We start from the raw sequence: 71,247 nt of genomic DNA, 5'->3' as shown, positions 1-71,247 counted from the left end.
GATGTATGGTTGGTTGTAGTGGTTGCAGCAATCATATGACCAATAATTTATCTTGCTTTATCACTTTAGATAATTCTATAAAAATACCAATAAAGATGGGTAATGGAGCAATTGTTCAATTAGGTGTAAAGGGACTATTGCCATAGAAACTAGTAAAGGAAGAAGATAAATCAATAATGTTCTGTATGTTCCAAAACTAAACAAAAATCTACTTAGTGTTTCTCAAATGATGAAAAATGGATATTCAGTACACTTTAAATTAGGTAATGATTGTAAGATCTTTGATTCTTCAAATAAGAAAATTGCAAAAGTGCAAATGAAAAGTAAGAGTTTCCCTGTGAAGTGGACATATGCTTACAAAGCTGAAAGTAATGAGATGTATTGGTTAGGGCATCAAAGATTGGGTCATAGCAATATTCAATCCATTCATATGTTATCGAATACCAAGCTTGTTAAAGATATACCATTTTTGCAGGAGTATGAAGATCTTTGTGGAACATGTCAGCTTGGAAAAATGCACAAATCTCCATTTCCTAAAGATGGAGCATGGAGAGCAACCAGAAAATTAGAACTTGTACACATAGATGTGTGTGGTCCAATGAAGACACGTTCAATGGATGGAAATAAGTATTTAATTCTTTTTATAGATGATTTTTTAAGAATGACTTGGGTATATTTTATGAGAGAAAAGTCACAAGTCTTCTCTATTTTCCTTAAATGGAAGAATTTTGTGAAAAATCAAAGTGGTTATTCGCTTAAAATCTCTAGAACGATAATGGCACAGAATATACTTCCATAAAATTTAATAAATTTTGCCAAGATGAAGGAGTTGAACATCAACTAACAGTTACATATGCACCACAACAAAATGGTGTTTCCGAAAGAAAAAACAGGACAATAATGGAAATGGCTAGATGTTTGCTCGAACAGATAGAACTTCCAAAGAAGTTATGAGCATAAGCCGTTTACACTGCAGTTTATATTCAAAATCGAGGAATGACCAAGGCTGTCAAAGGCAAGACACCCCTTGAAGCTTGGTTAGGATATAAGCCGTCAATAAAACATTTTCGTGTGTTTGGTAGTATTTGCTATTTTCACATACAAGAACAAAAATGCAATAAGATGGATGCTAAAGCTAAAAAAGGAATATTTATAGACTACGATTCTCAATCAAAAGGTCATAGAATTCTCAACCTTGAGGATGAGAAAATTGTCATTAGTCAAGATGTTACTTTTAACGAAGATGCATCGTGGAATCTGAAAATAAAGAAAGAAGAAAAGAAACAAATAAATATTCCAATAATAAGAACCAATTCTACGAAAATTGAAACAGAAATTCATTCACCTCATTCACCACTAAATTCACCAAGAACACTATCAACTATCAAGAATTCCTCAGACACTCCAAATGCCATGGGTCCTAGAGGAAAGAAGTCAATCACAGAGTTATATGCAAGATTCTCTGAGATTGATGAGACTGAAGACTAAGAATCTTGTTGTGTGGCAATTGTTGAACCCACGAGTTATATTGAAGCATTTCAATCCGCAAAATGGAGGGCTTCCATGGAAGAAGAAATTCAAATGATTGAAAAGAATGACTCATAGGAACTTGTTGAGAAGCCTTCTCATAAGAAAGCCATTGGAGTCAGGTGGATTTATAAGATCAAATTCAACCCAAATGGCAGTAATATTCAAGTATAAAGCAAGACTTTTTGTCAAGGGTTATTCTCAGCGGTTTGGCATAGATTACAATGAGACATTTGCACCTGTTTCTAGACATGACACAATTCGAGCTATTTTAGCTCTAGCTCGAAAGGATGGAGACTACATCAAATTGATGTTAAATGAGCCTTTCTCAATGGGTATTTAAATAAAGAAATATACATTCAACAACCACTGGGCTTTGAAGTAAAAGGGCAAAAAGAAAAAGTCCTAAAACTCAAAAAGGCCTTGTATGGTCTAAAGCAGGCTCCAAGAGCCTAGTATAGCAGAATTGATGTTTATTTCAAACATGAAGGGTTCGAGAAAAGTGTTAGCGAGCATACTCTTTATGTGAAGAAATATCAAAACAAAGATATTTTAATTCGTTCATTATATGTAGATGATTTGATCATCACTGGAAATAATCAGGAATTAGTTTTAGATTTCAAGAAGAAAATAATGCAAGATTTTGAAATGACTGATCTCGAACTTCTGTATTATTTCCTCGGTATGGAAGTTGATGAAAGCTTAGATGGAATCTTTATTTGCCAGAAAAAATATGCTGAAGTTTTATTAAAAAAATACATGTTGGAGAATTGCAATACTGCGACAACTCCACTCCAAGTTAATGAGAAGTTGTGCAAGGATGATGGACATAATAAAGCTGATGAAAAATTTATAGAAGCATGATTGGAAGTTTACTCTATTGTACTGCAACAAGATATGATGTTATGTTTGCAGCAAGCTATCTTTCAAGATTCATGCAAAATCCAAGTCAGCTTCACTTAGGAGCTGCCAAAAGGCTGTTAAGATATATGAAAGGAGCTACCGGCTTTAGAATTCATTTTAAGACCTCTACTAGTCCAAAAGTAGTTGTTATACAGAAGTGATTAGGCGGGTTCTCAAGACGATATTAAAAGTACCTCGGGTTATACATTTACACTAGGAAATGGAGTGTTTTCCTAGTTATCACAAAAAGAAGACACAATTTTGCCCAATCAACAGCTGAAGCAGAGTATATAGCAGCTTATAGAGCTATAAATCAAGCAATTTGGCTACGAAAGATTATGAATGATATTGGTGAGCCTCAAGGAGGAGCTACCACCATACACTGCGATAGTGAATCAGCAATAGCAATATCTAAGAATCTGGTTTTTTATCGCAAGATTAAACATATTAAAGTCAAGTATCATTTTATTAGAGAGGCACAGAATGAAAGAGAAGTCAAATTAGTGGAAATTAAAGGAGAAGACCAGTTAGCAGATATTTTTACTAAAGCCCTTCCAAAGGGTAGATTCGAAATTATCAGAGTTATGCTTGGGACGAGAGACAAAAATTCTAAGGAGGAGTGTTAAAATATTGGCCTCTCATGTCTTTTCTAAATAAAGCACAACAAAGCACTGAAGCATATTTGTTTTCTATGCTTGATATTTAACCAAAATAACAATCATTACAATTAGGGGGTTAAGAGATAATTTCTCCTTAACTTTAGCCTTTGAATTATATAGATGTATTTATATATATATATATATATAACCTTAAACTCTAAAAGCATATAAAAGGAAAATAATAATAATATATTATATATTTAAGAGGCATTATATATTTATAATTTTTCATAAAATAAATATTTTTCTCCTATTCTTCATATTTATTTTATGTCATATAGTCACAAAGGCTATTATAAAAGCCTAACAGGTTCTTAGTTCTTACCAACGGTTCCACTGCTCTCACATAATTTTTTTAGAACCTTTACGGTTCGTAGTTCAAGCCGGTTTTAAACCGGTTCCTAGACGGTTCTTTGGCGGTTTACGACCGGTTTGATTCCACCGTGTCTATCACTACTTGTAGGGATTCATTTACTCTCTAGCATACCCTCAAATAAAAATATAGAACGACGAGTAGACAAGGAATATATATGTAAGCAATTGAAGTTTCAACGTGAAGAAAAAACATGTTATATATGAATATGATAGAACAGATATATTTATTTCTGTTGGTATCCTTAGTCCATTGAACATGGTAAGAGCATAAGCATGATGTGGAAAGAAAGAATATCTGAATGTCTACTTTTAGTTTGGCAACTGAAAAATCCTCACCAAAACAGTATGATTTCCTACCAAATAGATAAGATAAATACACACAAGACTACTTAAAAAGAGGGGTTTGCCAGACAAGAAAATTTGAAATTGATAAGCTTTTTAATAAAAAAAAAATTAATTAATATGCTTTGGCAAAACTTATTTTCAAAAATAAGCGCCTCTTAATCTAAAGCTGAGGTATTGATTTGTTCGCAGTTAGGAACAACGAACAAAGCTCTATGGTTAAAAAAAAGTCAAGCGTTTTGTTCGTAGTTACTAACTGCGAACAAAGGAAGTCCTTGTCAAATAGGGCCAAACTCATGTTCGCAGTTAGTAACTCCGGTTTGACCATGGGGAAAATAAATTAAAATGATTCTGAAACAATTTATAAAGTGCATCAGTATTTCTAGTATGTTTTGAATAAATGAATTTAAGTTGTTCTAAGCCTCCATAGACAATATTATGAAGAATAAGATTTATGCTGCCATCTTTTTGGAAAGTTTGGACAAAATGAACTTTATTTTGTGGAAACAATCAGTATCAAAAGTTGAATCTTGAAGAAATATAGACCTCATTATTAATCCATATACTTCCATATGTACAATGATACAAACTAATATTAATAATTTCATAAATAGAAAAGTAAATTAGGAAGATGTTTGATCATCTTTATAGCTTACATCTCTAGTTGGGAAGAGATTATAGTGTCCGTGTTGGTGATTAGAGTCAATGAGCATTGACACAACAGCTCTCATGGATGGACGATCATGAGGAGACATACTTGTACACAACAATGCTATCTTTAACACCATTTTCATATGTGCAACAATATTTTCATCTTCTAAGTTTAATCGAGTGTCGAATATACCACTACATATCGAGTTGTTGTTGATGTAGTTTCTGACCCATGAAACAAGATCACCTCCATCATCTAATGGTTGAACTGGCGTTTTTCCTGTTAATAGCTCTAGCATCACCACCCCGTAGCTGTATATGTCACATTTTTCTGTCACTTTCATGGTGTATGCGTATTCTGGAATTGTGACGACACTTAACACATCAATATATTGAAATTAATCATTAAATTGTTGTAGTGAAGAGAAGATAGAGTATATCATACCAGGGGCAATGTATCCATATGATCCAGCAATTGCGGAGACAGACTTGGAATAAGGCATGTCAACTACTTTAGCCAACCCAAAATCTCCAACATGAGACTCAAAATTGTCGTCGAGGAGTATGTTATTGGACTTAATGTCGCGATGTATTATTGAAGGTTTACAATCATGGTGCAAATAAGAGAGAGCTTGAGCAGCCCCGAAAGCAATGAGAAATCGAGTTTGCCAGTCGAGATTATAGGAATAGGATTGCCCATGAAGGAGTTCCCCAAGACTACCCCTTGGCATGAACTCATAAAGAAGGAAATTGGAACCTTCATGAAAGTAAAACCCATGCAACTTCACTATGTTACGATGCCTTATTTTCCCTAATGTTGAAATTTCAGTCCTAAAACTCTCATTGATGCTTTCATCTTCCTTATTAGAACAAAGCTTTTTTACAGCAAATGTTAAGCCGGATGACATTACTGCTTTGTAAACGGTTCCACAAGCTCCTCTACCAATCGCAAATTCTTCATTAAAATCATCAGTGGCAGTAACAAGGTCTTCAAAACTAAATCCTTCCTTTGGGAAGAAGTAAATATTTGAACCCACATCACTCACTGACTTTTCGATCTCATGCAGTGGCGTAACAATATCGACAGGACGAGTCATTAAGTATAATATCACAACAATGAAGAATAGAGAAACACCACCAACAACAGCTGAAATTATAGCAGCAATTTTACCAACGCGGAGAGTCTTCTTTCCCGAGTTATCTGGAAGAGAGAGGGGAGAGCCAGTATTGCTGCAAACGCCAAGGGGTCCACCGCACAGATCCTTGTTACCGGCAAAACTGGAAACAGAAGCTCCTTCAAACACGGGCAAGGATGGTATAGGACCATTCAGGTCATTGTAAGAGAAGTTGCATCCTAGTAAGCTTGATAGTTTCTGCAATGAACTAGGAATTTGGCCTGACAACTGGTTGTTGTTAAGGTAAAGGTACTCTAATAATGCAAGATTTCCGAGCTCAGAGGGAATTTTCCCTGATAGATTGTTGTAACTAAGATTTAAAGCGATTTGAAGGCTTGATAACCTACCCAATTCGGGAGGGATTTGTCCCGAAAACAAGTTTCCACCCATCTGCAACTCGGTTAAACGAGATAGGTTGCCTAGAACTGCAGGTATTCTCCCAGAAAGGCTGTTGTCAGAGAGCTTTAGAAGCTCCAAATGAGTAAGAGATCCGATCTCATCAGGCAAGAGGCCGATAAAATTGTTCCTGCTGAGATCGAGCCTTTGTAGCAAGCTGCATTTGAAGATATGAGATGGTATAGACCCGCTAAATGAGTTGGACGAGACATTAAAGGCCACCAACTCTGAAAGTTGGCCGATTTCTGCAGGCAAAGTGGACGTGAAGTGGTTGCGTGACAGGAGAAGCCTCTGTAGCTTCTTACAGTTTCCAATTTCAGACGGAATAGGGCCACTGAAATCATTTCTTCCCAATTCAACAGAAGTAAGGTTCACCAACCGGCATACTTCAGATGGAAAGCTTCCTGTGAGACGGTTATCATACAGCCGAAGCTGCACTAGTGGAGTGCAGCTGATTATGTCAGTTGGGATATTTCCAGTAAGCCTGTTTGAACCCACATTTAACAAAATCAGGTTAGAGTTTTTGCAAAGATTCTGTGGAATTCTTCCAGTGAGATCATTGGAAGAGACATCAAGGACCCATAAGGGACTACGTAACCCAAGTTCTGGTGGAATTGTACCAACCAGTGAATTGTTGAACAGCTGTAACATCTGAAGCTGACTCAAATACTGAAACCCAACAGGAATTGTACCCGTCAGATAATTTATCGACAGATCGAGTCTAGTCAGATTCTTCAACTTCGTAAGCTCTACCGGGATCACACCTCTTAGCTGGTTCTCAAAAAGATGAAGCAATTCCAACCCCTCCATATTACCAAACTCGGTAGGAATTTCTCCGGTCAACAAGTTTTCCGAAAAATCAACTTCTAATCCTACAGAAAGATTACCGATCTCTCTTGGGATTGTGCCGTTGAGAGAATTTCTATACAGGTACAACTTCGTGAGGGATTTAAGGGTCATAATTTCCTTTGGAATTTCACCCACAAGAGCATTCTGATAGAGTGCAAGAATTCGCAAATTCGAGCAATTTGCTAGCTCCCTTGGAATCGTCCCTGAAAGCTGATTATCCCACAAAACCAACTCACTCAAGTTACCCAACAAACTCAGCTCTTTAGGGATGTTTCCACTTAGATGATTCTGAGCTAAACCAAACAATTCCAAGCTCTCACATCCACCTATCTCTGCAGGTATGCTACCTGAGATGTTATTCTGGCCCACTCTAAACTTTCTCAACTTCTTAAGCTTCCCTAACGAACGAGGCAGCGAACCACTGAAACGATTCGTGTATGCCACAAACTCCAGCAAAGATGACAGATTCCCAAGCACATTAGGAAAAGGTCCAGATAGCATATTATTGCATATATTCATATAAGTCAAGGCTGAAAGTTTGCCCAACTCTTGAGGGAAAGGGCCTATAAGATGATTGTTTCGTAAAGAAAGAGATTGAAGGTTGGAGCAATTTCCAATCTCTTTAGGAATACTTCCAAAAAACCCATTAAAGGAAAGATCAAGATGAATTAAATGAGCTAATCCACCAATACTAGGAGAAATAGATCCAGATAGATTCATTCTGCTTAAATCAAGAGACTTTACAACTGGGTTAATATTATCATTACCACAACTTACACCAATCCATCCACAAGGGGTTGAGTCCATAGGATTCCAATCACCCAAATTATTAAAATCATCTACCACTCTACTCTTCACATCTAAAAGGTATTGACCCTCCAAATTAAGGCATCTTGCTTCATCACAAAAAAGGCTATGTACAAGATAAATTATCATCAAAACTTTGTAATATGAAAATTGTGTTATTAAAAAAAGTCTACCCATCATAAAATAAATAACTTGAAATACTCAAAACTAATACAACCCAGTTTTCAATTTACAACATAAACTACAATAAACAAGATCAAATCACATGCTTTATACACACACAAAATACCTTAAAACAATGAGAAGTATTGAAAAGAAAAGTTTTTAAGGGAGAAAGTTTTCACGTTTAGCATAGAGATTTAGGCTATACGAAAGTGTTTGACTTTGATGAAATAATAAAAGTGAGCGATCATATTATTATTGAATTACTTGAATGAAAAAAATAAAAAAGAAAGATGTTTGTGTGATCATTAAGGAGAAGACTGAAAAAACCATCTGCTTAATTATTATTATTATTATTATTATTATTATTATTATTATTATTATTATTATTATTATTATTATTATTATTATGTTTATGTTTATGTTTAAAAAGAAAAAACATTTAATTATTGAAGAAAAAATAGAGTAGGAGTAATTTAGAAGAAAAAGAAGAGAGAGAAATAAGGGAGTGAAAAATGGCCGACAAAGCATGCAAAATGCAATATGAGCATTAATGGGATCCCTCTCAATTCTCATAGAGTCATGATCTCATCTCATATCATCCATCGACTACTAAATACTCCTAGTAAATAGTAATTAGTAAATACTCCGTTCAAACGTGAAATTTTTAATAGCATCAGTTGGAAAAGTTGGCAGAACTCCAATTATAAAAGCAACCACCAGATGTCCAGACCTAGATTTTTCATGTTTTCAAAAACTACGCTTCTATTTTTAAATTGAATTTTTTAAATTTTCCCTCTTAATTAACTGTTTTCCGTACTCGAAAGTGAACACTTTTTTTTATATATACATTTTTCCTTATTGAGAAATTATTTCCATTTGGAAACTTACTTTCATATTGCTTAGTAGAAAAACTTGATTTCTGTTATATACTTCCTCCGTTCTGAAATATTTGTTACATTTCGTTTTGGGCACTATTCATCGTTTAAGTTTATTTTGTATATTGTGGCTAATGTGTAAGTAAAATATAGTTAAGTGGGATCTTGTTCGAATCGTCTAATCGTATACTTTCATAATATTAACTTTTTATAATTTTTAGAAGTGTATAAGTTAACATATAAAATGAACAAAATAACACATTAGATTGCGTAAAAAGTCAAATGTAGCAAGTATAATGAAACAGAGGAAGTATATAATGGAACGGAGGAAGTATATTGTCCATGTAGGGTAAATATCAAGTTTTTTTTAATTTATTTTTAGCAAATTGTTATCTGAAATAGCGATTTTATCTGATTTTATTTAACAAACCACTTTCTAAGAACACGATTTGATTTTAAATTATGAAAAATAAAACATAACCATAAAAATGACGGTTTGCTTTTGTATAATTTTTTAGGAAAATTATTGAAAACTCCATAGAAAAATCTCACTTTTGTGAAAAACTACCTAAAACAAATTTTTTTGTCAAAAAATATCTAGAAAATATAGTATAGTTGTCAAAAGATACCTACTAATAGAATCGTTATTATTTTTATTAGTTTTTCATGTGCAAGTCACGTGGCCAATAAAGAACTCCAGTAAATAAAGCAGCAACCCTCTCACCATCTTCTTCTTTCAACAAATAAGAACCCTGGATTTGGAACATACTTCTTCACCATTAAAAACTTGCTAAAATCTTCCTTACCAGGTTCAATTGCAGTTCGAAAATCAAGCTTTCAAAAAAAAAAATTGTTTTTGTGGTGTTCGAAAATCAGGCTATCAAAAAAAAAATTGTTTTTGTGGTGTTCGAAGATCAAGCCTTCAAAATCAGCTTCAACACAAAAATAGTAGGTTTCGAAAATACCACATTGTGCAAAATCCAGTAGCTTTTTCACAAAAACAGTAGCTTTTTCAAAAAAGAATGTCGTTCATGGCTTGATTTAGAAGTTGAATGACAGTGGGTTTCCTTTACTGTTCGAAACCCTAAGTTAAAAGCTGTATGTTTGTGTTTGATTTGGGGAAAATGGTTTTGTAACCCACGTGTTGTTTCTAACATTTGCATTTATTATATTTTCTTTTTTTAAAATTTAAAAAACTAACCAAAACAACCATGGTTCTATTAGTAGATATCTTTAGACAAATAAATTAAATTTTTTAGGTATTTTTTGACAAAAATATTTATTCTAGGTGGTTTTTCTCAAAAGTGAAGTTTTTCTATGTATATTTTAACAATTTTTCCTAATTTTTTTGGTCTGTGTAACAATTTTAACATTTACTTCATCTCAAATATAAAGCTACATAATAAACTTAAATGATTAATATAGTTCTACATTAAATCACAAAATACGTATATGATTAATATAGAGGTATAAGTTGTACATTCAATATTCGAACATTGCTTACTCGAGAATGACATGCGTTTTTTGACTAATAAAATTAGACCAAATAGACTTAAATGTATAATCCTAAGTGAAAAACGACGATGTATTAGAGTTCGAACAATGTGTTTCAAACTCCAATATTGCCAAGATCGAGTGTATGAGGTTTTGTGACAAACAAATTACGCTATCAATAATATCGATGTTTGTAGGAGAAAATAAAGCAATAAAATGACACAAAGATTTAACGAGGTTCACCCAACTAAGGCTACGTCCTCCGGTGTGTAGTATCTCTTATATTATCAAAAGGAGTTCAAAGAACTCTCAGATATGGAGAATTACAATAGAGAAGAGATATAGGCTAGTGTTTGGCTTGGGGTGTATTTTGTGGATTTCCATTTGATGATTGAGAGCTCCCTATATATAGTACTAGGTACATAAATGTCATTAGCTCACTAAATACAGAATTAATATTGAATAATGAATGACATGAAACTTCTCCAAGAACTTGAAAGGTCGAAAGCAGCATCTTAGGCACATCAGAGGAACCGCTCGACTGGAACAGAGAGCTCGCTCGGTCGAGCGGAGTACAGACCCTTTCTGGATGCATTCTGTTTGCTCGCTTGATCAATTAATAAGGCTCGCTCGGTCGAGCGGATAGCTCGGTCGGTCGAGCGGACAGGTCGAGCGACCATTCTGCTTCTTCTGTTAGAATTCTGATCAGCTTCAATAAATCAAACATAAACCAAGTCCTTTGCACTTCTTCATTAAGTCCCATAACTCCCACACTTCATTACCTTATTAATCGACACTTAATCATCATCATAAATCAATCATCAAAACTTAACTTAATACACCCACATTAACACATTCATGGGATTCCATCCCAAAGGTCACACATGAATGCACCTCATCAAATGTGCACTCAAGTCACACTAATCACAACACTAAGAGTTATCACGAAATAAATAAAAGATCAATATTGACCAGATTAATAATATTAAGGTAATATTAGGTTTTATTTGAAATATAGTTTTCAATTAGAGTTTTAACCTTTTATTATAAATACACTTGGTAATTAGATAGAAATAACGGACTGAAAGAGAAAATAAAATAAAAAACTTGTTTCTTCTTTATTTGTTTTCCCGACGCTAGCACATCATTAATCAAGTTCTAAGTAGACTAATTAGAGGTATCTTATTCGATATTGTTTCGGTGTGAAACTTGGATGTTTATGAAGAGAGAAAAATTTTAAATACACTATTAATGATGAGACTTGAGGCTCTTTTAAGAGTAGTTGAAGGGTCACCAAGAAGTGTTTTTATGATCTTGCCGAGATGAAGTATCTTATAATCATGCAACCAAAAAGTTAGTATTGGCTGGGGGTGATTTCTCGAAAAGCCCCTCCAACACTCAAGTCAATTCGGGAACGAAAAAGAATATGATATGATAATTGAATGTTAGTTTAAGTAAGACGTTAAGTATTAAGAATGTGAGGATGAAAAGAGTGATAGGTGTAGGAAGACAATTAGATATTCTTAGATAAGATCAAAATGTCATATTAGGGGTAAAACCATTAGCTTCATACTGGGGCGGAGCAAACAATTTCAAGGCCCTATTTATTTTTCATAAGTTTCTAAATAGGTTCCCTTCATAATTGAAAGAGGAGATTTTCTTAAACTAAAATAAAAATTCAACACAATTTTAATTTTAAATATATAATTAAATAAAAACTCAACGCAATTTCTAATTTTTTTATTATTGATTTTATAAAATTAACTTAAATTAAATTGTTAAAATTAAATTGAAATTTCTAATGTTAAAATTGAAGACAAAAAATTAGTACTAGAAGTAAAATTTATGAAAAATGTGAAGTAAGAGTAAAATTTTGAAGGGTTGAAAAATTAAGAAAGAAATTATTGATTATTTTTTTAAATTAAGTTAGTGATAGATCAGGTTTGATGAATGTGTAAAAATTTAATGATTTAAGAGAAAATATTTGGAAGATAAAGAGTTGCTTTGGAAAGAGATAAAAAAGAAGAGAAAAAAATGTAAATAAAAGGATTTGAACATATGTACATTAATGTATTAAGTAAAACTCCTACCAACATACTCTACCTTCAATAATATATTATTCTAATATGATTTTTTGATATGAGGCCCTTTAGATTTGAGGTCTTGTACAGTTGGGCATCCCGCAAAGTCTCTAAATCGCCTTTGGTTTCTTACAATTTCAGCAATGGTAAATACTTTTTAAGTTTTAATAAATAATATTTATATTTTGTAAATTAAGAATGTATTAAAAATTCATTTGTTGTACTTTATGAATACGTGTTAGATGGTAGTACGGGATCTTTCAACAAACATTTAGCAAAGAAGTATGGAATCACAAAAGAAATTCATGTAGCAAGCGCCGACCACAAGTGGAAGTCGACAATGGACAATGGAAATCCCCGGCAGAGGTATGCTTTTTAAATATAATCGTAATGAAATGATTGATGAATTTGCTAAATAGGTAAGTTCTGATGAGTTTCCATTTAACCATGGCGAAAGTAAGGCTTGCGAATATTACACTAGAAAAACTTTGCAACCACAATATGGAGCGATCCCTAGGAGCACTCTTAAACGGCGCACAATAAAATTATATGAATCAAAAAATTATGAATTAGTAGAAATGTTAAATTTTTTTAATAGTAGGGTTAGCATAACAACCGATATTTGGTTTGCTCCCCAACATTTAGTTACTTATATGTGTAACAGCACATTGGATAGACCATAGCTGGTTTATTCAAAAAAGAATAATTGCTTTTGAGTTAATTCCTGAAAGACATACTTGTGATAACATAAAATATAGATTAATTGACATATGTAAAGAATGGAACTTGTTAGATAAGATATTTTGTTATTTTACCGATAACGCAACCGCCAATATTATATGCATTGAACTTTAGTATAACGAACCTACTTTTAGTTTTATGCTTGGTGGTAGATTATTACACATACTTTGTTGTGCTCATATTATTAACTTATCTTGCCAAGCAGGTATTTACAAAATTAAATGATTTATTTGATCCCATTAGAGACATAGTTAAGTGGCTGAGATTAAGACAAGTAAAGAGGAGATATAAACAATTATGTGACCATTATGGACTTAAAAAAGTATATTAGTCGTTAGATACTTCTACACGTTGGGGCTCGACCCATGATCTATTAAAAAAAAGGCTATTGTATATCGTGTTGTTATAACATAATTGTATAGTAAGTGTGCGGATAGACGTATAAGCGATGGAACATGGGAACTAACTATAGGCATACAAAAAATATTGGAAGCATATGACCACGCAACTAACAGTTTCTCATATGTTTACGAACCAGACGTCCACCTAGTAGTAATTGAATGCATTACTATTTTTTACCATCTTTCTTAACCATTCGCATGATAATACTAATGAATTTTTAAAGCCAATTCTTTCAGATATGATGGAGAAATACAAGACGTATTTTATTAATTTTTCTTATATTTATGGAATTGCGAAAATATTTTAGACCAATGTTTTAAGACAGAAAATCTTACTAAATTAATAGGATTTACTATCAATCATTCAAGCGTCCACATAGTGATGTACATAATTATGTTGGAAACTGTAAAAAGCTTTTAGCAGAACTTTATGATTACTATTCTATCGTATATAACCCAAACTGCGATACGTCTAGGAGTGCTAGCGTCTCGGTACGTCCCACTTATTATAATCCCATAATAGCTAACATAATAAGCCAAGATGATAGTTTTGTAGGGCCATCTTCTTCCTCACCCTCCACTTTATATTTAGAATTAGATAATTATCTAAAACATCACTTTGAAATTGAACAATATATTTTTAATATTTTAGAATGGTGGAAAGAAAAATCAATAAAATTCCTCATATTATCGAGAATTGAAAAGGATATCATTGCAATTCCTACTTCTACTATTGCGTTGGAGTCTACTGTTAGTACAGGTAGAAGAGTTCTTGATGAAAAGAGATCTCATCTTGCTCCACAGACTATTCAAATATGTGTTTGCGAAAAAGATTGGAATCAAACGGAGGCCCGAACACAAGGACTCAAAAACTATGATGATCAAGACGGTGATCATCCATAGATGATGATGAATACATCTGCATTATCGTCGGGAGAAGAGACAGCGAAAGGATCAAACCAACAAGATGATGTAGAAGACGAATAAAATCATTAATATCGAACATCGATCAATCAGCATTCAACCACTACAAATAAAAGGTATAACAAAACACTACGTGGTCTTTGATTCCTTTGAGATATGTAGGCAATTCAATATTCCTTCGGGATACTAGGTTCAAATCTATTTTCTCTCTCTTTTGTTATTAATTATCTTTATCGTTTTTTATTAATTTATTTTTTTTCTCTTTAATAAATATTTTAATAACGATGACAAGCAATGAATTTTCCTAATAATCAAGTAATCAACAAAAGTACGTCCGCATTATTATAGTATTTTTATATTATATTTAAAGCAAAAAAAGAATGAAATTGATGATCCGACCCGCCCAACCTGGGAGTTGAAATCGCCGAAATCGCCTCCTGAACCGCAAAGGAACCGTCTGTAACCACATGGAACCGAAATCGGAACGGAAAACGTCCAAATCAATCTCCGGGTGAAACTGAAACTAGATGGAACCGGCCCAACCCGGGACGTGGCCATCACTAGCGAACATTTTTTTAGTATAATTTTTATTGTAATTTTTAAATTCTAATCTTTCAAATCCAAAAATGTAACTTATTCTTAAATAAACAACGCCCGCATATTAAATGTATAACTTATATCTCCGTATTAATCCTATACGCGTTTCATCTGTATTGTTAGATTGTTCCTCACATTTAATCTTTCACAACACGCATTCCTATTAATTTTACTCTGAATTTACTTTAATAAGATTTATTATGGAAAGACTACAATGCCTAAAGCTATTTGATTAGTGTAAGTAACAATAAAGGGAAAAAAGTTCGAATTATCTACAACGAATTGTAAAAATTAATTAAGAAGCCTCATCAGCCACAGAACTATCAGAAATTAGTCTAGCAGCGATCACCTTGTCGAGTGTCTCATCGGGAACTGTCATTCCACTGGTTTCCATATCAGCAACTATGGCTATACCCGCATCGAGTTCTCCGAGATCAAGACAAATAGTGATGATTTCATCATACAATGGACTGTGCAATGAAAATTCCAATTAGTGTATACAAACAACATGAGGAATTGGATGCGAGAAGATGAAACTTACAAACAACATTATCAATCTCATTTCATAGAAGTTATTTAGATCGTTTCCTAGCTCAATATGAACATGTCACTTTATGCTATCAATTTTTACAGTGGAGATTACTTTTTGGAGAAATATCAATACTACAGAATAATAAAAACTTCTAATGGTTTTTGTGAAAGTTGTTATAACAATGAAGTGGTGACTCTTTAAATTGGTAAAAGTCATGTATTGTTTTTGAATCAAACTAATCAATTTCAGCCTTTATTCTTTGTCAAAGTGAAGTGGTATATGACTTAGTAATAACATACTGGTTAGGTTTTCTCAATGAGTTCCCTTAAGCTACAATACTTGGATAACAACAAGAAAAACCCAAAGATACACCAAGAATGAACAACGTCAATACGCACCTTCCAAATCTGTAGCCCAGACTATGTGTAGTCTGTAAGATTGCCAAGAAGGCTGAAGGAAGAGGAACTTTGATGGCAGCTCGAAGGATCATAGCACAATCTCCTATAGTTGGTATACCACCCAATTCTATTACCTGAAATAAAATCCAAATTTACTGTTATCAATTCATTATGTCTAGATGTATTTATATCTTCCATAACTTAGCAATTTATGTCCACTTAAAAGGCTGTGTGGTACGCTGAAATTTTTTATTCCACTTAAAATGATGGAAAGCAAGTCAAACCCAAGCTCTAAAGAAAAACAAAAAACACATTAACCAAAAGACTTGCCTTTGACATGACTTTAATTGCCAATTCAACCTCCCATTCTTGAGACCATCTCCTGGGAGGTCTGTTCTTCAGTTCCCTTTCCCATTCCCATCCCCAGGCATCTGCGAGAGTATACATGTCTTGAACATTAAATATATTCCTTTTCCTCATTTCTTCGAATGCCTCGTACAAATCTAAGGGAAACCAGTCTTCATCATCATCATCCTACATGCATAAATAAAAGTTAACAGACAAGCTACAGGATAGCATGAGTTATCCGGAAATGCAATGGGCAAATACATCATAACTACATTTCACCATGCGCATATACACTTACTACTTGTGTTCTCTAAAGAGGTCAGCATACTAAGAACATACGATGGTGCATCGCGGTCGCGGATGCGGAAACGGTGTCTCTGAAAAACGGCTATAACGAAGAAATAATGCGAATCGCAGCCAATGCGGTGTGAGTGTGACTTTTGAAAAAACAATCACATAAAAGGATTTTGAACTTATAATTGCATTTTTGTTGTTGAACTATTATTACTATGCAATAATATGCAACTAGGTATTATAATTGCAATATTTGAGATTCTTTTAATGTAAAATTAATTAACTGTTAGTTATTAGTTGATTATTTTGTTTATCAATATGAGTAAATATCTTTTAAGTAATCGTAATAATTAAAGTTGATGGGTATTAATAAAATTTTAACGGGAAGACAAATAACGTTGTAACAGTGAAATATCGTTATAACTCTAAAATAACGGGCATTACACGTTATATAACGGTCAACGCGGCGTCTTGACCGTGAAATTTCATGCACTGTTACATAACGGGATTTAACGTCGCGCAACTTTCAAACAGTTTATATAACGGGCATGACGTAACGTAACGGGGGAGTTTTTATTCCATGGGTGAGAGTGTACAATGAGATTTACTATAGCACAATACAACACAATAATGCCAAAGTCTAAAACCAGACTGTATGAGATCGATTTCATGAACCAAAACAAATCAACATAAAAATCTTTACAAACAAAGATTTTATTACCCTAGTGAATACTAATGATCAATAATACTAATCTAGGACTAAACAAATTAATCCCAGTGATCTTTTACATATATAATCCTTCTTTATCAATTCTTGTAAATTCCAATTAAATCGTCCTTAACTCCCATTCTATCTCCCTATCAAACAAATGTTAATACACTTTGTTTGGATCGAAGCAATTGGAATGAAAGGGTATGGAAGGAATTGAAGGGATACAATTTCTTTTGTTTGGAGGAAAAAGATGTAAAGGGATTAGTTCATTTAATTTTTTCGATGACAAAATCTCTCGAAGAATGGAAAGATTTTAAGGAGATTTGCTAGGAAAATAAATTTTCAGTTCCTTTCCTTTCCTTTCCTTTCTCTTGAACAAACAGGGAAAGCTTTTTCTTTTTTATTTTTATCATTTTTTCCCTTTTTTCTCATTCTTTTTCTTTCTCTCCTAAATACTTATGTAAATACTGATACACACACAATAAGGAAGCAATAAAAACACAGAAGATGATTTATGAGCTATCTTAAATACCTACTTGATGTAAAAATCAAATCGAATCATTTTACATGATACAAGTCCCCAAAGTCAAGTGAGTACGATCCGAGCTAACGAGAATACAAAATCAGGCCCTTTGATTTTTTATGTGTCATATGCTAAGTCCCAGGTTCATCCAAGAGCAAAGAAGCAAGCAACAAATTACAAAGAGGCACCCAATGACTCATATGTGACTTTTGGATGGTTTATTGATAAGCCATTTGTGGCTGTTGGTTCACGATTTTGAGCAGCTATGGATGAATAAATGAAGGATTATTACCATATTTAAAGCTTATGGCTGAAATTATGTGAGCAATGATGTGGGAAAGTTACTACAAATCAAGTCCTAATTAAAGAAGGGAATCCTAAGCAATTAAGGAAAGTTAATCAAGGAAAGGATTTTATGAGATGGCAATCAAGGGCACGTTTTGGAGCAGCTCTTGGGCATTATTTTGGTGTTAATCAAGGTTGATTCAATTGTCTTTATTAGTGGCTTAAATTCTGAAGTTAGCAGAGTTTTATTATAGTGACTTTTAATTTGATTACTTTAATATGTTTTTAGTGACTTTTTAGACACTTTAGGATGTAATTTCGTGGCCTATAATAGGGCATTTGATCATATGAATAAAGAGACTAGAATTTGATTAAAAACCGTAAGCTATTTTGCTACTCAAGACTTTGAAATTCTTGTAGGGAATTTTTCTTGCTTAATCCAAGTACTTGTGTGGTTTCACGTCTAGAGGGGGTTATAGTGAATGTTGAGTAATCATTCCACTATAGTTTCATAGTTCATTAGTTGAGGAGTATTCCCTTCTAGAGTCCTACAACCAGTTGGTTTAAAGTGAGTAATCCTACCAACATCTCTTTGTTTGTCAATTGAGTAATCATTTCAAACCTTGTTACCTCTTTTTATCTAGGTATTTTCGAAATTTATCATTTCGTTTACTTTGATTTAAAGTCATATTGAAAATCCAAGAATTCCTTGAAACAGTTTTCCAGCTGTTGAAAACATAGTCCCAACACATCCTCTGAATCCTATCCAAAACCTTGAAAACCCTATCAAACAAAAAGACAACCTTTACCATTCGACAATAGCACCATATTAATCCCTTAAAATCCTTCTATTTTTAAACCTAGGCCTTCTAAGCCAAACACATCCTTTTCTTATCCTTGTTACATTTGAAAAGCCCCTTTTTGTTAATCTAATCCCTTTAGATTATACATCACTATCCCTTAATCAAATGTTGATATTCTTAATGATTCAACAATACATCAATGAAACAAACTCTCTTACACTAAAGAACAACCTCTCACACTTAAAGATCTCACCTTCTATAGAGACTACAATCAATCTAATTCAAATGGACTCTAGGTTTTCAAAACTCCCTTTTCCCTTGTATTTGCCTACTCTCTTCAATCCCAATTCTGATTTGGTCCCTTATATAGGCCTCCAAATTAGTGGAACAAAACCTAGGATAAGTGGACTCCTTGCTCCTTAAGTATAACCCAAAATAAAAACATGTTTTGGTCCAGTCGAACGAGCACCATGGCCGCTCGAATGAGCGCGACTATCTTGTGCACTTGTGCTTCGTTCAAGACACCTTCCTTCCCCACCCTTGCCTCGTTCAAGGCATGAACTAATGCACTTGTTGTGCTCTTTTTTGACTTGTTCAAGACACCTCTTACCTTGTTCATGGCACTCCTTTTGCACATCAATCACCTCATGGAGTGATCCAAACCCCAATCACTCATATCTCATTGCACACACATCATCCTTCTTCAAAGTGCAAGTCATGAAATGGGCTATGAGAATTGACACTTGCTCTCAAGAACTATATCTTTTAGTGGTATCTTCACTTAATTCATTTTTCATGTACACATCTTGACTACCTTATCTTCCAACATTGATTTTTTTGAAGGTCTAACATTCTGATCCATATAGTAATCCTACTCTAATGGAAATTCGACAGATATATTTCAACCTCAATCACATAATATTCTAATTGTTCTCTATTTGAGCCACCCTTATTGAACCTTATGCTTAACATCTTGATCAATATCTCTTTTCTTAAGAAAACTGAATCAAGGTACTCAAAACACCCACTTGTAAGAAGCTCTTTCGTATGTAAATTTACAACAAAATTTACAACATAACTTTTATGATCCTTCATACCAAAAAGATATCCCATCTACTTTGTCTTATTTCAACTTAGTTTACATCTCTAGCTTAACGTTGATTCATCTTTATGTTCGTTCACTAGTATGATGTCATTAGGGAACATCATATGCCATTAACCTTCTACTTGAATAAATTTTATTATTTTATCTAGAGCCATTACAAAATACAAACATGAAAGAGCTCAAAGCAGAATGTTGATGTAGACAAATCAGGATTGAAAATCTTCAACCGCTCCTATACATGTCCTAGCATTGGTTTTTACTTCTGTATTTGCATGGCATACCTTTTTTTTAACATAAACGCACCAAAAGTCTTTTCCATAACTATAAAAATGATATAAGAACCCTTGTTTTTACTCTATAGTACTCAATTTCTTGTTGCGTGAGATGGATAACTTACATAGTACATCGTCCTAACATAAAATCAAATTGGTTTTCGAAAATACTTGTGAATCTAAGGAGTCAATGTACTAACACCCTCTCGCATACATTCATAGTGAGGCCCATCAACTTAATTCCTCCACAGTTGAAGATTAATCCCCAATAATAAAGCTTTTTCTAAGACATTTTTGAAGATTAATTCCCAATAATAAAGCATTTTATCAATTGTGTTTCAAGGAGAATGATCTTTACATCAATGGTGAATGTTGAGAACGATATTCTTAACATCCACTAATTTTATCTATGTAATTCAAATGAAATTCCGTCTAACTTAGTTTTGATTCAAATATTTTTGTTTCAAGTTTTAAGGTTAATGTATATCTTTGAAAGTCTATTAAAGTAGAAGTTCGCTTTCTAGTTTTGACTTTTGACTAAAGAGTCTTGTATTAAAAACATGTAACTAAAAGAGTTTGTGAAAGATCCTAAGATGGACAAGCCAACATCCAAGAAGCTTCAAAGCCTAAGAGTTGAGATTTACAGATCCAACAAGAAAGAAAGGCATGGATGGCATCAAGAACAATCCAAGCCTAAGTAAGGATTCATCCAATTAAAGCCTAAGGCAAGGAGAGGCGTCAAAATGCAATCCAAGCCCATGGGATGATGTATCTAATTAAAGCCTTTTAAGACTCACATAATAGATTCGAGTTCATTAACGCCCATTTGCAATTCAAATAAAAGCAAGGCAAGTCCAAGTTCGAATTCTACCTTTGAATGGCATCAATCAAAGATAAATTTATACCTTTGAATGCAATCAAATATACCTCAAGAAAGCTAGTAACACATATATAATTATAATGTAGTTGAATTCATAAAATATTGATCGCTCAGAGGTAGAACTAGTGTAGGGTCAGTGATGTCAACTAAGATCGCTTTTTTGGGAAAAAAATAGTAAAACAAGTGATGTTGCTAAGTTGGTAAAAAATTGGAAAACCCAAGGCTCATAGCCTTATAGGTTCAAACCATTCTAACTCCTTTTTTTGGCTTTTACTAATTTACACCCAATTCCCCTTTTCTTTGATTTCCCTTCGACTCTTTCCTATTTTCATTATACCTTCCTTCCCTCCCCTTCCCCCTTTTTTTCCCTTATTTCTCAATTCCCTGATCCCGCAGCGAAACAGCCCTCACGGCCTCACCAACTATCGGCAATCCAAGTCTCTACTCGCTCCGCCATCGGCCAATCGACATTCACCAATCGACTCCCGTTGCTGCCATTGGCCAGCAGGCTCTTGTCTTTCCCTTCTTAGGTAAATAAATCATCTACTTCTATTTGTTTATCTTTAATTTTTATGCTTATGAATTATTAGTTTATCTAATTGTTTGCAAATTAGGGCTTTTATTTGTTTATCTATTTAGATAAATTAGGGCTTTAAAAAATTAGGGTTTTTTTTATTTGTTTACCTTATTACCTATTTAGCAATTGGCAATTGTAATTAATTTGTTTGATAGTTTAAAGGTTGTACATTAGATAGTTTGAAGGTTGTATAATTGTGATAATTTGTTATTTAGTTTGATAGTTCAATCGTGAATTAGTGATTAATGATTGTACTTATAAGTTCAAACGGATAGGTATTTCAAAAAATTAATTTCTAGATCGTCTTGTGGCTCTACTAATTTAAGATCCGAAAATTCACCAACCTCCTGAGAGGACGCTTAACATACCTCTTCTAAAAATGTAGAATTGATGTAAGTGTTCTTCCCTCAGCATGGACAATTCCCCAAATCAATCGTTGTTCATTGTAATTTTTTAACGCTTGACTGTATTCTTAAAAAAATTATCGACATCACTTGTTTATTTTTCAGGTCCGCCCAATCACCATGTGATCGCTTGATAGCCAATGGCAGCAATGCATGGCACATCTATGCTACTTATAAGCTACACTCCTTTATCATTAGCTCAAACAAATTTCTTTCAGGCATGACAGAGAAAGGGGGGCATAAAGGGGCTTCCCTACACGTTTTGTATAATTTAATGCTTACAACTAGGGGTGTACATAATTGGACATGGCCAAGGTTTTAACCAACAACCAATGAACCTAGACCAGATTAGATGCGTTCGATCTAGTCTTCGAATGTTACAAATATAAATTTGGTTTTTCAGTCTCTCGTCCTTCAGATTTCAATCTTTATGAGTTTAATATGCATTTAATATTTGTTTTCCGTATTATCTGTCTTGCTCTTCCTCCTCTCTTAACCTCTTTCTTTTTACCTTTATCCACATTTAATATCTGCAGGCTTCATTTAATCAGCTTTCACCAACCTTTACAAACAATTTCAAACTTTGATTACCAGAAAAAAAATAATTTTCAAGGAAATAAATTAATTTTGGAACATTGAGTAATAGTAAAACAAATACTCCCTCTATTTCAATGACTTAGTCCCATTTGGTTTGAGCATGTTTGCCAAAGCAATTATTGAAGCCTTAATATCTCTAATTATACATAACTAAAAATATAAAAAGTTGATACTAATAATCCTTGCATTGAAACGAATCAAACAAATCTCACTTGAATATGTTTTAACTTATTGATTAAGAATAAAATACAAATTAAAAGTGAACTGTAAGTAGTGTCAAAAACCAAACGGGAAAAAGTCACTGAGATGGAGGGAGTATATTATATGTAATTCAAGGGAGTGAAGAGGACTTCAAACATATACATTAGATTTTGGAATTATTGAAGTCTGAATGGATATATAGCACTTACTTATGGTTGAGTTCATTGAAGTCAACTCACTTGAGAATGAGATTGAATTCCCAAAATTCTAGTTTTAGTTCGTTTTTCTGAAAAATATAATGACAGCATATTCTTTCTTGATTAATTCATCATAGTTTTCGTGGTTTCATTCTGATGATGTTAGCATATTGTTGTGTGTTTTTCTTATGAATCTGGTTGAATCTTGAATGTTCTTTTTAGCTTAATTATTTTTACTCTTCTAATATTTCATATGTTCCATATTACTTGCTACATTACAAGATAATGCTCTATTCATTCATTACCCTTAATTTGTAATTAGTTTTTTATCTTTTAAGTTAAAACATAGTCAAATGGGATTTCGTTTGATTAATCTCAATTCAAAGATTATTAATATCAAATTTTATAATTTTTTTATTATTCATAATTGGAGATATTAAGGATTGAATTAGTGCATTGAGTGTGTGAATAAGTCAAATGGTGCTAGTATTTTGGAACGGAGAAAGTGTTATAGGATTATAGGAAAATTTAAAATATTTTGGCAATTATTGGTGAAATTTCATTCATTTGATTTATGTTGGGGTATCATCTCTGTGCTAAAGTTGAGAATAATTAAGATTTAATTGTATATATTAATAAATATAACCGGTCCAAATCAAGACCGAATCGAGAAATATTGAATCGAACCTGAAAAAGTAGTCCAGTCTGTGGTCCTTGGATATTCTACAATCCAATAAAATTTTCACCCCTGCATACAACACTATGAGATAAAGTGGCTCGTGAAAGAGTAATTTCTTAATAGTTTAGTGTAGATGCAGGTTTGAAATCAAGATGAAAGCAATTCTCTTTTTTTTATTATATTTGTGTTCTACTTTTGCCAATTTAACTTCTATATTTGTGTTGTCAGTATTAACATTGGTTTATAACTCAACAGCCCCTAAACATGATAATCCTAGTATTGTCATTTCTTGCACATGATACTAGAAAAAACACTAGCATGCATGAAGAAGTGAGCGGCTGCTTAGAAGCAACAAAGATTATAAGTAGGGAAAAGAAAGGGAATGAAACAAATGGAAGTATGGAACAGTAAACTATACTAAACAGATAAGCAAAGAGGATAAATTTGATACCTCAGCTGCCCTAGATGCCCTTCTCCTTGATTTTTTTGAGGTTGTTGATTGATCTATATCCTTTAACAATTGAACTCCAATCATTTGAGGAGGTTTCTTAGTTTCAGCTTCCTTGTCCTTCACCCTGTCAACCATGTCTACCTGACTTTCAGCTTGTTCCACCTCCACTTCCACTTCCATTTCCTCCTCGTCATCAGCTTCATCATCTTCAACTTCTTTTAAAGTATCCTCAACAATATCAGCATCATCCATTATGTCAAGAGATTCTGATTTCTGCCCATCCAAAGGCTTAGTATACTCATATATGACTTGTTCCCCAAGAAAACGCCGCTTCCAAAATTCTGTGTTGCCTTCTTCTAATTTGATCCTAGAAATTAGTTCATCCAGCTCCTCATCAACCTGGCAACAATACCTTGTTTAATGGAGAACAATAATTGAATTGATTGTACAAACTGTAACAGAAAAGGAAAGGACAGCAAGAGAATACAATCACGTCCATAATCAAAAGAATACCTCCTCCTCTTCTTCCTCTATGGGAGGAACCCATAGTGGCCGACCGCGTGAGATGTTTATTCTCCTAGCTTTTTGAACCCGTTGATAGAGCACATTTCTAGTTCCATCAGTAGGGAGACCTTGGGCTTCTAGTTCTTCTTTTAGCTCAGATACCACCATCTTACTGGCTGCTTTTGGCTTTAAAATATTTTTTTCAGGACCTTTAATAATTTTCTTTAATCTTTCCTCCACTCTCAAATAATCAGATTCTGTTGTATCTGGTCCAAGAACAGCTGGTCCTTCATTCCTCAAGTGATTCAAAAGCTTCCTATGATGTGTCTTCCATTCTTCAAGACATCTTTGCTTGAAAGAGGTTTCAACAGGATTTGAATAAATAAATCCTTCAGCGTCAGGATCCAGAGGAGCTTTTCCTCTTCGAGGAACCCAGCGTTTGCGTGCACCAGTAAGTCCTCCTTCTGAGATATATCTGTGGATCATCAAAAAGAAAGAACAATCCTGAGATTTAAACACTATGAATTTATTGTTAAATTACTTGTACTATTACAATTTACAACCAAAGACAAAGCTCAAGAGACAGACAATTATGAGTTATCACCTAGCCATGTAGTCGATCTCATATCCAAGCTCAGCCTCTTCTTGCAATGGCTCTATCCATGAGCTTACTAATGTCCGGTACTTTCTACTCAAAATCATAGCTCTTGGTGGGATTGGCTGATTATCCTTAGCCAAAGTTTCCAAAGCATCCAATAGCTCTTCAATTCTTCCTATTTTGTCATTAAGCCAAGCTAATGTCAAATTGATTGGCAGTTAGAAGACAAAAGTCACAAACAATCAGAGTAGATAAACTGTTTGATCTATTCTTGAAGTTATAATAGTTCATAAGAGAACCCCTGACCATTTCGTAATTGACCAATTTACAATTAATGGGTACGTTAACAGCATTATTTTAGACAATTTAAGACATTGTGCAAACCTCAAAGTTCCTAATTTCATACAGAATAAGCATTCCTCAAAGTCAGATCTCTTCAACGACAACATTTCATAATCTATAGTACAAGAACAAGATAAATACAAAAAAGGCGTAGACCTTTGCATGCATTATCAAGACCATAGCCATAGAAAAACAGACAAGATGTTGGAAAGTATAATCCTAAAATAGGCAATATAATATTCTGTGAGATAATTAGCTAAATTATTTTTGTAATTTGTAATTATTGTAATTTGGGAATTGATTAATTGTGATTATGTGTCGAGAATTGACCCATTTTTTCTGTATAAATATGAAGTCTTTAACATAAGGTAGAATTTTGACTTGGTATCTGTTCTTGGACAAACCATTACCATGAGCAAGTGGTTGGAAATTTTACAGAACTTCAACAACAAAACACCCATGAAGGCTGCCAGTAGCTCCACTGTGAGCCTTGCCGAAAACCTCAATCATCACAACCACACCCTATGGACCAAGCTTATTGTATGGAGCGGGGGGAGACTCGATTAGAGTTGTTCATTACCCACCAGCTCATCCCACACGGCTCAAATAGCGGCCGGCTTGGACAACAATTTTGAAAATATTTTAATATTTAGACGGGTAATACCCACCCGATAAGCTAAACGGATGGGTAGCAGCACAAAAATAATGCACATTCATAAACTGCCCACTTATTTTATAAATATACAAATTTTTAAATTTTTTATTTAAAATAGGAAAATGATATATACAACCCTTAGGGTTGTATATAAGACATAATCTTATATTTAATTTATATAATTTAATATGAAAACATAATTCCAAGTGCTCCAACTCTGATTTCATAATCTATTTACTTTGATAGTCCAACAGTGTGGACATTGAGTTTTAATTTCCTTGCCTTATGAACTCCTCCTGTAGCGCCTCGTCTTTTAAGAATATTTCTTTCATTGGAGCATTTTGGACAGTGCAAACCTAGTTTTTACGTTTTGTTGTTTTTTATTATTATTTTAAATTTCTGATTTCAAAACAGTTAACATTTTTTTGATTTTTTTGTTAATTTTTGGATGTATATTATTTCAGTTTTAGGTTAGCCCATATTAAAACGTCTTATGGTGAAACAGTCTTAAAAAGAATTTGAGTTAGTTTATTATTGTTGGGCCTCTGTATAGCTATCCCACTTAGAGAAACCCTTAAAATATACTTGTATTTAGACAAATTTTAATGAAAAGAAAGTTAAGGAAAAAGGAATTCCCAACTTGGTATCCGAGCCGACGCTTAGGTTCAAAAAAAATGGCGTATTCTAACAATCTGTTACAAGAAGCTTGGGGGCTCTCTACTCTCTTGTATTATTTTTAAGATTGTATTTTAATTTTTTTTTATATCGGTCATGCCATTTATTCGTGGGTTCTGCCCACTAAGAAAGAAGGTGAATAGCGTAAAAAAATAAGGTCCGCAATGGTGGGCGAGCTTTTGATAAATCGAGACCGCGGGCTAATTTTTATAAGCATGCCCAATTCGTTGTTTGCCCATGAAGACCTCTAGACTCGATCACATTATCGCCCCACCTCCTACTAGGCAAGACCCTGGATACAAAAATGGACCCAACAACACTCCTCTATTATTTTTGGGATCCTCGAAAATATTCACCCACATCTGGAAAACTCAATTTGATTGTTATATTGTGCAGGGTATTCACTCGGAGGAGATCATTGGGCGTGGTAAGGAAAGGAAGGGGATTTACAATGTGTATGAGGTGTTAAAAAATAAGTCACAACGCTTGCTCATGGGTCCAAGGAACACCAACTCTAGTTATGACATCGACGATTTGGTCACCCATCTCTAGGGTATTTAAAGCGCGTTTTTTTTACCCTAGTTAATTCAGGTCTTCAGTCATATTGTGAGTCATAAATTCTAGCATAACGTCATAAACACTCATATTATCCTCGTGAGAACAAGTTTAATATGCCATTTCTATTAGTATATTCTAATGTGTGCGAATCTACCCAATTTTGAGGAACATGATTATTCTTATTATGTTTTTTTATTAATGACCGCACAAAAATGACTTGGGTGTACTTTTTAAAGAAAAAATCTAATGTGCTTGATGTGTTTGTTACTTTCTTAAGATTCGCAAGCAATTCCAGACTAAAATTTGTGCCCTTAGAACTGCCAACGGGGGAGTACATAATTGACGAAATGAAAAGATTTTTACTGATCATGACACTCCACAACAAATTGGAGTCGCAAAACCGAAAAATCATGCCCTCCTCGAAATAACTCGTGCAATGTTACTTGAATAATCTGTCCAGGCATTTTTCGTCTTGAAGGTATAGCCACTACAAATTATTTGTCAAATTGATTGCCCACAAATAAACTAAAATACAAAACACCTTTAACTGCCCTTAGTAGCTACACAACCATTCCCTCATTTCATCCGATACACCCTCGGTCCTCGAGTCTTTGAGAAATTGGTGTATTGTCTATGTTCACATTCCAATACCAAACCAAAATACGTGTGAAGCATGTGCAGTCAAATGTGTTTCCTTGGGATAAGGAAAAAATTAAAAGGGATATAGGTAGGGGTGTTCATTAGCGGGTACCCGGCATTTCGGGTAACCGGAAAGCCGGGTACCCGGTTAGTCGGGTACCTTTTTAAACGGCCAGTGTCCCGGCCCAATTAATGCGGGTACCCGGATAGTCTGGTTGGAACACCGGGTACCCGGATTTATTTTTTGATTTTTTGGGCAGCTTTTCTTGTTAATTATGGACAGTTTATTAATCAGTAAAATCTGGGCAGAAATTGTGAAGAATTTAGGGGAACAAAATTAACTGAATGCACCTAAATCAATGCATAACAATCACAATCTTATGTAACAATTACATGAATATTATTAGATAATATTGTTTATTATATGAGACACTTCAGCTCAAAAATTCAACTACAACCTCAAGAGAGATAGAACTGACTCGTGAGATGGATTATCAAGGGCCAGAAATATGTTCTACCCTCCTTTTAGTAAATTGACATTAATGCTTAAAACTGTTCAATAGTAGTGTATTTAGTCGGATTTAAAAGCAATAACATGTGTAACCGGATTTTAATAATGTTCATGATCCCCATATATTGTCCACTAACTTTATTTTAATACTTTTATAAAAATATTTTTTATAAGTTGTGATCCTCATATTTTTTTCCACTAACTTTATTGTAATATTTTTTAATGTTTATAGTCCTCACTTTTTCTATATTAAATTTATTATTTAATAAAATTTATATATTCACTATCTAAAAAATTCTATAATTCTTAATTCCCGTGAACATTCTTTGTAGAAAGTTTATTAAAAAACAGAGAGACTAGTCTTGTTGCTAATGAATGTTGCAAAGGAGAGAGTAAAAAGATCACAAATTCTTGTGATACAAGATTTCTTTGAGAGACTATCTTTAAGGTCAGCCCATTATATATTTTTAAAAATACTGTATGTAGGCATTACGAATGATGTAAGCAGACATTTAAGATATTGAAAGTAGGCATTAAGGATACGGTAAGTAAGTAGGCATTAAAAATACGATAAGTAGGCATTAATCTTTAATGGGTTGGGCTTGAGATACGTCTCTCAAAGAGACTGTCTCTCAAGAGACCAACTGTAAAAAGATTAGCGACTATTAAATGCCCCCTTAATCAGTACGACAGCGGTTGACCAAATTTGAGTTGATTGACGAAAATAACAATGTTTTGAGAAACCTATATAAGAGTAAGCAGTGACCAAAATACACACCCACAGATTGTTCATCTGTCAAACCATATTTTGTTAAGCGGGTCACTTACCGGGAACCCGGCATATACTGTAATACCCCAGATTTAGCTTGAAAAAAGGATTGATAGACTACTCATATCAACAAGGTGCATCTTCTTTTCTAGGGAGCCCATTTGCTAAAAACTCCACAGTTAAGCGTGCTTGGTGGGGAGCAATCTTAGGATGGGTGACCTCCTAGGAAGTGTTCCCGGGTGCGCACGAGTGAGGCCAAAGTGCGTTGGAAAGACTTGTCTTGGTTTGTGGGGCCAGTCTACAATCTCCATGAGTAGTCACCAGCGGTCCGAGGGGCCGGGGTGTTACATATACATCGGCCCATGACCCGACCCGGTTAAGATGGGTCTGGTACCCGACCCGGATGTTTTAATTTTTTTGAAATTTGACCCACCATTTATGTTGCGGGTCAAAGGGTCAACAGGTCGGGTTTTTGTGAACAGCCCTAGGTATAGGTGTTTTGATCAAGTAGCAAATAGGATGTGCACCTCTATAGACAATGACTTTGTTGAAGGTGAATACTTCTAAAACCACCTTCGATGTCAGGGGAGAGTCATATAAACGATCTAAAGTGGTTGTCTAGTCCAAGTATCCTCACGTAGACAACTCCATCGAAATTGCCCCTCACATTGCTTAACCCTAAGAGTCTCAGTTATCACCACCTACTCATATTCTGTTTGAAGATCCTATTGAGGAAAGCAATTTCGCTATAATAGACAGCGTGTCTAGAACTTTAGAGACTACTCTTGTATGCAAGCGAAGAAGTTCGGGTTAATCCTAATGTAGAGAAAGAAACTGGGACATATCTACTACGTCTTAGGAGTACTAGAAGAATACCTCCAAAGAGGTATGACCCAAAATTTGAGGTTCCTAAACTGATGAAGAAACTCTCAAACATGAGCATTGAAAAAAGGCCATGCAAGAAGAAATCGAGGATCTTCAAAAGAATAGAACATGAGAAAGATGTTTTTTGCCCAAAGGAAAGAAAGTAGTGGGATGCAGATGGATACTCAATCAAATATAAGATTGATGGCTCATTTGAGATACAAGGCTCAATTAGTGACCAAGGAGTACACTCAGACTTAATGGAGGGGACTCCTTAGAGACTTTCTCACCGGTGGCAAAATCGATACTTTTGGAATCCTATTCTATGTTGCTTGTTGCCAATAAAGATTGGCCCTACATCAATTTTATGTTAAGAATGCATTTCTACATGGAGAAATTGAAGTTTATAAAAACCCCTCCGGGATTTTCACAAAATGTTTCTTACGGTGAAAGGTGCAAGTTGAAAAAGGCTCTATATGTGCTAAAGTAGTGTCCAGGGGCCTGATATGGAAAATGCAGTATGTTATGAAAAGATTTGGCTACCAACAAAACAACTCTGATCATATTATCTCCTTAAGAGGAGAAATAGCCTAATAACTTGTATCTATGTAGATGACATGATATTATAGAAAATGATTAAGAGGAAATAAATCTCCAAAAACAGCTATTTCAAGAGTTTGCAATGAAAACCCTTGGAAACCTCAAGTATTTTCTTGGATTAAGATTGTAAGGTAAAAAATGAAAGTTTTTGTAAACCAGAAATCTCTTAACATAAGTTGGAACGCTTGATTGCAAACCATTTGAAACTCTAATGATGGTAAACATGGCTTCAAAATTTCTAAAGAGCTAAATTGACTGATTGTGGAAGATATTAAAGGTTGGTTGGGAAACTATTCTATCTGTCACTTACAAGACTTAGATATTGCATATGCAGTTTGAGTAGTTAGCAAATTCAACTCATGGATGTTGTGTTAAAAATCATGAGATACCTCAAAGGCACTGTTGGAAGAGAGGTTATTTTCAGGTAAAAATAATCACCTAAATCTCTCAGCCTATACAGATGCATATTGGGCTAAGACCAAGATAGGAGAAAATCTCCTTTTGGGTACTTCACCTAGATTGGAGGAAATCTTGTGACATGGGAAAGCAAAAAATAGATGGACCAAGTGAAGTTTAGAGGTATTGCAAAAGGAGTTGTTGAGGTTTTATGGCTTCGAAGATTGTTAACTTGTCTTTCCTCAAAATAGAACTTGCAAGCTTTATTGCGACAATAATGTAGCAATTAGCATCTTAGATAATCCAGTACAACATGATCGAACAAAACATGTTAAGGTTGACCAAAATTTGATCAAAGACAACCATGACGCAAAAATCATTAACCACCCTTATGTACTTAGATCTCTAGCAGATATCCTAACGAATGCAGTTAGATCTAAAGCTTTCGAAGTTAGGCATTTAACATCCAACTAGGAGAGTGTAGGAAAGTATAATCCTAAAATAGGTAATTTAATATTTTGTGCGATAATTAGCTAAATTATTATTATAATTGTTGTAATTTAGGAATTGATTAGCTGTGATTATGGGTCAGAATTGACACATTTATTTTGCATAAATATGTACTCTTTTACCTCATTAATATATAAGAAATTAACCACAAAAACCTAATACATAGGGTAGAATTAGTGTCTAAGAAAAATAAAAGATCGAAAGTATTTTATATATACAAAAACCTAATACCTAATGAAGAAGAAAGACTCAAAGAACACCATTTCCAAATAAAAAAAGACCTTAAGTCTAAATTCAACTACAACAATCCCACAACAATGACAAAGCCTTAATTCAAAGAATGTGGGATTAAAATAAAATTAACAAAACAAATTATAGTGGGAAACCATCCTTGACAAAGTTTACTTTATTCGGCTCTATCTACTATTCTACAACTAAGAAAATCAATCCCAATAATCATCTATATGTATTCTCCTCTTCCATTTATTCAAATCTATTAAATACACCATGTATTCCACAAGATTTACTACATTTACTAAAAGGAGTTGTCCCACCAAATTGCTACAACTACTTATTTACTTATATGGACATGAGCACACGACATTTTATAACTTTCTCTCCTCATACTGAACATTTTTCTGAACCAAATATGCCTTTCACCAAATATTTTTTCTTTCAATCAAAGCTAATAAGTTACTCTCGAAAAGATATATACAAATAGACAAACCTTATATGCAGCAAAAGCTATAGGGCCAAAAAGTATGATTTTGGGAAGGGGGATTGTAGAAATACGCTTTTGTGATTAGCATTTACATCCTCCGTTCCAATTTACTCGCGAAATATGAAATACTTGCACTATTCACTTATCTCCCTTGATTTGTGATTAATTTGTAATCTATAAGTTAAAACATAATCAAGTGGGATCTTGTTTGATTCATCTCGATGCAAAGATTATTAAAATCAATTTTTTTTTGTAATTTTTTATTATACATAATTATAGATATTAAAAATTGAATTAGTGCATTGGACCGCGTGAAAAAGCAAACGTTGCAAGTATTTTGGAATGGAGGAAGTATTATATTAGCATGTGATGTGAAAGTATAGCAACCATTGTCTTAAAGCAAAGTAGTTGGTGACGTAAACAAAAGGCTAAAAACTCCACCTTCTCGACACAATGCTCGGAGATACAAAGAGAGTGGATCACCAAAGTTTCCTTCATTATGTAAAACTTTTGTGCCCCCTTCATAATTTTTTAATGCGCGAAAATGTCGAATTGCTTCACGTATCACACAGTACTTGGTGAAGCATTCCACCAACAACCTGAAGACCGAGGCAAAGCAGAAAATAAAAGTTAAAGGGACGGATATATATATATATATAGTAAAATAACAATAGACCATTTCTTCTAATATCAAGCTTGAGTTTTAGGCTAATATACATTGACAACTATAGCAAAAACAAAACACAAGAAAAGTGTTGTTAAGAAAACTTGAACCTATAACTCCATGCAATATCAAGACTTCCTTCACAATCAAACCACCATTTCTCTACTACTCTTGTGACAGTACTAGCAAGTATATAATCAAAAAACCTACAGGAAAAAAAGGTCGTACGAGTGGATTGCGATAGTGAGTGGCCTCACCAGCCCTCCAAGTGGCTTTGTCACTATCTGAAGCATTGTTACATGGAACATGGGAAGTAGCCACGTTACGCGATTCAGAAACGTTCATCCCTATTCACCATGAAACACAACCCAGATCGCTTTAGGTGACTTCCCGGTGTAGAAAACCTCTTTAAAACAGTATTTTAGCCTTCATTTACAAATTAAAGAAAAAAAAAAGAAAAACTAAGATGAAACCTAGAAAACTAATATAAATCCACTAAAAAACATTTTCTTCAAGAAAAAAAATCATAATTTATTGTATTTTGTTTTCAAAGATTTCTTTATACATAAAATAATGTATTTTGAACCCAATCAATCGTGAGTTAATCTAGGTTGTGTTCCCTGTTGTCGTTCCCGGTTCCCATTCCAAATGAATGTCATTTCAGGTAACAATGGCTTAAAGGCATCAACATTTTTAAATTCAAAAGTCGACATTAAGGATGGAGTGGACTAAGATATAACAAGGGGAAAATTGTGTTGTAACTCTTATACCACACAACTCAAAGTCACACAATAATAACAAAACTCTAACAGTTCTCTTAAGAACGTCAATACTTACGCATAAGTTCTCACATTAGGTTGCAGTCTTTTATAATCTTCAACCATCAAGCCGAGTAGCTCAGCCACATCCTGCACCCTGATTCAATGGAAAGGAAATTAGTTGACATATCTCTGCAAGCCATGAAGTTGACAACATGAAGTCATATCATTCAATAGACATTATCAATGTCAAGCATGGAAAGCAAAATGTGAACAATGGCCATATTATGATATTAAGGTACAAATACATCATGAAAAAATGCCAAATAGTTCACGAAAGTTAGAGAATAAGCTATTAAAAAGTAAAAACAATACATTTCGAATGCCTTACATTTTTAGTAATATTTATGACATTAACATATTTGGTTGACTTGTAAATTCTTTAAGAGAAATTACTTCACATATCAAATTTCAAAATATAACGCCTTCGGGTATGGAGCTTTGATATAGATATGTGTATGAATCATGTCTTAGTAGTTCCCTTTTGGGTAAGGGGTTTAAAGGAGATGAATTCTAGCATAGTAGCATGAACCTCCAAAAGAACAAGAGATAAGGACAGTATAATAGATATGACCTCTCTAAGCTATTCTAATAAAGATTCGTAATGGTGTGTACGTTCTAATGTCATGGCAGTAGAAAATATTTTAAAAAACAAACTTATTAAGAAGACCATGACAAGTAATAAAAGAAACTGCCATCACATTTATGAATGGCATGTCCATATTAGAACTAACAAACATGCTCCATACTCTCAACTTTATATTTGCATGTAGATTTTCAGTAAAGCAGAATTCACAAAGATAATTCTTTTGAATATACGAATAAACAGAAAAGATTCCATTAAAAGGAGAACGAGGAGGTACAATGTGACTCATGCCCATGATGCGGAGACTAGAGAAAAATTTTCAAGTACAAAACTCAAATAGAAATTTGTCTAGATAGAAATAATCCTATAAAGACTTTAGAATCTTAATTACTACTCCCTCCCTTCCATAAAAGAGTTACCATTTGCCATTTTAGGATGTCTTATTTGTTGTTCTTAAAAGAATCTTTCAATTTATATCACAAATTTAGGACAAAAATAACCTTATTTATTCTCATTTTAATATTTTTATAATGCTTATGGGCCCCACATATCTTTCACTAACTTCATTTTAACATTTTTATATTCCTTATGGTCCCTACACGTTTTCCACTAACTTTATAAAAACTCTTTTCTATTAGTTGTGGTCTCCAATTTTTTTTCCACTTACTTTCTTTTGATATTTTTTAATGTTTATGGTCCTCACTTTTCTTCCATCAAATATATTATTCAATTAAATAATATATCCATTGTCTAAAATATTATATTTCTCTTAATTCCAGTGAACGTTCCTTGTGGGAACATCATTAGGAAACAGAGGAAGTATATCACAGGCTCTCGGCATAAAATAAGAGGCTAAAATGCACCTAAAAGAAAAGTAATGAAAATACATGAATAGAATTGCACAAAACTAAGAGAATTGCTGAAAAGGAACAAAAATAAGTGAATGAAATATCAAGTTGAAATTACACACCTGTCATAGGATTCAGCTCTAGTATACGCCTGGATCACCCAATTATATGTCTCTGTATCCGGTTTCATATAATCTGGCAAAAACAAAATTCAAAATGTAAGATTTAAAGATAGTAAGTTGTAATTAAAATTACACCACCTCTACGTTCCATCCTATCTAGACATTCTCCACACATATCTCAGATGGAAGAATTTTATTCAAAGGGTTATTATAGGCTTTACATTAGTTGCAGTCATGATTATCAGAATCCCGATTATGATATAGGATTCTACGATTCTACAATCTAAAAATAGGCAAGCGATCCAGATCTTAAGCATGATCTTAATAATGGTAGGATCATACAATTTTACCAAGATAAAAAATATAGGTGATAGGATAATAACACGATCCTACGATCCAATATTCCAGTGATCCAATCCTACAAGGGTAGTCTCAATCTCTCAATCATAAAAAAAATGCTTATATTCTAGCTTTGACTTACATATAAGTATAAGTTGAAAATATATAGTCATTAGCTTTGTTACCTGGAATGACATTCAGTATGGAATGGGGAACGGGAACGGGAACACAGAACACAACTTAGATTGACTCGGGAATGATTGGGTACGAGATAAATTTTGTATAAAATATATATTAGAAAAAAAATTAAATTAAAATGATTTGCTTTAAGGAATTATTTTCATGTGGAATTTTTTAAGATTTCTAAGTTTCATCTCATTTTTTCTACCTTCTTTTTTCTTTAATTTGTAAATAAAGGCCAAAATACCTTTTAAAAAAGGTCTTCAAAATCGGAACGTCACCTTGAGCGATTTGGGTCGTGTTTCATGGTGATCGGGGACGGACGTTCCCGAATTGCGGAACGTGGCTACGTTCTACGTTCCATGTAACCATAGTTATTAGTACAATTATGAAAATTCATGTACTTACTAATTCAAAGTTAACAAATGATTATTCAAAGTATTACTTATAATTAATTAAAAGATGAAGTCATATACATCTTTAATTACGGCTTAAAACTTTAAAGATGAACTTAAATGAATAAATATGACTGATAATCAACTATCCTATAGCATATCAAAAAATATCTGAAGGATCTTACAATCCTACGATCTGATTCTACCAATTTTGATCCTACCCCCTTATCGATCCTAAGTAGGATTTTGATTCTAACAGCCTTGTTTGCAGTGCAGTGGAACTGTGAAATACTCTAAAAAGAGGGTAGCAATCATGTTTCTAGGTATAGATGGTTCATATAATACCATGACAATACGACAGTACCTGATTTGGACATGTTGCATATCTTCTATTTTGTGGTTTCTCAATATTAGTAAGGTCTTCTTCAAGACTTAATTCCAAGGGATTCTCAAAAATGGCACTTTGTATCTCTCATATCCATTTGCACGACGATTGCCATTAATCTTGTTGCATTAAGTGTAAATCCAATAATGTTCAACTTAAAACCATGTTATTTACTTATTCAACGGTTATCCATTCCCGATGAGGCCAACAATTTAGAGTTCTTTAGTTTCGAATTGTAACAGATCACTTGAATTAACTCATTGAATCATATGCAATTCTTATTTATGTGAAGTTGGAAAAGATGTAAACTACAAAACCAATTGAAAATAATATCTTTATAATGACCAACAACTGATAAGCGTCCAACCCCCTCAAATCACACCTAGGTGACAACTTTGGTGGGAGCCATTTAATGGCATTGCGATAACTAAATATGTGTAGTAAATCAATTTTAATTAATAAAAAACCACTTTATTGAGAAAAAGTTTCAATCAATACAAATTTGAAAAACATTATTTCATAAAGAAAATTTGTTTGAATTGTTTCGTTTAAGCAAAAATCAAGTGAGCAAAACACAAAAAGTAGAAAACCACAATAATATCAAACGAACCCTTAGATAGTGATATCACACGATGATATTTTGTGCAGGTATACAGCACTAAAATGTTTAGTTGCTTGTGAAACTAAAAAGTTGTTACTTTTACATTTTTGCTTCTCAAAATTTTAAAAATGACTAAAAACCCTTAGTTGCAAGCTTCATGAAAATATTCCCCCGTATGTATCAATTTGCTCCTAAAAAGACATTATCAAAGAAAATGTCCCCTATCAAGGGAAAACTAATAAGGACAACAAAGCATGTTGACAGAAGCAAAAAGATATCGCATGATTAAAAAATTCAAGCAAAAACAATAGAATACCTTCTCCAAATTCCATATTTTCAAATGTTGCAAATGCAATTTCCGGTATTCCACAGTTTGCCTACATTCCACAATTCAGGCTTTAGTATAAGAAGCTATGTGGATTAAGTCCACAAATAATCACTTCAGTAACTCGTATGTGAAAAAGAGCAACTAAAATTTCCACTTAGTGTTGCATCATAAAGGCACATCACTGGGGAATCAAAGTAGAAAGAATCAAAAGCAAATGAAACATCTTGATATCTACCTGAACACTCAAAAGACAATTAAAATGGAATGTTGTAGCCATTCGCCCAGCTGCCTCCATTTCATAAGCAATAGTTAAGGCATTAGAGTGATCCCCAGCTTTACAGTCTTCCTCAATCAAGAGATCGTAAATCTCATCCGTAGCCCTCAACCCACCCTCCGAACCCTTTAGAAAGACCTTATTGGCATCTTCTAGATTGTTGCTTTTAACCAACTCCTCTGAAACAAAAAGTCTAATTCACCAAATATGAACGAATAGAGAATAGAGAAATACACCAAAATGTAAGACCTAAATAATATTATACCAACAAGAACCAACCAAGCTTTACAGATGTCATAATTTAACTTCTCCATTGCTGCGAGGATTTCTAAACCTCTAGCAGCATGACCTTTTGATCCAAATAGACGAATCAGTGCTACAAATGTCTCATGGAGGGGAATAAGCCCAACACTCAACTCCCTTCTCAGGGATTGCATCTACACATGTTAACCCACAAGACATCAATGTACACATAAAACAATCAACATCAGATAATTTCATTGAAGATTGTTTGGAAGTTGCAAACACTTGTCATATTTTCTAACACATTGATTTCATTATATTAATAAACAGTGCAATTAACATAGCAAATTGTTATAGATTGAACCCAGAAGGCAGCAATGTGCACATAAAAAGGCAAATAAAATTATCACTTTTGTTGTTACAAGCACCTATCAAAAACTTTGCAAGATTGAAATAACTATATAAATAAAGGGTGCAAAGAACAAAACAAAGTGTTATAAATTGAAACTTCTGTAACTGTGATATTAGGAGTATAGAACTAGTTGCTTGAATTATTGCCTCATACATAGACTAACCTAAAAAGGAATACCAACATTAACAATAATGCATTTCTACCTCATTTCCAAATATTAATATAGTATTTCCCCATTTATCTTTTTAAAAATCTCAAAAGTTGAAAGGCTTCCTTTCCCTGGAAATTGAAAATTACTGCCAATACTTCCTTAGAATTTCGTTCTTCCAATCTCACTCTACATATCACACGGATTTATTTTTCTTTGTAACTCTACTGTCTTCATTTATTGAGCATCCCCAACACTGCATGTAAAAGATATAAAGAAAATATATACACATAAACGTACTTCTATAATTTAGAATTTTATGTCCTCATGGTAGTAAAACTCATAAAAACCCTACAGCTTAGCACTATGAATTCAATTTCACAAAATTTCCATTTGTCACCATCATTTCAGTACAATAAGTTTGGAGACCTTATTCTTAAAAGGAACAAAATATATATTTTAGGATACACAAACCATATTTCAACAAAAAATGGAAAATATTGCTCATTAAGATTATTATTATTAGTAATTTAAGGATACTTTTGGTAAAAGTGATGAGTTTTCTTTCAAATACCATTGTTGAACAATCTAGAGATTTTTTTTCTCGCAAGACGTGAACACTTTTTCATCCTTCCACGTCCCCTCATTTTCTATTCAAATAAAAGAAACATCAACTTCCATTTCCTTCACCTCCCTTCCTTTCCCCATTTTCTCCAATCCAAATGAACTTCAATATTAACAAAATAAAATATAGGGAACGTAAACCAAAATATTAACTAATAAAAACTACATAAATAATGCACATTAATTTTTCTTTACAAATCCTTAATTTTCTACTTCACAACTTTTTTCTTTTTCTTCACCTTATTTTTTCTAAACTTGCTTAGTTCTACCAATTGCTTGATTAACAACACAACATATAGGGACTTTAATCATAAGCTTAAAGCTTATAATTCAGTTGGCTCCTTAGCATGATATCAAAAGCATTATGACAAGAGGTCATAGTTCAAATCTCATCTAGCCTCATCTAAGTATAATAATTAGCAACAAGAATGAGTAGGTTCAGGGCCAAAATTGAAATTAAGATTCATGTAAAACAAACATTGTGACATAAACAGAAATTTACAATAATTTATAAAACATATACTCATATAGACTATATTTTGATTGTAATTTGAAGTGGGTTGGGGTGGAATTTCTCGCACTAATAACTCGTCAGTAATTGGTTTTACAACATACTTCCTCTTAGTTGCTACAGCCTGTAGCAACTACTGTTCATTAACCGGTCTCATTTGGTATATATTTATCCATGTATAATGTAAAATATAGTCAAGTGGATCTTGTTTGTCTTAATGTTTAAATTTTTATTATATGAATTTTAAAGATATTAAAGATTAAATCGTGCATTCGATAATGTAAAAAATAGAAAAGTAGTTAAAACCAGAGGAAGTATATCATAGAGCTTCCATGAACATAAGCTTATTTCCTACTCGTTTTTTAAGCTTATTTCCTACTCGTTTTTTTCATTACAATTACTAATATTAATGCTCTAAGCAGAAGAGAAATAATAGAAATATACATACAGCGCCTTCAACATCAGAATTAAGAACATGAGCTACAACTAATCCGTGGTAAGACCTCGGACCAGGAGTAAGACCAGCAACAATCATATCATAAATAACATCTGAAACTCCAATTGCATCTCGTTTTCTAGCCCTAATCATCAATTCCTCCATGAATACAAGCCTCAACCCTTTCTCTATCGCAGATGAAACTGCCGAAGTGTTCTCCCCCTTCGGCTGTCGTCGCCGCCGAGATTTTCGCTCCGGTGATGTTACCGCCGATACAATGACGGAATTAAGTGGTCTTAACGGAGGAGAGAGGAATTGGGAAGAAGGATGGAGTGAAGTATTGAAGGAGATGAAGTTGGATGACAAGATGTTCACCATTGTTGAGGCCTGAGGGTTGCATAGATGGGAGGGTTGGATAAGGCTTGGGTTTTGTAAAGGTTTTACGGATTACCCATCAAAAGATTAAGAATACACAATTCGGCGGGTTTAGCGTTTTGTAATTATATTTTCGATTTTACACGTTACTTTTCTCTCTATTCCTTTTACGGTTTTGGTCAACAATGTATAGTGATGGCCACGGTCCGGGTTGGGCCGGTTCCGTTCCGCATCCATCCGGTTCCGGTTTCGGGCGGTTCCAAATGGTTCTTTGGCGGTTTATGAGGCGATTCCGGCGATTCCAACTATCGGGTCGGGCGGGTTGGACTATCACTTTCATTATTATTTTTCCTTTAACTATAATATAAAAATAATATAATAATGCGAACGTATTTTTGATGATTTACTTGATTATTAGCGAAATTCATTGCTTGTCATCGTTATTAAAATATTTAATAAAATGAAGGAAAAAAATAAATTAATAAGAAACGATAAAGATGATTAATAAAAAAAGAGGGAGAAAATAAACTTGAACCTAGTACCCCAAAAGAATACTAAGTTGCCTACGTATCTCAAAGGAATCAAAGTCCACGTAGTTCTTTGTCATACCTTTTATTCGTAGTTGTTGAATGTTGATTGATCGTTGTCCGATATTCATGATCCTATTCGTCTTCGTCATCATCATCTTGTTGGTTAGATGCTTCCGCTGACTCTCCTCCTAATGATGATCAGATGTATCTGAAAGTTGATAGGAGGTCGAATACTCTCTAGAGGGGGGGTGAATAGAGAATACGCACCTTTTTCAACCCGTAGGATTTCAACGCCTTTTATTAATCGACTTTAAGACAAACAAGAAGATCTCTCTATCTTCTCTCACCACGTTCTTCCCCTTGAAGAAACGTCTTACAAGTCCCTTAATAAAAGCAAATCTCAAATCTCACAATAGAGATTACAAGCTGAACACTTTGAAAAGTATTCTAAGTCAGGCGTATTAAACTATGAAATAATCTAACTCTTTTTAACACTTAAGCCTATCACAAATTGTAAGAGCTAGATGAATTAAGAATTACAACTCTTTTAAATACTTAGAGAATACTAGATCTTAAGTCGAGAGAAAAAATTGTAAGAAAAGGTGCATCCTTAATTCTTGAACGAAGCCTTGTATTTAAATATGTCACGCCTCAACATATCCTTGAAGAGCAAGAAAGCTTCATCCGTTAATTTCGTTGATCTGGATAATCTGTGTCAGTCTTCAAAATCTTGAACTTTGACTCAAACTGACGTTGCACTGACATTTCATATAATTTTGTCATTGTGTGCTGTGATTAGTTTTTAATAACCAATGTTGTGCTGCCACATTAGAACTCATACAAGATATTGAAAATTTAGCAAAAAAAACCAGATAAACTAATGTGTAAAATAATATTCAAAATTAATTCTTATTTTTAGATTAATTTAAATTGTCATTTTCTATTTTTAGTATCAATTTAAATTACCATCTTATTTATAGGAAACTCTTTAATTAGCTTAACAACTTATTTAAATTCAAATGTTAACCATGTACTATTAATAACAAAACGTGTGTAGCTTGTACTTTAACATTTAATCATCCAAATATCTTGAACACACATTTTTAAATTCAAATTCAAAATATATACGTTTAAAATAAAACGTGTAATAATATATTCAAACTTAATTTCAATATATTTTGACCTATTAAAATATTTCAAAGATAATTTTAATAAACCTTGACCTATAAAATATTTCAAAGATAAATTTAATAAACATTGACCTATTAAAATATTTCAAAGATAATTACGAATATAACCTTATCTTAAACATAATTATCTTAAAACATTTAAACTTATTTCAAACCTTATAAATTCAACCTTAAGATAAACTTAAGTCATTTAAATGTATTTCAATATTTAGGACTTAAAATATATATCAATTATTCACTTTATATTTAATATGATTTTGGACTTACTTAAACAACTAAATATAATTACTTAATTTATTTGTTTAGTTAATATGTGTTTTGAATTATCGTCATTTAAAAGAGTTAAGTCTTCAATCTGCCCCTTGATGAAAGTCAAAACCATATTTTCCTAAATCATATTACTACTTGAACATAAATTGAAAACATGATAAGAATAACAAGATATCATTAAGTAAATTGTTTTCAAGACTTTGAAAACAGTTTCAAATCATAATAGAATAAACCAATAAATTTTCATGCTTCTTGTTATCCATGCATGTAAACAAATATCTAATCACAATACATACAAAGGTATAATAATGAATATTGAATTGTAGCATCATATCATCATACAATAATGGAAAAAAACGTATCAGTTATGCTTCATTTGTTGTGGTTTTCTTTCGACGCAACATTAAATAGCAAAAAAAAAAAAGCAAAAAAAATATATAATACAAATGTTGTGGTTTTAATTAGCCCGCAGCATATAAGCCCTTATATGCTGCGATTTTTTCTAGCCCGCAGCAAATAGTCAGCACCAGTTATTTCTGAAAAATTAAAAACCCGCGTTTCAACATTCATTTGCTCAAAACCCTCATGAAACTGTTGTATTCTCCTTAAACCCACGACTGTCTTGTTCTTTAAGTTCTTCAATTTCTTCAAGTTCTTCAAAAATTTCTTCAAAAACCCACGAAAAGCTCTTCAAGTTCTTCAAAAACCCACGACTTTACTGTGTTCTTCTCTTCATTTCGTTCATCATCTTTCAAACCTCACGACTGTGTTACTGTTTTCTTCAATAACCACCCATTGCACGAATTTTCTTCTCCATCTTATTTTAAGTCCTTCAACCCACCATTGTTGCTTTTTGTTCAAAAACCCACAAAATTAGGGCTAAGTCTTGTTCTTCTTCAAGGTATAAATTTTAAAATCTTTGTTTAAGTTCTTCAAGAATAGCTTCATTGTGTTTTAAGGATTTAGTCTTTTTTAATTCTAATTTTGATTTTGTTTTTCATTGTAGGTTACATAATCCTATTATAGAAAACAAAATTATCATATCTAATTACCAAGGTATGTATTTTATATTTGAATGTGAATAATTTACTTATGTATGTACTTGAATATTTGAATGTGAATAATTTTAATTAATTAGGATTTTTAGAGTAGATTGAATGTGAATAATTTACTTATGTATATATGTAGTTGTATATTTGAATGTGAATAATTTACTTATGTATGTAGTTGTATATTATTAGTTTCTTATTATTTTGATTTATGTGTATATGATCAAAGAAAATGGTTTTTTTGGTTATATATGTTTTGTAATTAAAATTTAAAGAATTTGATTACTTTAAATAATATAAAGGTTATATAGGGTTAAATAGGGTTAATTATATATGTTAAAAGTTGTGTATTAATTTTGTTTTGAATTAATTAATCACACTTAGGATGAAAAAAGATCGTTCTTGTATGTATGGAAGCATTAAATAGTCAGAATTTATTGATGACGTGTTAGAATTTTATAGTATTGCGGTTGAACATCAAGTTAGGACGGGGGGCGTTGGTTTTTATTGCCCATGTGTAACTTTTGGCAATGTATCAAAGGTAGATAATGTTCATATCCTAAGGGAGCATATACTTCGACATGGGTTTAGGCCTCAATATCATGTTTGGGTCTGACATGGTGAGGAGGGAGTTTACAAAGAGAAAAGTGTTGTTGAGGATGTCAATAATGTGGCCAATGTTAATGAGGATGTAGTAGATCGTGTTGATGGATATGAGACAGATGAAGAGAATGTCGGTGAGGATGTGGATTGTGTTGATGAGATGATAAAGGGAGTCGAGGATGAATTAGGAAAATGTGAGTGGGTACATGAAATATGGGAGCTTGACTACTCTACTTTCACTATTGGTCTTTTCAAATGTAAGTGGGTAGAAAATAATCGACGATGCATAAAAAATGAAGACCCTTGTGGATTCACTCTTGCAGACTTAGCTCGTTTACGTGATAGTGAGGAGCCATTCATACTAGCCACACAAGCCATGCAAGTATTCTACATTGTAGACCCGTCAGATAAAAAATGGTCTATTGTTGTAGCGGGAAAAAGAAGTATCCTTGGTATAGGTGATGTTAAGGATGAGGAAGAGGAAGAATATGAAGCTTTTGAAGACTCCCCGCTCTTTATTAATCCAAAATCAGCGGATCAAGATGATGTAGATGTTGGTTATATGCGTGTAGATCACACGGAAGGAATACATTTGAATTAAGTAGCTCAAAACTTGGTTTGTTTTGCGCGAAACTTCGCACACAACACTATTTAGTATATATTATTGTGTTGAAGTGATTGGAATTGTAAATCATAGTCATATTCTTAAAATTACTTGGTAAGTTATGATTTTACGGTTTTGTAAGCTTTTTTGGCACTTTCGTGCATAAAGTAGCTCAAACTTGGTTTGTTTTGCACGAAACTTTGCACACAACACTAATTGGTATATATTATTGTGTTGAAGTGGTTAGAATTGTAAACCTTGATTAAGATTTCAGATTGAGAATTTGAGAGTGAGAGGCTGAGTTTGAGAGCAGTGAGAGGCGTGAGTGAGGAGTGAGAGGCGTGAGTTTGAGAGTGAGAATAAGGTTTTAGTGTTGATTTAGTGATAGTGTGATATGATACTACTTCAGTAACTTCTTGGGCCATAAGCCCATAATCTTTTATTTCTTCTACTTGGTTCAACATAGCTCTTTTCGGGCCGGGCCAGCCCGCCAGCCAAACGTCAATCCCAAACCCGTCCCAAAACAATTCGGGCCATTTATTTTCTGCCCAAACCCGCCCATCGGGCCATATTTTGGTACCCAAACCCTCACTTTTTCGGGCCGGGCCGTCTATGATCAGGTTTACTATAGACTCATCGATCTGAAGGGATTCATGGGTTGCACATGTAATGGATCATGATCATATTTCCTCAACTGTGAAACATGGAACACATTATGAACTTTACCAAACTCGATGGTAAAGGCAACTCATAAGCAACTTGTCTAACTCTTCTTAGAATTTCAAAAGGTCTAATAAATTTTGGACTCACCTTTTCTCTTTCTTTTAACACAAAAACATCATTCTCATTTCCCTCAACTCTATGGATCAACTCAAGAATCTCTGGATTCTGAAGTTGTGCCTTATTGATATGGTCAAACAAAGTTTGTATGTATGGTCATTGCTCTCAAATACCATCTAACATCATGTTGGCTACAAATCTTTAATCCCAAACTCTATATTATACGGTAAAACGCCCAAGGGACATATTCGACACTCTTAGTCTCCTCCTCAAAACATAAGACAACTTGTTCGCCCTCCTAAAGTGGTATAAAATTTCAAGATATAATCCCAATAACCTCAAGTAATTGCCTTTGGCGCATGTTAAATTCCTTCTAGTTAAAGACATATCTCAAGTTTTGATGATCGCAATAGATCTTACACGGTAACCCATACAAATAATGTCTCCAAAACTTTAGAGCAAGGATTAGTACAACAAGTTAACGTCGTGCACAAGGTAATTCACTTCATGCGGCCTCAACTGCCTCAATGGATAAGCTATGACATTTACGTCTTGCATAAGTACACAACCCAAACCTTTAAATGATGCATCACAATAGATCTTAAATGGTTTGCTTCAATCATGCACTATTAATACATGAGCGATAGTGATTCTCTTAAGCAATCATGTACCTCTCACTTTATTAAAATCGAATTATTTTCTCCAACAACTCAAACATGGGATGAGTAACCTTAGAGAAATTCTCAACATATTTCCTATAACCATCAACATGCAAAAAGCTCCGAACTTCAGTTTTATTTCTCGGAATAAACAATCTGTTATCGTCTTAATCTTCTCTAGATCCTTAGAAATTTCATCCTTAGACACAATATGACCCAGAAAAACTATTTCCTCAAGCCAAAACTCTTACTCAATAAATTTCTTAAATATTTTTTTTGCTCAAAAGTTTTAGTATAGTCCTCAAATGTTGCTCATGTTCGTCCATGTTTCTCGAATATACCAAAATTTCATAAAAATTATAAACTTATCCAGATAAGGATGAATGTATCTCTGCATCAAATTCATAAACGTTATTCGCGTATTTGTTACCCCAAATGACATCACCGACACTCATAAAGTCCATAACTGGTCTAGAATGTACTCTTAGGAATATACTCCTCGGCTATCCTTAATTGATGATACCTAGAACTCAAATAAATCATAGAAAACTCTTGAGTTCCTAACTTTTAACTAGAAGAAGAGATCATCTACTCTAAACAAAGGGTAATTGTTTTTGATAGTAATCTTGTAAATCTCCCTATAGTCAATGCACAACCTCATTGTACCATCATTTTTATTAATAAATAAAACAGGGGCTCTCTAAGGCGACACATTACGGCTAATAAAACTCTCTCTTTTTTTTCCTAGTAACTTATCCCACTACTTCTTTAACTTAGTTAACTCGACTAGAGTAAAATGGTACAGAGTCTTGGACATATGGATAACATCAGAAATCAGATCAATATGAAATTCAACCACTCTCCTCCAGGGTAAAACATAATTTAATACTCATCTATTCTTTCTTTGTGACTATAGTCTTCAATGTTTGAAAGACATTCTAAAAAGGTTGGGTATTAAGATTATGGATGCCTCTCTTGCTAGTTTCGCATCTAGGAAGTAAAAGTCTGCTACAAATAAGAGAAAGATTACTACTATTGCAATTTGTAGTCTTATACCTATGACATTTGGAGTGCTAGAAATGATGATATCTGGAATTTCAAAGTTCCTATGGTGCATAGGGTTTCTCGACAGGTGAAACTTGCAATCAAGAACAGAGATTTGCATATTCTAATCAAAGGTGTAAACATACAACACCCTTGGGTTATGAATGTTTTTGATTTTGAGTAAATAGAGCCTAATGTATAGATGTTTATTTTGTCTTTCTAGAGTGCTGCTTTCCTTTTATGTACATGAAGAGTGAGAGCGGGGACCGGGAAACCCTTCCTAGAAGGTGTGCTTCTCTTTTGGGAAGTGGTTTTCTTGTTTATGGTACTGTTTTTGTAACACCCCGATATTTTCCCGATATTTTCTTCCCGATATATTTAATAATTCACTAGTAATATTATTTCTATATATATATTTTATTTATTATTGGGCTTGGTCATGAGATTTGCAATCCTTTTTGGCAATTAGAATTATTTGGGCCTAAACTTTTCCTTAAACCATCTTTTATTTTCAAAAAAAAAAAAAGAAAATAGGAGGGACTCTTGGTGGAGCTTGTAACTCCCTTAGGGTAATGAAGGATCAAGGCATTAATCCCATATAATTAACCCTTCTTAATTCCTTAATCATTTTCATTTTGACATCCTTTCATTTCTAAAGTTTCCAAGGACAAAAAAAAAACATATCCTTTCAAAATTCCTCCTAATCCACATTCCTAACTCCATTACATTTGATCATTAGGTGTTTTCCTTTACAATTGTAAGTGTAATTCTTAATCTATATTGATTCTTAAGTTTTAATTTAAAATTCTATGATTATTATATGTTTTATCTTATAATTCATGTTTAATTTAAGAATTTAAAATTTCATGTATGATTTTGGGATGTATTTTTCTATCTAAATTGATGAAGAATGTTTCTTTTTAGAGTTTTTAGATATGCATATATGTGAAGAATAGGATTGGTTTGTGTGATGGGTGATTTTGAAATTTATATATAAAAATGAATGTTCATGTAAAAAAAATGTGTGTGGTTAAAGAAATTATTGTTGAACAAAGAATTTAATCTCAAAGATAGTTCATAAGAATTATATAAATTTGGTCATTGATATTTAATAGGCAATGTACCATTTGGAATTCATTTGTTGATGAAATTTTGGTGAATCCCGTAGGGTTAGAAAAATGTTAAAAAAATCAGTTTTTGGAACATTTTTGCCTTTGAAATTAAGTTAAAAATACTTATACTATGTTATAAATTATGAAAATTGGTACTCGGGGGTTTTGACGCCTTCCGGACGCAACGGTGAAATTGGATTTTCAGTTTGACAATTTTAAGTTGAGTTTCTGGACAGATTGTATAGGCTGTCCGGTTTTGTGTATATACCATGTTATAGTAGGTGATGGATGTTCATGTTGTGTGTAGTATTCTAGGTATGGATGTGATTGTATATGTGTGTTATGGATGATTTGAGGAAAATGTGTATGTGTGCTTATTTTCCGAATACGATTGAACCTTGTAGGAAGTCGATTCGTGACCGGGAATTGATTAAGACGCTTGTGAGTTGGTTATCCTGCTTAAGGTATGTACACGCAGCGTGGTTCGCATTAGTCCGATGTATCATATAATAATGATATACAAAAGTGAAGCATGGATATATAGTACGAATAATGTTATCTTTCGAATCAATAATTTTTATACATTGTTTTGATAAGCAGAGGTAGTATGACCTCACTAACTTTAAAGTGGACGTAGTATGACGTCAATTGGTGGAAAAGAATTACTCGCGGTATATGAGGGCATTATGAGCCACCGCGGGGGTATGCATACTTAACCATAGGCACCGAAGTAAGGCGAGTGTCTATGGTAGAGACTTGCTTAGGGGTTAGCTCCCCCTAATGTATTGTCTCACTTATGGAGTTTGGAGTGTACCGGCAGTATGGCTGGATAGTACAGCAGTATGGCTGACTAACCTTTACATGAAAATAATTATTCTGAATAAGCATGATCGAAGCGTAAGGTTCCGTGAATTGTCAACTAATAAATTAAAACCTTCTCTTATGTTATTATTTATTTGGTATGCGACGTTTGCTGACGTGTACTTTTGGTCTTAATGACCCTGCGATGATGTTGTTTCCTATCTGGGCAATGACTAGCAGTAAGTTAAGTTGCAGGTCTGGAGAGTGAGGATTGACTCTCGAAGAAATAAATCTTTAGAATATAGAAGTTTGATAAGAAATAAATCATTAGAATTTCTAGTTAAGTTTGAAGAACATTTGGTTTTTATGAGGCGATTTTCGTTCTCAAGTTGTAATAAGTAGATTTAACCTTTCGTTCTTATCCGCTGCTAAGAATTTCTTATTATCTAGTAGTTCTTAATAACGCTAATAGAACTCGATCCGCAAGCTTCCCTTAATTTCAAATCCGTTTTTAACTGCCTTCTAACATCCTGGTTTGACTCGGACGATATATACTTGTTTTTAAAAGGTCATCTTCTCTTTTCGTACGATCCGAGTTATTCCGAGATGTTACAATTGGTATCAGAGCCAGGTTTTATTTAGTGTTATTTATCTAAATTGATAGACTAACGCAAAAAAAAAATGATGACGAGAGTAAAGGGGTAGACATTAAGGGGATATGATGTGTTTTGCTTGGTGTCTTTAAGCATGATGTTATGGATAATTTTGTTGTGTGCTTGTTAGATATTTTGTTGATGAATTATGATATTATTTGAGCTTGGAAATTGATTGTTCCTTTGCTCTTTCTTTCATTCGTGAGTCATGGATTACGAACATTTTTTTTATCTGTCATGGATAAAGGAAAAAGACCTGCTGAAGGGGAAAGTAGTACCCTAGAAGAACCATGGAGAGCCTTAGTAAATGTACCAGTCTGGGCAGAGATAGAAACATTAAAAATTTGGGACAAGAAAGAAGGAGAGAGTGAGCTAGATTATAAGCGCAGGATGGAGATGATCTATAAAAAGTCTCAACAAGTTTATGAGGGAATAATAGCTGAGGAAATTGCGGAGTTGAATGAGAGAATTGCTCAATTGGAGCGAGAGTTTGATAGATGGGATAGAGGAATGGATGTTGTAGACAATGAGAGATGTAAGAATGCTGAGGCTAGTGGGGCAAGGGCTGAGATTGTTGAGGAGGATATTCCAGTGGTCGACCCTAACTCAGTTCTGCAGATAGATTTTGATAAGGAGGATCCTGAGGAGGATCTAGGAGAAGATCCCGAGGAAGTCCCCGAAGAAGGTCTGGAGGAAAATACTTGGGGAAATTCCGAGGAGGAGGCTGAAGAGTTTTATGAGGATAGTGCGGAAGGGGGATATAATGCTGATATGGAGGTAGAAGCAGATGATAGGGAATATATTATGAGCGAGAGTGATAGTGATATTACAATGTGGGAAGAAATATTATCCGAACCAGAAATTGTTGAGCTTTCAGATTCTGAGAAACAACTAGATATGAGTGACTCCCTACCCATAGAGACACCCACTGATTCTGATAGCACATCCAGTGACGACTCCGGGGATGCTGATTTTGACCCTGACTTATGTGAGGAAGATCGGGACCGTATGGATGCATCGCCTTTTACTATATGATCTTGCTTTTGATTGTAGTATTTATGCTTATGATTTTATATGACTATTTTCACGCTAATAATGATGTATGGATATTCTGTCGAGAAGTTTCTTCTGTTTTGTTTTGACAATATGGTTACGAAGAACGGTGATTATTTGGGATTTTGTACCCAAGTATTTTGGAATTTAATAATATGTTATGGCAGAGTATGCGGGTTGAATTATAATATCATCTTGATTTTCTGTTTAATTATTTATAACCTTTTCTCATTAGCTGAATTTGTGAAGTTTGATATATCATGAATTTTGAAATGTTTTGAATATTGAGCATTAGTATAATTAATTAAAATAATTATTTTTATTTGGTGGAAGCTTAGGAGCTGATTAACAGGCCAAACTTTTTAATTCTACCAACTATTAGGATAGACTTCCTTATCTCTAAGAAGTTATATTAGCCTAAGTTTTGTTTAACCTCGATGATGGAAATAGAATATTTATATATACCTTGTTTATTAAAATGTAGTATACCTTCCATCATGCCTCCAATCTTGAGAAAGAACGAAAATAGAGGTGATTCTTACCGTGTACTTCGGAACCTAGTGAAAGCCCTACTTGGTACAAGAAACCCCAGACAGAAATCCTTGGAAGAGAGGGCTTCATCGATTAGTAAGAGAATAGCCCAGAGTAAGCCCTTTACTTATGATGGGAAAGGACAACCTTCTGCGCTGGAAAACTAGCTTCGAGAGTTTGACAAACTCTTTAGTGTAGTTCGATGTCCCGCGGAATTTATGGTCGACCAGGCTGCATTTTATCTGGTCGAAGATGATGACTGCTGGTGGACACATAGTAAGGCGAGGCTGATAGAGGAGAATGATGGTGAATTAAGCTGGGAACGTTCTAAGGGAGTGTTAAGGGATCAATTCTACCCCCCCTCACGTGAGGACAGATAAGTCAAACGAGTTTTCTAGGTTTGAAATGGGGAATTTAACAGTGCATGCGTATTATCAGAAATTTACGTAATTTCTGAAGTTTTGCCCTGAGGACGTCCCGACTGAAACAAATAAAATGCAACGCTTCGAATTGGGTTTATTGTACGAGATTCAAAAACACATTGAGATCGATAGGTACGATACTTCAAACCGGTTATATAAGAGGGCAGCCCAGATAGGAAATGTTATTAGGAAGGAGCAGGAGAAGTTGGCCCATAGTGAGGACAAAAGGAGGGAACCTATGTTCCAGAATGCAGAGAGCAGGAGTAATCATGCACAAAACCACTTTAAGAAACACAAAACCTATGGGGTTATCAAGAAAAAGTGTACTAGCCAGGACAGTCAAGTAAAGGTGGGAGAGGTTCGATTTTTGCGGCCAGGGTACAGAAACCACTTAATGACCGCAATGGAAAGGAAAGAATTTATAACTGTAAGAGATGCCAGAAAAATCATCCAGGAGAGATTGTCGGGGAGCATTAGTGGACTGTTCATACTGTGGTAAATCGTGTCATAGAATGTATGAGTGTTATGCTCGATTGGGACAACAAGAACCTCAAGGGGGGAATCACAGAGGTTTTCCACAACAACGCTTCGGTAATGGTCGGAGTGGCAATGACACAGGAAATGGAAATCAAAACGGTGTTTGTTTTGGTAGAAACCCTGGGGGTGTCTCAAACCTTAGGTTTTAAAGAAATCATTTCGGAATTCAGCAACCTCAAGGGAATGCTAGGAATGAGAACCTTCCTGGACAAGAGGTAGTCAAGAAGGCGCTACCCCAGTCTTTCAAAATAATGGCAGACTATCAGCAGTTAACGCTAGGGAAGCAGCACAAGTGTCCGATGTGGTCACAGGTACTTTTTGCATCAATTCAAAGTCTGTTAAAGTTCTTTTTAATTCTGGTGCATCGTACTCGTTTATTTCTAAGTCTAGAATTAATGACTTAGGATTGGAAAATCCCGAGAAAACATCTTTCTCAGTCGCTATTCCTTCCGGAGAGACCTTTCATTGTAGTATATTAACCCTTCTATTTCGTGGGGTGTCGGTCAATATAGGAAAGACAAAATTCTCGAGTGATTTGTTTCTTTGGAAATGGAAGGTCTAGATGTAATCCTTGGGATGGATTGGTTGGGTAGATATAAGGCAGTAATAGATTGTGAGGGGCAATCTGTAACGCTAAGCGGACCCCGAGGAGAGAAAGTTAAATATAGAAAGCTTCCCAAGGACCCAAGGTAAAAATTGTATCGTCATTGAAGGTCCAGAAGTTAATCAAGCAAGGGCAACCGTGGTTTCTGTGTAGTATAGGTAAGGTGAAGGAGCGGGAGGTGCGACTTGACAACATTCCGGTGGTCTGTGATTTTAAGGATGTTTTTCCAGAAGAACTTCCTAGTATGCCGTCAAGAAGGGACGTGGACTTTTCGATTGACTTAATCCCTGGGACAGGGCCAATTTCAAAAGCTTCTTACCGAATGGCCCAAAGGGAGATGGAAGAATTGAAAGTCCAATTGGAGGAGTTGTTGGAGAAGGGTTATATAAGACCCAGTGTGTCGCCCTAGGGAGCCCCGATGTTGTTTGTAAGGAAAAAGGACGGAACGATGCGTTTCTGCATTGATTACAGAGAACTTAATAAGGTCACTGTTAAGAATAAGTACCCATTACCACAGATCGATGATCTTTTTGATCAGTTACAAGGGGCAGGAGTTCTTTTCCAAGATTGATCTGCGGTCATGGTATCATCAGTTACGTATTAAGGAGGAGGATATTAGTAAATCAGCTTTTAAAACCAGATATGGACACTTTGAATTCACCGTGATGCCTTTTGGGTTGACCAACGCACCGGCGGCGTTTATGGGATTGATGAATCGGGTTTTCAACGCGTATCTCGATAAATGTGTGGTGGTGTTCATTGATGATATCTTGGTGTATTCTAAGAGCCCAAAAGAACATCGAGAACATTTAAGGATAGTCTTGCAGATTCTGCGAGAGAATCAGTTGTATGCTAAGTTTTCGAAGTGTGAATTTTGGTTAGAGCAAGTGGCTTTTCTAGGTCACATTGTTTCTAAGGAAGGAATTTCCGTTGATCCAGAAAAAGTAGCAGTTGTTCGGGACTGGTCTACACCCCGAAAGGTTACGGATATTCGAAGTTTCTTAGGTTTGGTAGGGTATTATCGTCGTTTTGTGAAGGATTTTTTTTTTCATGCCGGTCGTCCGCTAACATCCTTGATGAAGAGAGAAAAGAAGTTCGAATGGATAGAGGAGTATGAGAAGACATTTCACTTGTTGAAGGAGAAATTAACTACAGCTCCAGTGTTGACCTTACCTGATCCATCTTTGGAATATTCCGTCTATAGTGATGTTTCCAAACATGGATTAGGTTGTGTTTTAATGCAAGATAGGAAAGTAGTGGCGTATGCTTCGCATCAGCTGAAGACTCATGAGGTGAATTATCCAACACATGACTTGGAATTAGTGGTTGTGGTTTTTGCATTAAAAATCTGGCGTTATTATCTCTATGGTGTCAAATGCAAGATCTTCATGGACCATAAAAGTTTGCAATTTTTGTTCACTCAATCCGAGTTGAATTTGCGCCAACGACGTTGGTTAGAACTTATCAGTGATTATGACTTGGAGATTGCTTATCATGATGGCCGTGCGAATGTGGTCGCTGATGCTTTGAGCAGAAAATCGAGGCACTCAGTCTCAGCATTAATAACCTCTGAGGAATTGCGTAAGGAGTTTGAGAGAATGAGCTTAGAGATAATCCAAGAAGGGGAGTTGGAAGCCAAGTTGAGTGCATTGTCCATTCAACCTACATTTTTCGAAGAGATTATGGCTAAGCAACTGGAAGACCCCAAGTTCATTAAACTTCGGGAGTAGATCAGTGAAGGGAGAGCTGACGGTTTTACAATTCATGAGGATGGTAGTCTTCGTTTTAAAGGACGGTGGTGTGTACCGGATGGGTGTGACTCTTTGAAGGAAAAATTATTGAACGAAGCTCATAATTCTAGATACTCAGTTCATCCTGGTGGAGACAAGATGTATCAAGATTTAAAATGCATGTTTTGGTGGTCGGGTATGAAAAAAAAATATTGCAGAATTTGTTGCTAAGTGCTTGACGTGTCAAAAGGTCAAGAGTGAGCATATGAGACCTCCCGGATTATTACAACCTCTAGAAATTCCAATATGGAAGTGGGACGACATTTCCATGGACTTTGTGTTGGGTTTGCCTCGAACAAGAGCCGGTAATGATACTCTTTGGGTTATCGTGGACAGACTTACTAAGTCGGCAAGGTTTATTCCAATGAATTGTAAGTGGGATATGGAACAACTTGCTTGTGCTTATATTAAGTACGTGATTCGCTATCATGGAATACCTCGTACTATTATTTCTGATCGGGATACTCAATATTTGTCACAAATCTGGAAATCACTACAACAAAGCGTTGGGGACCACCCTTCTTCATAGTACATCCTTCCACCCAATGACCGATGGTCAGACGGAACGCGTCAATCAAATACTGGAGGACATGTTGAGAGCAATAGCCATGGAATGGCAAGGTTCATGGGATGAACATTTGGATCTGGTAGAGTTCTCTTATAATAACAGTCACCAAGCTACGATTCAAATGGCTCCGTTTGAAGCACTTTATGGTCGTAAGTGCCGTAGTCCTGTATGCTGGGATGATTTACTGAATCTGTCACCTTAGGACATGAAATGCCTGTTCAGATGACTGAACAAGTAAAGTTAATTCGCGAGAAAATGAAAGAAGCCCAAGATAGACAAAAGTCGTACGCCGATCTCCGACGTCGGCCTGATGAATTTGAAGCGGGTGACAAGGTTCTACTTCGTGTGTCTCCAATGAAAGGAGTAGTTCACTTTGGTGCTCGTGGAAAGTTAAGCCCACGTTTCATAGGTCCTTATGACATTGTGGAGAAAGTAGGGAAGTTAGCCTATCGGTTAGCATTGCCTAATGCTCTGGGTAAGGTGCACGACGTTTTTCACATTTCTCAGTTGAAGCGTTACGTCGCAGCCTCTTCTCATGTATTAGATCCAGAGCCGTTAGAACTTGATGAGAGCCTAACCTATGAGGAACAGCTTGTCCGGATATTGGATAAGAAGGTCCGTAGTACTCGTCGGAGGGATATCACCATGGTTAAAGTATTATGGTCCAATCACCGCTCACAAGAGGCAACCTGGGAGACGGAAGACTCCATGCGAGAGCAGTATCCTCACCTTTTCTCTCGGGTTACTAAGTTACGGGGACGTAACTTCGTTAAGGGGGGTAGAAGGCGATAGGATTTTCGCGCGATTTATGTTTTGGGTTGATTTGTGTATGTGTGTATAGTGATTAAGTTCGTTTTACTTGTTTTGTGGTTATGTGTTATGATAAGTGTGGTTTTGGGGTCAAAACCTTTTTAAGGGGGGTAGTCTGTAACACCCCGATATTTTCCCGATATTTTCTTCCCGATATATTTAATAATTCACTAGTAATATTATTTCTATATATATATTTTATTTATTATTGGGCTTGGTCATGAGATTTGCAATCCTTTTTGGCAATTAGAATTATTTGGGCCCAAACTTTTCCTTAAACCATCTTTTATTTTCAAAAAAAAAAAAAGAAAATAGGAGGGACTCTTGGTGGAGCTTGTAACTCCCTTAGGGTAATGAAGGATCAAGGCATTAATCCCATATAATTAACCCTTCTTAATTCCTTAATCATTTTCATTTTGACATCCTTTCATTTCTAAAGTTTCCAAGGACAAAAAAAAAAACATATCCTTTCAAAATTCCTCCTAATCCACATTCCTAACTCCATTACATTTGATCATTAGGTGTTTTCCTTTACAATTGTAAGTGTAATTCTTAATCTATATTGATTCTTAAGTTTTAATTTAAAATTCTATGATTATTATATGTTTTATCTTATAATTCATGTTTAATTTAAGAATTTAAAATTTCATGTATGATTTTGGGATGTATTTTTCTATCTAAATTGATGAAGAATGTTTCTTTTTAGAGTTTTTAGATATGCATATATGTGAAGAATAGGATTGGTTTGTGTGATGGGTGATTTTGAAATTTATATATAAAAATGAATGTTCATGTAAAAAAAATGTGTGTGGTTAAAGAAATTATTGTTGAACAAAGAATTTAATCTCAAAGATAGTTCATAAGAATTATATAAATTTGGTCATTGATATTTAATAGGCAATGTACCATTTGGAATTCATTTGTTGATGAAATTTTGGTGAATCCCGTAGGGTTAGAAAAATGTTAAAAAAATCAGTTTTTGGAACATTTTTGCCTTTGAAATTAAGTTAAAAATACTTATACTATGTTATAAATTATGAAAATTGGTACTCGGGGGTTTTGACGCCTTCCGGACGCAACGGTGAAATTGGATTTTCAGTTTGACAATTTTAAGTTGAGTTTCTGGACAGATTGTATAGGCTGTCCGGTTTTGTGTATATACCATGTTATAGTAGGTGATGGATGTTCATGTTGTGTGTAGTATTCTAGGTATGGATGTGATTGTATATGTGTGTTATGGATGATTTGAGGAAAATGTGTATGTGTGCTTATTTTCCGAATACGATTGAACCTTGTAGGAAGTCGATTCGTGACCGGGAATTGATTAAGACGCTTGTGAGTTGGTTATCCTGCTTAAGGTATGTACACGCAGCGTGGTTCGCATTAGTCCGATGTATCATATAATAATGATATACAAAAGTGAAGCATGGATATATAGTACGAATAATGTTATCTTTCGAATCAATAATTTTTATACATTGTTTTGATAAGCAGAGGTAGTATGACCTCACTAACTTTAAAGTGGACGTAGTATGACGTCAATTGGTGGAAAAGAATTACTCGCGGTATATGAGGGCATTATGAGCCACCGCGGGGGTATGCATACTTAACCATAGGCACCGAAGTAAGGCGAGTGTCTATGGTAGAGACTTGCTTAGGGGTTAGCTCCCCCTAATGTATTGTCTCACTTATGGAGTTTGGAGTGTACCGGCAGTATGGCTGGATAGTACAGCAGTATGGCTGACTAACCTTTACATGAAAATAATTATTCTGAATAAGCATGATCGAAGCGTAAGGTTCCGTGAATTGTCAACTAATAAATTAAAACCTTCTCTTATGTTATTATTTATTTGGTATGCGACGTTTGCTGACGTGTACTTTTGGTCTTAATGACCCTGCGATGATGTTGTTTCCTATCTGGGCAATGACTAGCAGTAAGTTAAGTTGCAGGTCTGGAGAGTGAGGATTGACTCTCGAAGAAATAAATCTTTAGAATATAGAAGTTTGATAAGAAATAAATCATTAGAATTTCTAGTTAAGTTTGAAGAACATTTGGTTTTTATGAGGCGATTTTCGTTCTCAAGTTGTAATAAGTAGATTTAACCTTTCGTTCTTATCCGCTGCTAAGAATTTCTTATTATCTAGTAGTTCTTAATAACGCTAATAGAACTCGATCCGCAAGCTTCCCTTAATTTCAAATCCGTTTTTAACTGCCTTCTAACATCCTGGTTTGACTCGGACGATATATACTTGTTTTTAAAAGGTCATCTTCTCTTTTCGTACGATCCGAGTTATTCCGTGATGTTACAGTTTTGTTTTTGGATTAATAAAATTTTTTAATCCAAAATAATAATAATAATAATAATAATAATAATAAGTAATGATAATCTAATCTGATTTGATTTGCTATAATCTTATTTAAATTTTTCTGATCTTATCTGATTCGGTTTAATCTGATTCAATCTAATTTCAATAAGAATAAATAATAAATTTAAAAAATAGGTCGAAGAGAAGAGACCCTTAATTACATTGGAACTTAACTTCATAAGTTGCTCTTAGAATAAATTATTACATGACTTGCAATACATATTGATTGACAATAAAGAAGCTGATATGCCAAATAACCTTGAGAGTTACAACTTACAAGTATTAGTACACACTACCCATAACCAATGCTACATTCAAATAAATATGCAAAATGAATTAACTCACACCCAAAAATAAAATTATTTATGGATTTAAGTTATTTAAGTAATTCTTCTTGCAGACTCCAGAGCAAGATCTGACACAGCCTTCCACTTCCTTTCCACCTGTAATTTTATAAGTTCCATGAAAATATTTGGTCACCCAACTATTATAAGATATCTTAAAATAATCTTTTAGGTAAGAAATTAGAAAAGAATTTTTTTTAAAAAAAATTTTCTCTCAAAACTAACATCCCTTAAAACATTACTCATATATATAAAATGTTTAATAATCGATAATAAATGGTTGGAATGAAAATGAATGGGAGGATAAATTTTCATAATATTTATCATGTCATTACCATGGTAATGAAAATTTGATCATAAAAAACTTTTTGTTTCTTTGCAATTTTCCATTACCACCTAATGTCGTTCAAATAATAATACATTGGAATAAATTTTGTGAAGAAAAAGAAATTGGTGAAAAAGTATAACCATGACCATTAAATTTGTCAAGAGATATTACTACCAAAATTATATACAATTTCCACCATTTAGTACCATTTACCAAACTGGTCTATTGTATAGAACTTTGAAAAATAGTTATTTAAACAATAATTAAAAATTACCTGGATTATTAAGGGTACTAATGTTGGTGCAATGAGAAGAAGCACAACCAAGGTTACAGAAATGAAAGGAATCAACATGAGTAAGATTTGTAGGGAGAATACAATCTCTAAGACACTCAAAAGCACAGTAACCAAGAGTATGAGTTGGTTGAATAGCACACAGAATATAGCATGGAATATAACACTCTTGGAATGTTGTACCACTACATTTTTTTGGTACCACGCTCAAACCAATTGTGCTCATTATTAACACTATTATTGTTAATGTTCTTTCATTCCCATGAAAATACATCTCTCTTTCTGAATCACCAAATCAACAAATGAGCAATTGAAAGTGAGGAAAAACAAGCTAAGCTATGCTTTTTTTCAAATGATTATTCTGATCAATTAATCTGAAAATAAGCACTGAGTTTTAGGTTTTATACTCTCTCGTCTTAATACAAGTGTTCCTTTTACTTTTGCATAAACTTTGAAAATAAATATAAGTTGATTGATGCAAATTATAATCTGAAAATAAATATATATATATATATATATATATATATATATATATATATATATATATATATATATATATATATATATATATATATATATATATATATATTATCTCCTATTCACTATTATTGTCCCATTTGATTTTTCTCATACTATTAATCGACACTTTCAATTTGTATTTTGTTCTTAATAATCTATAAGTTAAAATATAGTGAAGTAAAATCTTATTTAATATCGTTTTAATGTAATATTTATTAATATTAATATTTTATAATTTTTAATTAAATACAATTTGAAATTTTTATAATTGAATAACTGTATCGGTAAACATACAAATAAGACAATAAGGGAATATACAACAAAGTTTAAATGGAGAACTTAAATATGGTAGGGTTAAAGTCACATGTGAATCTTTAGGTACGTTGTCATGTGATATTTCTCATTTTTTTCCTCCAATTATTGGATTCTTGTGGTGGGATTTATTTGTTTTTCTTAGATTCTTTTTAGTCTATGAAGTGGGTTTAGCATTTTCTTGCATTTAACATTATTTTTATTCTGTAAATCATTATACTGAGGAAATAGGATAACTGATTATCCTGTGTGCTCGTGACTAAGTTATTGATCTTGATTAGCTGAATAGGTTGGTTCGAAACAGGAAGGACAAAATGTAGGTATTTAATACTCACTCTTATTATACTTATTATTCCTATTTATTTTTTGTCACTATTCACTTATCACTCGTTATTTATGTTTTATTCTTAACCAATAAGTTAAAACATAGTCATGTGAGATCTTTTTTTAATTAATCTCAATAGAAGGATTATTATTATTAATTTACTTTTAAATTTGTAATTAAAAAAATTAGAGATATTAAAGGTTGAAATATTGCTTCTGCAAGTGTACACAACAAATAGAAAAGTAAAATGCGACAAAGCATTTTTGTCGCTTATTTTGTTACAGGAGGCATTAGGTGACAAAATAAGCGACAAAACACTTTGTCGACTAAATCTTTGACGCATAATTTTTTTATTTTGTCGCCTATTGTGTCGCTGAGCTCTGGGACAAAACATAAATGTTGTCGCCTATTAAGTCGCATAATGTCGCATAGCATTAAATTGGCAGGTAAACATTTTTTTTTAGTGAACTTTTCATTGTCTTGTCCTTTTAATTCAGTACTTGCTAATGTACGGTGAATTATGCAACAATTTAGGCGACAATTTTTTTGTCACATAAGTACATTTACATGTACCGTGTATATTTGTGAGTTTTTTGTATATTATTATTATTATTATTATTATTATTATTATTATTAAAATTATTAAAATTATTATTATTATTATTATTATTATTATTATTACTTATTATTATTATTATTATCATTATTACTTATTACTATTATCATTATTATTTTTTTTGGAAATTGAGATTTTCATTTCACCAAAACAAAGACAATACAATACAACCTAATTATTGCATCAATGTGAAAGGGTACCCACTTTCTAGGAAGGTTTGCACCCCCTCACTCTTCATGTGCATAGGAGGGAGAGGATCTCATCAAAGGAAACAAAATACAAGCTACTACTCTAGATCTCTAAACCATCCTTGAGAGGACGCCTCCTGAAGGTATAGCACGGTGATCCTTTGCTTGATATCACATTTTGTCGCAACGCATCACCTGGTGAACTGATTTCACATAGTGATGCCAGACAGCCTTATTCCTAGCTCTCCATATATGGTAGCATAGGCTACAAATGCAGGCTATGATAACTTTCCTCCGGAAATGCGAGACCTTCTAATTCCTTTTCATGATGGTACCTAGGGAGTGCTTGATATGCATACCCAGCCAGGAGTTCAAGTTGTCCATACACTTAGAGCTAAAGATGCAGCGAAAGAAAATATGCTCTATAGTTTTGGTATCATCACCACAGATAGAAGATAGGTTATTATCAACCACCCCTATTTCAGAAAGTCTATGCTTTGTCTTGAGTTTATCCCGTATAGCAAGCCATAGAGCAAAACGAGCTTTGGGGACTGAGGCCCTGTTCCAAAGATGCAGCGAAAGAAAATATGCTTTGTCTTGAGTTTGTCCATACACTTAGAGCTAAAGATGTAGCGAAAGAAAATATGCTCTATAGTTTTGGTATCATCACCACAGATAGAAGATAGGTTATTATCAACCACCCCTATTTCAGAAAGTCTATGCTTTGTCTTGAGTTTATCCCGTATAGCAAGCCATAGAGCAAAACGAGCTTTGGGGACTGAGGCCCTGTTCCAAACAAAAGAGCTCCAGGATACCTTTGGTGTCCTTTCTATGTATTTTGCTGTAGACAATTTGTAGATTGTAGTTGCTGTTTTGGACCCATTGAGATAACTTGTTTGTACCACTATAAATCTTCTTGAGAACCCAGCTTTCTATTGGGGGAGGATTAAAGATCATCTTGTTGGCACCCTTGGTATAATCCCATGCACCCAGCGCACCCATAGAGATTAAGTCATATGGTGGATATGCCATGTAAGTTTCCCTATTGCTATAAGATTCCAAGTTTCAATGTTTCTAATGCCCAAGCCTCCTTCTTTTTTCGGACAACAGATGCGTTTCCAACAAACATTACCTGGGGCAGGATTGTTTCCAGTAGCGTGCCATAAATAAGAACGACAAATAAGGTTTACCTTCCTAATCACCGCCTTTGGGAGGATAAACATCATACACCAGTAGGAGCTTATGCTATTGAGTACCGAGGTGATGAGTTGGATGCGACCTACATAGGAGAGATTTTTGGCATACCAAGATCGAATTCAAGATCTCATCTTATCTATGAGAATGTCACAGTCCGCTGCAGAGATCCTCCTAGATGTGAGGAGATTACCCAAATAGCGGAAGGGGAGAGAGCCTAGTGGGAGATGAACCTCTTGAGCCATCATTACCTTTTTATCCATAGGGATTCCAGCTAGGTAGATGGCTGATTTATCTAGGTTAGCGCATAAGCCAGAAGTTGCAGCGAACGAGTCCAGCCCTTGACATAGGAGTTGGGCAGATTTGAGATTTGCTTTGCAGAAAAGCATAAGGTCATCAGCAAAAGACAAGTGATTTAGCTTTATTCTTCTACATCTGGGGTGGAATTTGAAGTCCTTATGGGAGCCAATCATCATTAGTGTAGGAAAAGATAATCCATTCCAATCACAAAGAGGAGGGGAGACATCGGGTCTCCTTATCGTAACCCCCTCTGGGTTTGATGGTCTCAGATGGGATGCCATTTAGCATAATGGAGTAGTGGGAAGACTCAATGCAAGCCATAACAACACGGATAAAGTTGAGGGGAAAGTTAAGAGCAATCATCATATCGTGCTGAAAAGACCAATCCATTGTGTCATAGGCCTACCTTAGGTCGACCATGATTAGGCAGCTAGGGTAGCAACCTTTTCTGGAGTAGTGCTTCACTATATCCTGGTATAAGAGGATGTTGTGGCTAATTAATCTACCTGCAACAAAGGCGCCCTATGTGTGGTTAATGATCTTGCCAAGGACTCTTTTCAGATGGGAGCAAAGTAGCTTGGAGATACACTTATAGAGGGTGTGGCAATATGAGATAGGTCTATAGTCCCCTGGGCTCGAGGGGTAGGGGACTTTAGGGATGAGAGTGATGGCGGTGTTGTTCCAGCTCTTCGATAGTTTACCAGTGGCAAAGAAGTCCTGTACTGCACTAATCACATCATGACTCACAATAGGCCAGCCTACTTTGTAGAATTTGCTATTGAAGCCATCCAAACCGGGGGATTTGTTATCATTGATGCTCCATATAGCCTCTTTGATCTCTTCATGGGAGAAATTGAGGTCAAGTAGTGCCCATGAATCACAGTCAAGAGTAGGCCCCGCATGAATAGTTTGCATATTGAATCTCTGTCTATTCTTCATTCTGTAACCTAGGAGTTCAGTGTAGTAATCATAGAAGACCTTGGATATGCCTTCATGGTCATGGATGATCCTCCCCTAACTTTGGATCATGTTGATTTTGTTGTGGACTCTCCGGTGATTGATGCTGCTATGGAAATACTTTGTGTTTTATCTCCATATTTGAGCCATGCAATTTTTGCTCTCTACTAGATGAAAGAGGCATAACCGTTCTTTGCTGCAAGGAGATTCTGAGCACTGAGCTTCTCGATATTAGCCAACTATGGATCAGAGGGGTTAGCATGTAAGGCAGATTGAGCATCTAATTGGGCTTGCTCAGCTTTATAAACTGCAATCTGAATAGGGTTGCAGAGATATTGCTACTTAAAGGTGGATCTTAGCAGTTTTAGTTTCCGGTTAATTTGGGAGCTTATATCCCCTTCCACATCCGTATTCCAAATGTTCTCCACTACCTCATTGAAATTAGTGTTGTTAGTCCAAAAATTATAGAATTTAAAGGGCGTTTTAGTATTTAGCTAAGCCAAGAACCGCACCAAGATAGGGTTGTGGTCAAAGTTGCCCTCAGGAAGAGAAGTAGCCTCTGCATTAGGGAGGGTGTTATGCAAGTCATCATTACACAAAGCACAATCTATCTTGCTAAAGACTCTTATATTCCCCATTTGTTTGTTATTCCATGTGTAGAAACAACCATTGCATTTTATGTCCAGAACCTCACATGAAGCCATGCAATTCCTCAGTGAGAGCAATTTAGAGAGTCTAACAGTTTGACCGATGCGTACGTTCAGATTAACAATACAGTTGAAATCCCCTAACACTATCCATAGGCCTCTACATAGATTCTTTAACTTTGCTAGATGATTAAGCATTACCAGTCTCTCGTGTTTGTTGGTAGCTCCATATACAAAGGTGCAAAAGAAGGGGGCACCCATGGAGGGTTTGATTTCTAGGTGCATCAATTGGCTACTACAAACCAAGATATTGACAAGCATTTCCTCTTGTTTCAAACCAATGAGAATTCTACCATTATTGCTCCATGCTAGATTATGAGATATACACCAACCAGTGCACATGTTAGAGTAAAGCTAGGCTAAGCCTTGGTGCTTTACTTTTGTTTCTAAGAGGGAAAACAGGGTCACATTATGCCACAAGATGAATTGTGAGAGCTCATGCTGTTTAGTAGCTCTGTTTAGCCCTCTCACATTCCAAGTTAGGATGTTATTCATTGGGGCGATGGGGTGAAGTCCCCAGCAGTCTTTGTTCATGGTTAGTGAGATCGGGTGCATCCCGGTCTGTCAAAATAGCAAACCCATTGGAGATGTCAATTAGGTTGGCATGAGTATCAGTCGGCTGTTGCTGCGTTGCTTGGATTGTCTGTTGGGTAGGTTATAGGTCAGGGGGTGACATCTTAGGTGTGTTGACAATTTGCTTCTTGGCTCTTTTAGGTTGTACCATTTGGAAGCCCTCTTCGTCCACCTGTGGTGTTAGTTTTGGTTTAGGGACCCATTGCCTTGTCACTTCTTTCCTACTACTACTCTCTGTGTGACCCAATTGTTTGCATATACCACATATCGTAGGGCGCCAATCATAGTCCACCTTAACTCGTACGAGTTCATCATCCTCATTTGTGAAAGCTAGGGTGTCATTGAAGTCTCCTTTCATGTTCATTTCCACCAAGACGCAAGCATATTGCATCTTATCTTTGTTTAGGGTAGCATTGTCTACTCGAATGACGTTTCCCAATATACTAGCAATCATACCTAAGCTCCGTTCACCCCAATAATGCATAGCAAGTCCTGGGAAACAAACCCATATAAGGATGGTATCAAGGCTCTCTTTCTCAGACGACATATTTTTAGACTAGGGTCTCACAACAAATGCTTTTTTATCAAACAAAATACCATTAAAAGCATAAGCATCAGTCACTCCCTCTATAGATTTCATGTGGACTAGATAAATTAGTTTGGCAACCGAGCCAATTTTTTCAATCTTCTTTGTTTTCCAAATTCTTTTCACAAAACCCTCAATAACGTGTATCGGGGGGTTAGCACCAAGTACATAACATATAACAGATGATTCTCGGTATTTGAGTTCCTCCTCAATGTCAGAATAGCTAATTTTTATAGGAAGGGGGTGATTGGACTGATTACTTGTGGCTACTAGATTGCTGAAGTTCAATGGGGGCAGCCTCGACTTGCTGAGAAGCTGCTGTCTGGACAGGTTCTGGATTGGGTTGCTGTCTGCACAAAGTAGGTGCTGGTCCTTGTTGGCTATGTGCTTGGACTAGTTGTGGGGTTTAGTTGATAGAAACCCTAGACGTCAAGATATTAGGTCTTCGTTGTGGGACACTGATAATTGAGGCCCTAGCAGTGGAGTTCGTACCAGAGGTGGAGCCATGGAAAGCCTTGGACCAGCTGGTGTAGAGTCTGGCCTCCTGTAGGTGGCGCAAGGAGGTTCTTGGGCTAAGGACCTCGTTTTCGAGGACGGTTAGGTCTTGGTTGTCGATTGGGGATGTCGCTGGTGCAACATGAGATTCAATTGAGGATGTTGATCCTTTCGAAGATCATGATGAAGGCAACCTCTTATGCTTTATATGCTTCTTTGGTCATCCCCCCTTGCCATGGCTAATTTCTTGGGAAATTAGGAGAGAAAAATTTTAGAGAAAGAACGAAAAGACTCATTTATTATTGTTATTATTATTATTTTTTTTTTAGGAAAAGATTTTTATATTACCTAATCAAAAAACGAGATATAAGAGAACAAAGACCCTTAAGTTTCCAGCTTATCTCCCCATGGTTGCATCAGTGTGAACACAAAGCCCACCTTCTAGGAAGGGTTTCAAAGTGTCACTCTTCATGTGCAAAGGAGGTAAGCAGGAAACCTCAAAATGCTATACGCAAAAGGCAAAGCCAAAAAACAATGCTACCTATGTCAGCAGGACATATCCAACTTGACAAGACAAAAACAAAAGAGTCAAAATAAATTTGGCCTAGCTACATTTAAAACAAAGACAAAACGGTTGAGGCCTACAACAACATCTATCGTGAAGACAAGCTCTAGACTTGAGAGCTGAAGATGCATTCGAGTACAAAACACCAACCAGAGAGACTAAAGCTGTAGGTGAGCTTCAAACTGAATCAGATCTCAAGGACCCTAGGAATTTGAATATGGTCTCCGAGGCGTCTTTGATGCTGCCTACCACTTGGTTAACCATTGGTATTCTTTGGTTCCATGTGCCGTCATTCTTGATGCTCCAAATCGCATAGATGAGGTTGCAAAGGGTGGCCTCAAATTGTTTCCTTTTGTGTGGCCCTAATTGGTTCCTTCTGAGGGTATCTTCCAGTATCTCGATTTTGCTGTTAGTCACAAACCACACCTTCAATTTAGCTACACATTTCTGACTAAAGGGGCATTGGAAAAAAAGATGGTTCATTGTTTCTTTTTCTAGTTCATAGATCAGACATGTGTTAGAATCGACGACCCCAGCAAGCTTTAGGCAATGTTTTGTTTTCAGGCGGTTGTTGAACGCCAACCAGGCTATGAACCTGCTTTTGGGAGTAGCAATCCTATTCCATACTATGTTGTTCCACCTGACTCTATTACTTCCTCTCCCGAGGTCGTTGTATACTTTTGTGATAGAGTATATCAGTGTGTTCATCCACCTCATTAACTTGTCCTTGACCTTGCATAGCTTTTTAACGACTCAGCTGGATGTGATTAGGGGGTTGAACAGTATCCAATTGCCTCCTTTCATGTACACCTCGTGTATCCATTTAACTCAGAGGGACTTGTGGAGGGTGCTGATGTGCCAAGCGACTTTACTAACTGTAGCTAAGTTCCAGGACTCCAAATCTCTTATTTTCAAGGTCCCCTTCTTTCTTTAGCTTACAGAATTTCTCCCGGCTGATATTCCCAGGGCTCTTGGATTCAGTAGAACCATACCAAAGGAAGGATCTGCAGATTACATGCCTGTCGGAGGACCTTTTTGGGAAGAATGACTGCTTGACACCAGTAACTAGTTATACTCATAAGGACGGATTTTACTAGCTAGAGGCGAGCGGTGTAGGAAAGGTTTTTTGCATACCACACTTTGATCCGGGCTGTCATCTTGTCGACTAAATACTCATAATATGTGACTGAGTACCTTCTCGATTTGAGAGGCATCCCAAGATACTTAATTGGGAGGCTCTCAAAATTGTAGTGTATGATTTTCTCTACCTGATCTCTGAAATCATTGCTCACTCTTGCAAGGTATATACCTGATTTGGAGTTGTTTGCTTTGAGGCCGGAGCATGAGGAGAAGTAATCTATTGTCTTGATTAGGATACTAATGGACTGTAGGTTACCTTTACAGAACATCATAAGGTCATCTGCAAAAGCTAGGTGGTTGAGCTTGAGATTGCTGCATCTAGGGTGAAATTTAAACTCTGGATCTTCACTGGCCAAGTTGAGGGTTCTCGATAGGTATTCCATGCCTATTACGAAAAGTAAGGGGGACATTAGGTCTCCTTGTCTAACTCCTCTTTTTGCTTGGAATATGAAAAAGGGGCTGCCATTGATAACCAGAGATTACTCAGTAGATGTGACACACGCCATGAAGATCTCTCTGAACTTCCTCGAGAAATTAAGCGCAATTAACATGTCATGTAGGAAGTCCCAATCAAGTGTATCATAGGATTTCCTGAGGTCTATCTTCAAGAGGCAACTGGGGGAGCAATTCTTCCAACAATAGTGTTTGACTATATCCTGACATAAGAGGATGTTGTAGAGAATGCTTCTTCCTTCGATAAAGGCTCCTTGCGTGGGGCTTATGATGGATCTCAGTATAAGTCGGAGCTTCCTGTAGATAAGCTTAGAGATACACTTATATATAATATTGCAACAAGAGATTAGACAATAGTCACGTAGGGTGTTTGGGGGGGCAACCTTTGAAATGAGCGTTAGCTATTGTGTTCCAAGATTTTAAGAGGGTACCATTTGCAAAAAAAGTCCTAAATTGTTTTCACAACACTTTTGAAAGTAGCCTTATTAAATCCACTATTGAAACCATCCAATTCTGGCGCTTGTCTTCTGGAATGCTCCATATGGCATCTTTAATCTCATCTGGGGTGAAGTTCAGATCGAGCATATTTTGTTGGTCTTGATTGAGAACAGGGCCATTGTGTATCACGTTCATGTTTATTCTCACTCTTTCCTTCATTTTACATCCAAGGAGGTGTATGCAGTACTTCTGAAAAGCTTCCTGGATTTCCCTTGGATCGCTAGTGGTGCGATCCTGAAGGTGAAGAACATTTATAGTACTGCATTTCCTCCAGTGCTGAATAGAATGGTGAAAGTATCTCTTATTGTCATCTCCCAAAGTGAGCCAATTCAGATTGGCTTTCTATTTGAGACCTAATTCCCATACTTTCTTTAATCTCCTATAGACCTCTGTTTTAATGCATTCGACATCAGCTTGGTGCTTGTCCCTTGGGTGTAGGTGGAGTTCCTCCTAGACTTTTTAAAGTTCATCTTCAGCTTTGGCCAAGTCTCCTGCTTTTGTATTCTTAAACCTTGCTTTACATGGCTCCTTAGCCAATCTGAGATTTTGATCAAGGTGGTTTGAGTTCACAAACGAGCTGGTGTACCATGCTACTCAGATGTTTCATTGAACTCTCTGTGTTCCCCCTAGTGATTGAGGAATTTAAAAGGTTTTGCATTTTAGGGGAGTCAAGGAATTGGACCAGCATTGGTATGTGGTTGAAGTCTCCCTCTGGAAGAAAGCAGACCTCTGTTGTGGGAAACGAGCTCTTCCGTGCTGGGTTTCCCATTACTCTATCAATCTTGCTTAGCACCCTGGTATCCCCTCTTTGCTTGTTTGACCATGTAAAAAGTCTCCCTCTACTTTTCAAGTTGTGGATATCACAGTTCCCCATGCGACTTCGAAGAGGCTCTATTTCATGAAGGCGTGTTTTTTGACCTATCCTCTCATTTAGATTGGCTATGCAATTGAAATCACCCATGACTATCCAAGGCCCCGTTGCAGTTGCACCTATAGTCTCAAGCTCAGTAACCATAATACCCCTCTCATTCTTGTCAGTTCATCTATACCAAGGAGCATGCAAAGCTATCGCCTACATTAGGGTTGACGACCAGATGGATGACTTGGTTGCTAACGAACCATATGTCTACTTTCATTTCCTCGGCTTTCCAGGCTACTATAATCCTACCTCCCTTATGAAAAGCTAAATTGTGCGTGATACACCAAGACGGACAGATTCTTTGGTAAAGGGCACCTATTCCTTGCCGCTTTACATTCGTTTCCAAGAAGTTAAAAATGCTTATGTTGTGGTTGGGGATGAATCGGGCACTTTAGCTTGTTTATTGACCTTATTTAACCCCCAAACATTCCAGGTGAGGATGTTATTCATGATCCTGGATGGGGTAAGCCCCCAGCGCTTTGATAGGTATGATCTTGTCGTGAGATCTCTCAAAGGACTAGTTTTCTATGGTAACATCGGTGAGCACTGTGTTCATTGTGTTGGCCTTTCCAATCCACCTTTCTCCGCTGTGTTATTTCATGTGGCTTACCTCTGGATTCAAGGACCGTGGTGCATTGACTATCTGATTGGATGGTTCCTTCTGGAGTTTGTATTGCCATGGCTTCACGTACCTCACTACCATTGTGGTTGGCTTGTGCTTTTCTGTGATCTTTTTGACTTCCTTTCTTCACACATTCTCTCCTAGTTGGTTTCTTAGGATGTGGGTTCAAGGTTTCCTAGGGTTGGCAAGCACCTGATTGATGACCAAGTTGTTGACATTGGTGGCACCAATTGGGTTTCCAGTCATATTGTATGGCTTGTTTAACCAATTCATCATATTCATTTGTGAAGAACACCTCATCCGGTAGGCCCTTTCTTATGTCCATTTCCACTAGGGCTCTAGCATACATTAATATATCCTTGTTCCAAAAGCCCAACAATCTTTCTGATGCATCTTTCACCCCAACATTTACTAGGGCTGGTAAGTGTATCCATATTGGGATAGAGGATAGGTCTTCTTTTTCCAAGGACATCTTGACTTTCCATG

The 71,247-nt window shown here is 34.9% G+C and overlaps 5 protein-coding genes across 7 annotated transcripts; all 5 read right to left on the bottom strand.

Moving 5' to 3' along the window:
• Window positions 1–4,271: 4,271 nt before the first annotated feature.
• Window positions 4,272–8,137, bottom strand: LOC130804411 (probable leucine-rich repeat receptor-like protein kinase At5g63930). Its single transcript, XM_057668830.1, has 2 exons — window positions 4,903–8,137; window positions 4,272–4,815 (listed from the first exon to the last, which is right to left on the bottom strand). Exons 1-2 carry the CDS (start codon window positions 7,862–7,864, stop codon window positions 4,430–4,432), a joined length of 3,348 nt encoding a protein of 1,115 aa, XP_057524813.1. The 5' UTR covers window positions 7,865–8,137; the 3' UTR covers window positions 4,272–4,429.
• Window positions 8,138–15,105: 6,968 nt separating this feature from the next.
• On the bottom strand, window positions 15,106–41,001 carry LOC130804875 (uncharacterized). Of its 3 annotated transcripts, XM_057669505.1 has the most exons (13): window positions 40,489–41,001; window positions 38,368–38,539; window positions 38,064–38,281; window positions 37,817–37,877; window positions 35,601–35,673; window positions 34,064–34,141; window positions 33,004–33,161; window positions 25,329–25,497; window positions 24,734–25,199; window positions 24,221–24,619; window positions 16,223–16,426; window positions 15,893–16,026; window positions 15,106–15,432 (listed from the first exon to the last, which is right to left on the bottom strand). In XM_057669505.1, the coding sequence occupies exons 1-13, from the start codon at window positions 40,852–40,854 to the stop codon at window positions 15,258–15,260; spliced, it is 2,673 nt and encodes an 890-aa protein (XP_057525488.1). In that variant the 5' UTR covers window positions 40,855–41,001; the 3' UTR covers window positions 15,106–15,257. The 3 variants fall into 3 exon arrangements, 2 of the variants coding, with proteins under 2 accessions (XP_057525488.1, XP_057525489.1); XM_057669506.1 differs by lacking the exon at window positions 40,489–41,001 and having other exon boundaries at window positions 38,382–38,533; XR_009040066.1 differs by lacking the exons at window positions 15,106–15,432; window positions 15,893–16,026 and adding an exon at window positions 23,778–23,838 and having other exon boundaries at window positions 16,348–16,426; window positions 40,489–40,967.
• A 17,996-nt stretch (window positions 41,002–58,997) lies between these two features.
• Window positions 58,998–60,270, bottom strand: LOC130804183 (thionin-like protein 2). Its single transcript, XM_057668538.1, has 2 exons — window positions 59,775–60,270; window positions 58,998–59,271 (listed from the first exon to the last, which is right to left on the bottom strand). Exons 1-2 carry the CDS (start codon window positions 60,064–60,066, stop codon window positions 59,192–59,194), a joined length of 372 nt encoding a protein of 123 aa, XP_057524521.1. The 5' UTR covers window positions 60,067–60,270; the 3' UTR covers window positions 58,998–59,191.
• Window positions 60,271–65,565: 5,295 nt separating this feature from the next.
• Window positions 65,566–66,030, bottom strand: LOC130803722 (uncharacterized). The gene has a single exon (XM_057667922.1). It carries the CDS (start codon window positions 66,028–66,030, stop codon window positions 65,566–65,568), a length of 465 nt encoding a protein of 154 aa, XP_057523905.1.
• A 2,196-nt stretch (window positions 66,031–68,226) lies between these two features.
• Window positions 68,227–68,652, bottom strand: LOC130803721 (uncharacterized). Its single transcript, XM_057667921.1, has one exon. The coding sequence runs from the start codon at window positions 68,650–68,652 to the stop codon at window positions 68,227–68,229; it is 426 nt and encodes a 141-aa protein (XP_057523904.1).
• Between the last annotated feature and the right edge of the window lie 2,595 nt (window positions 68,653–71,247).

This window comes from Amaranthus tricolor, chromosome 17 (genome assembly GCF_026212465.1).
Source record: "Amaranthus tricolor cultivar Red isolate AtriRed21 chromosome 17, ASM2621246v1, whole genome shotgun sequence".
Lineage (NCBI taxonomy): Eukaryota > Viridiplantae > Streptophyta > Magnoliopsida > Caryophyllales > Amaranthaceae > Amaranthus > Amaranthus tricolor.
Note: the sequence above shows the minus strand (reverse complement) of the source record. Positions and strands in the feature narration are given on the sequence as shown.

Coding starts and splice junctions, on each gene's coding strand:
- LOC130803722 (XM_057667922.1), bottom strand. CDS start 66,030: ATGTCGTCTGAGAAAGAGAGCCTTGATACCATCCTTATATGGGTTTGT.
- LOC130803721 (XM_057667921.1), bottom strand. CDS start 68,652: ATGGAATACCTATCGAGAACCCTCAACTTGGCCAGTGAAGATCCAGAG.
- LOC130804183 (XM_057668538.1), bottom strand. CDS start 60,066: ATGTATTTTCATGGGAATGAAAGAACATTAACAATAATAGTGTTAATA. Junction 59,272..59,774: donor TAGTACCCTTAATAATCCAG/GTAATTTTTAAT, acceptor ATAAAATTACAG/GTGGAAAGGAAGTGGAAGGC.
- LOC130804875 (XM_057669505.1), bottom strand. CDS start 40,854: ATGGTGAACATCTTGTCATCCAACTTCATCTCCTTCAATACTTCACTC. Junction 37,878..38,063: donor ATTGTCTTTTGAGTGTTCAG/GTAGATATCAAG, acceptor TGTGGAATGTAG/GCAAACTGTGGAATACCGGA. Junction 35,674..37,816: donor AAATATGGAATTTGGAGAAG/GTATTCTATTGT, acceptor TGTTTTTGCCAG/ATTATATGAAACCGGATACA.
- LOC130804411 (XM_057668830.1), bottom strand. CDS start 7,864: ATGATGGGTAGACTTTTTTTAATAACACAATTTTCATATTACAAAGTT. Junction 4,816..4,902: donor ATATGGATACATTGCCCCTG/GTATGATATACT, acceptor TCACAATTCCAG/AATACGCATACACCATGAAA.